This window comes from Topomyia yanbarensis, chromosome 3, assembly GCF_030247195.1.
Source record: "Topomyia yanbarensis strain Yona2022 chromosome 3, ASM3024719v1, whole genome shotgun sequence".
NCBI classification, from domain to species: domain Eukaryota; kingdom Metazoa; phylum Arthropoda; class Insecta; order Diptera; family Culicidae; genus Topomyia; species Topomyia yanbarensis.
This window is the reverse complement of record NC_080672.1, coordinates 224,447,287-224,519,375: the sequence shown is the minus strand read 5'-3', so window position 1 is coordinate 224,519,375 and position 72,089 is coordinate 224,447,287. Positions and strand designations below refer to the sequence as shown.

The window sequence follows — 72,089 nt, the reverse complement described above, 5'->3', positions numbered from 1 at the left end:
AGAAAATCTATATATAGTGTTGTGGAGAATAAACGTCTTAAGGGGAGGTTATTTTTTGTTTTGGACGTAAATTAGGTAAAGTTTGAAATTGTTTGTGGAATAATTAAAAGACATTAAACTTTCGGCGATTTCCGTCTGCGAATCCGCACAAAATATGGTCCGAAAACTGAAAACAAAGATCATTACAATTTATTAAAAGTCTATTATTTCTTAATTTAATTTCAGATCTCTAAGATAAGAAAAATATACTCAAGTAAGGATTTACTCGAAATCATCTTGGTTCGTCTGCTAAAGCCCATCAAACTACCAACTATCAATCGGGTCTTCACTGCATTCCACAAAAAAAATTTGTTTTTAATTTTTTGATTATAGAGGTTTTACTTTAGAGTCATTCGACTCTTTTCGAGTTAGAGAAATCTCTTTTGGAAAAATCTCTAACCCTATGTGCGGGGTTGGGAATCAAACTCAGGTGAGCTGCATACAAGGTAATCGATTAACCAACTACCCATTCTCTCAAAAAAGAATAAGAAACAATTTTTTTTATTTTCTTCCAAAAGATAAAGAACAGCCAATTCAGTCTGCAAATTATTACAGACAAAATCTTTTACACGTAAAGCCATAAAATAAATATTATAAAATTAATACCTCATTAAAATTCCGAAAATGTATGTGGTTACTCGTATATGTACATTACTTAACATACATCGTTCTCGCAGACAGCTAAATCGATTACTACAATCTTCCCCTCGTTTAAAGGCTAATCAGTTATAATGCATGTTTAACATATCGATAAGAAAGAAAAGTTCTCGTGGTCAGAAACAATCTGATAAAAAGTTTGATGATCTGATACATTTTGCATAAGCGGTCCAGGGTTGGGGTAATTCAAACTTCTGATGTACTTTTGCGGTGAAGTGTTTATGCACAAAAAAGTAAGAGATCGAATCGTACCAGCTAAAACTTGCGCAATTAATCAGGCTTTCCAGTAAAAAAATAAGTCCAGCAAGTCGGTGAACACATTTCAGATCAATAGCTCATAAACCCTTACAGGGTCGGATCAAAAAAAATCGCATTATATTTTCACATTCAATTTCTGTTTCCGACTCTGCACTTGCTAGGATAGTGGAATTTCCGAATAACCCTGTCTTACGCAATACACTGTGCCAAATATTTGAAAAAGAAAAAAAGTTTTGATGAACATTAGCAGTTTCAAAACACTATAGCACAGTGACTATAGTATCGTGTAGTCATAATTTTGCAGAGAATACAAAATATTTCCTTTTATTGTTATAGACCGAAAAAGGGCAACAATTTCATTCCTATCACTCATATCCTTTTTGACTCTTCATGCAATGGCTCGTGATTAGGGTAGTGGGTAATGCTTGATCAACTTATAATGAGAGAACTGCCCAGTGCTATGGGCGGTGGACCTGCTGCAATGGTTGGTAGTAATACACACACATCATTGGATGCGCGATAATTTCTTTCCAAATCACTGTGCATCTGCACACGTTCGATCTGGTAGCCTTTTTATCTACCGACTCTTTATCCGGAAACCAAACACAACACACATTCTTACAAAAAAAGTCTCGCGGGTGGCGAAAATCACATTCGCATGAAAATGCTGCCTCCATATTCAGTGAGCGTGGCATTCGGAAGAATTTGCTTCATCCATCGAACGAAATGCTGTGTGAACAATTCTAAGCTAGATTGTGCCAGCCTTTACTCAACAGCGCCACTCATCAGGCATTGTATAGCTGGGGATGAACAATCTATTATGAGATTCGACGTGTGCATCATCACAGCACAAAGCGAAACGGGACAAAATCAACGTTCACTCAGCAATCAACAAGCTTGTTTTAGACCCCCGCGCACTTCGCTTGAAATTTTTTGAAATTGGTACTATGGGAAAATATGGAGGAAAAATACATTAAATGCTATAACTTTTGAAGTAGCAATCAGAAAATTACAATTTATACCTCATTTGAAAATAAATAATCTTAGTATTTGAATGGAGATAATTTTGCTTCTAGGAAAATACGGGAAAGTGGGGTACTGGGTCATTTTGGCCCCAAAATCCCATATTTTTAATGATTTTTCTGCTCTGTGATGCAAATCATACATATTTTGTAGTTTTTCTTATGTGAAAAAATATCAAAAATCGATCGGAGCCTTTTTGACCTTTGTCTGAATACGAGAAGTTGGGGTTAAAAGGCTTTTTGTCATTCATATTAAACTTCATCATTTTCTCGTGCATATATCTCTATTATTTTTCACTCAATTTTCATAAACTATACCTTGTTGAACGTGTAAAATCCTTAGGATTATAACAAAAATAGATTCGTTACCAGTAAAATTCAGGAACATCAAATTATCCGATATATAGTGTCGATTTCGCATTTTTATCATAAAATCGCACATATTAACTCCATTTGTCAACAAGACTGTTATTTAATTTACCACTTTTAGTGTAAAATATGCTTTGGGATCACATGAGAAAAGTTTTATTCCTGGAAAAATAGGGGAAGTTGAGGTATTAGGACAAATAATGAAAAAAATTAGATTTATAGAGTAAATATGAAAATTTTTGATTTTTATGAATTTTACCTCTAACGTTTTTATTTTTGGTTCATTCCTCAGAATTTTACACGTTCAACAAGTTACATTTTATGAAAATTGATTGAAGAGTATTATAGATATACGCATGAGAAAATGTTAAAATTTAATATGAATGACAAAATGCCCTATAACCCCAACTTCTCGTATTCGGACTATGGTCAAAAGGGTTCCGTTCGATTTCTGAGATATTTTCACATTAGAAAAACTACAAAATATGTATAATTTGCATCACGGGGCAAAAAAATCATTAAAAATATGGGACTTTGAAGCAAAAATGACCCAGTACCCCACTTTCCCGTATTTTTCTAGAAACAAAGGTATCTTCATTCAAATACTAAGATTATTTCCTTTCAAAAGAGGTATAAATTGCAATTTTCTGATTGCTACTTCAAAAGTTATAGCATTTAATGTATTTTTCCTCCCTATTTTCCCATAGTACCAATTTCAAAAAATTTCAATCGAGGTGGGCGGGGGTCTAAAATTGTCCAAATGATGTGAAATTTGGCATCTGAGCTTACTTTGACATTTGTCACTATATGAGGGGGGGGGGGCTTCGAGAATTCAAAAAAAAATTGTTTTGCAATGCCCTAGTGCTAGTGACGGTAACCACAAATTTGGAGGTGAGAGCTGTCGTGAATCGGCGTTTCCACCGAAACTGGTTTATCCGGGTGTCGCTGTTGGACGGCTGTGTCCCGACCCGGCTCCACTGCTATCTCGCTCGATGCCATCCGTCGACCATCCATGCTCGCTCGTTCGAAAGTTCAGCTGCCCGCTCGCTCGGTCGAGCGTCCTGTGGCTTGCCGCCTCGTTCTGGTGTTGGCACCAACTCGAGTGTCCCGCTGCCCCGTCCTGGCGCTCCTCGAGTGTCCTGCTGGTGCTCGCGCCACAGTTGCTCCTGCAAACTGTTTTTCCCTTTCTGCTTCGACTGCTGCTTCCTGGTACTTATTGTCGCTTGCAAGTTGTCCGCAAGAATGAAGGCTTTATTTCGGGACGCGCATTTTTATATGCTTCAAATTAATTAGCTGCCCTATCGGCATAATGATTGTTTTCCCCTCTTCCCATAAGCTGAGAAGGGAAAACCGACCGTGAGAACTGATGTAACATGTTTTCGCTCACTCTTTCGCTCCTGTTTTTATTTCGCAATCGGAAGACTCATCCGTGTGAATGAAACGAAGTGGATATTTGCCATCATAATGAATTTCCCATTATTAAAACTAACTAGCAATATTTTATTAATCGATTTATTTATGTACTCTTATATTCTACATCTCATTCCTCCTCTACTCTATCTACTCTATTCAAAAATATGATGCAGAAGCATGTCGTCATACTTTTTTGGTCTCTTTTGTTGTCTACGAGGTCTTTCTTCCTGAAAATTAAAATTTTCTTTTGAATTATCTTGTGCTTCCATGCATGAGCCAGGTTCGTGAACGTTGCTGTTGAATTCACCGTCGGTTGTACCATCGGTCTTCTCCATAATTCTTTTAGCATCTGCTACATTTCGGGAGTAAAGTACACCGCGTTTGCTGCGTACTACCAATTTTGCTCCATCTCTTGCCACTACAGTGTACTTTTTGCAACCAAAGGTTGAGTCCGATTTCAACCGCTTAGACTACTGCAAAACAACTCTGTCTCCGACTGTCAAATCAGAACACTTTGCACCTCGCTTTGTATCGGCATATTGTTTGCTTTCCAATTAAGAAAATGCATCTCGTTCTCTTATATCTTCGGGATCAAGAGTTGGATTGGCTGTCCATAGACAAGGAAAAGTTTCTCTAAACTTCCATCCAACTAAGAGCTCAAAAGGGGTAACCCCAAGCCGCGATAAGGGTCTTACTTTATTATGAACGTGCATATACTGCTCTAGAGCGAGTTTCCAATCCGTTTTATCTATTCTGGAAGCGGCTAGAGCTTTTTTAATGCCTTCATTTTGACTCTCCACAGCCCCATTGGACTGTGGACTTAGTGGTATCGATTTACGGACTTTAATTCCTTTGTCTTCCCAAATTTGCGTAAATTTGTCACTCTGAAAAGGATGGCCATTGTCACTTTGGATAGCCCCATATTGCAAACACATGATTTAGAGCTGCATTTGTAGCCTCTGTAGTTATACTACGCATTTCGATAACGTAAAGATATCGGGAGTACGTGTCAACAATTACCAGGAACTCTCCGTGGCCGAATTCCTTGTCTGTGTAAAAGTCCACTTAAAGAATTTCCCATGGACCATGCGGTAGTTCTCTGGTACTTAATGGTATTGGTGGAATTTTTCTGGCCAACCAGATACAAGTCTCACAGTTTTTAATAAACAATTCAACTTCTTTGGACATTTGCGGCCACCAGAAATATTCTCTCAAAATTCTTTTTGTGGCATCTATTCCCACGTGGCCTTGATGAGCCGACAATATTGCTTTTTTGCGCAAAGAGATAGGGAGGATAATTTGATTATTTTTGAACACAAGAGACCCGAACAAATGCAGTTCTTTCACATGGCACTCGAAACGGCGCAAACCACTCTGCCAGTTACCAGTTTCGATGGATAATCTTACTCTACTGAGTTCTTCGTCATTCTGCGCATGTACTTCAATTTCATGCCATGAGATTTCCAAAGTGCCTGCATCCAAAAAATAGAGCAAATGTTTTTCGTTTGTGTTGTCAAATGATTCTTCCGATTGAGATTGTTGTACAAGCCTGGAGAGTGCATCAGCAACATTAATTTTGCCCGATACGCGTTTAACGTCAAAATGATAAGGTTGTAATCTTAGTGCTCATGCTTCTGCTCTAGATACTGCTCTTTTTCCAATTCTATGTAATCCACCAAAGATGAACTCATTCGACTCAGCATCAGTTCGTATTGTAAAATCCAAACTCATCAGGTACGTTGTGAATCGTTCTACTCCCCATACCATTGCTAGAGCCTCTCTTTGTGTTTGAGGGTACTTTTGTTCCGTTGCCGTAAGAGTTTTTGAGGCACATCCGATTACTCTAGCTTTTGTATTGTTATCGTATTGTACCAATACGGCGCCCAAACCATGCGGTGAAGCATCAACGTACAATTCTGTTTTGTCTTCTCGGTTGAAGTAGCCCAGCGTCGTAATCGCTTGCCATCCTTCGTTTTTCAGATACTCGAACTCTTCTTCTAGTTCTTGATTCCAATAAAAATGCTCGGATTTGGCTAAATCACGAAGTCTACGTGTTTTATCTGCACGGTGATAAATAAATCTCTCTATAAAGTTGATCAGCCCCAAGAAACTTTTAACTTCTGCGATTGTTTCTGGGCTTCTGAAATTTTTTATCGCGGTGATCTTATCTTCTCCGATTTTCCAGCCTTCTGACGATATAGTTGTCGTGATCGATTGTGTTCTCAAGGTCGATTCCGATTGGGTCTGTTTCTCCCAATATTTCTGTCTCCGATTCCATCTTTGTGTCAATCATTTTGTTAGTAGATTCTAGTAAACATTCTGGAACCTTTTTAATATCTTGTACATTGCGAGAGTATTGAACCCCTCTGTCGCTACGAATGATCACTTTTGCTCCGTCTCTTGCAATTATTGAATATCTTTCTGCAGAAAATTCCGGGTCCGATTTCAACTTTTTCTGCTTAGCGACCAAAACGGTATCTCCTACCCGAATATCCGATTCTTTGGCACCCCTTTGACAATCTGCGTATTTCTTGCTTTTCAACTTGGAAACTGCATCTTTCTCCTTAATGTCGGTGCGATCCAACAATTCAGGAGAATTTGTTTCCCAAAGGCACGGAAAAGTTCCACGGAACTTCCAACCAACTAATAATTCGAAGGGTGTTACTCCTAAATACAAATACAAATACAAATACATAATTGTCCAATGCTTTCCTCCAATTAATCTTGTCTAACTTGGCCGCTGCTAAGACATGTTTAATACCGATATTCTGCCTTTCAACTGCCCCGTTAGATTGGGCACTCATAGGGATGGACTTTCGTATCTTTATGCCTCTGGCTTCCCATGTTTTGACAAACTTATCGCTCTGAAAAGGAGGCCCATTATCGCTCTGTATTGCCAAGGGATAACCCCACACTTCAAAAATCTTCAACAGAACAGAATTAGTTGAGTCGGCATTGACATGCTGCATTTCGACTACATGAATGTACCTAAATATAAATATTGGCATCATCAATCTGAGTTTAACTTAATGTTTATATCACAAGTATATACCTAGAATAAACATCCACTATCACCAAAAATTCTCCGTGGCCGAAATCTTTGTCAGTGAAAAAGTCTATTTGTAGGATCTCCCATGGTACTTGTGGCAATTCTCTAGAAGTGAGTGGAAGTGGAGCATTTTTCTTTGACAATCTTAGGCATGATTCGCATTTGTCTAAATGTTTTTCTACCTCGTTACTCATACCAGGCCACCAGAAATAGTTTCGCAAGATACGTTTCATTGATGAAGCCCCCATATGGCCCTGATGTGCCAGTTCTATTGCTTTCTTCCTTAAATTATGCGGCAAGATTACTCGATCTTCTTTGAAAATCATGGCACCTAGCACACGCATATATTTGGATTGACATTCGTATGCTTGCATACCTGTATTCCATGTGCCAGATTTCAGGGATTCCCGAATTTCTCTCTGAACTTGGTCGATCTCAGCTTCCAATTCTATTTCATTCCAACTTATCTCCATATTTCCCACGTCAAGAGAAAAAGTGAATGAGCGTCGGAGGAATCATCAAATGATTCAGCTGGTTTATCTTCCATCACCAATCTTGAGAGTGTGTCCGCAATGTTCATGTCACCCGGGACGCTTTCAACCGTAAAATCATAAGGCTGCAAACGCAGCGCCCATGCTTCTGCTCGCGAAACCGCTCTTTTTCCAATCCGATGAATGCCACCAAAGATAAATTCGTTTGACTTCGCATCAGATCTTATCTTGAAGGTTGTGCTCATTAAATAATTGGAGAACCTTTCTACACCCCATACCATGGCTAAGGCCTCTTTTTGAGTATGCGGATACTTTTGTTCTGCGGTAGACAATGCTTTTGAAGCACACGCAATGACCCTTGGTTTAGAACTGCTATCAAATTGTACTAGAACAGCCCCAAAGACCGTGCGGCGAAGCATCCACATAGAGTTCGGTTTCATCTGTTTGATTGTAATACCCTAAAGTTTTGATCTTTGTCCAAGCGTTGCATCTTGAGTAATCGAATTCTTGGTCCAACTCCTTGGACCAATAAAATCTTTCCGCTTTTGCAAGTTCCCTTAATCGCCATGTTTTGTCTGCCCTATGAGGAATAAATCTATCCACGTAATTGATCAATCCCAAGAAGCTTCTTACTTCATCTTGATTTCCAGGTCTGCGGAACTGTTGAATTGCCTTTATTTTCTCATCTTCTATGCTCCAACCACTAGGCGACAAATTGAATCCCAGAAACGTCACTTTTTGCTTCTGCCATAAGCATTTACTTTCATTGATCATGACGTTGTGATCTTCAAGACGTTTCAAAACCTCTGCCAGGTTTTTATCATGCTCATCCTTTGTTGAACCAAACACTAGAATATCATCCTGGTAGTTTCCAGTGCCCTTACATCCCGCCAGAATAACAGATTGCATAGTCTCTTGAAAAATATCTGGAGCATTACATAGCCCAAAAGGAAGGCGCCGACATCTGTATAGTGTATCGCCTGAGAAAAAGTTTGTCAAATGTCGACAACGCTTATCTAGCACGATATGGAAAAATGCATTTTTGAGATCTAACGTTGAAAACCATTTTGCCCCATGCAATTCCATTAGTATCGATTCAAAAGTAGGCATTTTGAACGGCGTCCTGTAAATGCATTTATTTGGGCCTCTCAAGTCAATGACCAAGCGAATGTCATTCTTTCCTTTTGGTACTACCAGTAACGAGGAACAAAAGGATCTATCCATGTCGTCTGTAACTGGTTCAATAATTCCAGAAGACAAGAGCTCATTGAGCTTTTGTTGTACCAACGTTTTGAAACCTGCTGGGATGTGCGTATATACATTTCTAGAGGGAGGCAAATCCTGATTGTAGTATAGTAGAACTGGCGGAACGTTGAATTTTGGAAACTCTTTTGGGGGTGTAGCTGTTACTGCGTTTACTAAGGCGAGCTCACATTGCCAGATATTACCGCACTCACTGATTGGAACTCGTAGTCCCACGTCTAAGAGGCTGTACCTTGCTGCTGTGTTGAAGCTCAGCAACGATCGTGCCTCTTCGATTACGTAGAATTTTTCTAAGAGGATTGGTCTTTCTTTGGAAATATACAGTTTGGCCAAAAACGTTGCTATTACTTTGATTTCCCCTGGTGAAGCATAGGCGCGTAAGGTTTTATCTGACGTTTCGCATACATCATGCAGCTCATTTGCAATAGACTTGTTCAGAAGCATGTTGAGCCATATTCGTTTTGCGATAGTATTAACTTGAGCCCCAGAATCTATAAAAAAAGTTACTCGTGCCCCAGCTACATGGCCAACCACATATGCATCTTCCTCTGTCAGTGGATCAAAAACTGGTGCAGCGCATGTTAGCTCGTCTACGTCATTGACATTATGTTTTGTTTGGACCTATAAACGTTCAAACAATCAGTATTGGGTAATATAATGCCCTATATTTAAGCTCCCTTATCTCACATTCGCCAGTGAAGTATAATTGGCCCATGCATTAACTTAAACACAATTCCGCAAATGAATCTTTTAATAAGATGAACAACCCTTTATGGACGATATTTTCACTCGATATTCACGTTTCCCATATTTGATCAGGTGAAAATTAAACCATCTGAATAAGGAAATTGTATAAAAGATATAAAAAATGTTTTGCAGTTTGTAATATTTTATTTGTTGAAATTCAAGCTTGATATTCAGATCAAAATTCAATTTGTATGTGAGATAAGATACCTTAAAATTACACTATTCTGGCTGTACAATATCATGTACCTTTTCATCGATGTCGTCACCATTTTGCGTGATCGCTGCAAGTTTTGGTTTTGGTTCTTCGTCATCCGATCCATGTGAACGCTTTTGTGCAATACCTTGTCGAGACAGAGCTGAGCATGTACGAGCAAGATGACCACGCCGGTTACAATTATGGCATACCTTATCGAGGTTTGGACAATTGGCAGGGCCATGATATATACTAGCACATCTCCAACATGCGCTCTGGGATGACCCTTGAGAGCGAGATAGTCCCCGCTGGAACGGTCCTCTTCCACGCTGAGTTCCCCGGAATCTTGTCCCAGATCCACGCCGGATTTGAACTCGTTGATCTTGCGATAATGCTGCTACTGTTGCAGTGCTTTGACGATTCAGTTTCTGGTATTCATCTTCATTAAAAATCTCCATCTCTCGGTCTCGTACCATAGCAATCAAGCTATTCATGTCACCTTGGTTGACCCAGTTACGTTGTGCCAGAACACGCACACGGCTGTCGCTTGTTCCTTTGACAATGGTACGGACTGTAGCTTCCATTTCTTCTTCTTTGCCATAGTCACATAGCTTAGCGGCGTTTGCCACTCGTCGCACATAGGAAACGCTAGATTCCCCTTTGAGTTGTATGGTATTCATCAACTTGCCACGTTGTCCGATGATGTAGGTTCTCGATCCGAAATATCGATCCAATCGAGCAATTGCGTTGGAGAACGGGTGGGTACACTCCTCTGGCATATCATTAGTCGTTGATGTTCCTTGCATTACCTCTAAAAGTTTCGTTCCGGCTTTGATTTTGAAGATGTCCATCTTCGCATGCTCGTCGGTTGCACGGACTAGGTTGAATGAAGCAGTGACAATCTCTTTCCAATGCTCATAAGCCTTCTTATCAAGGTCAGTTTCGCCTTCTGATGGCTTGCATTCTGGAATGTGTAACGATCCCAGAGACATGTGATTCATGGTTGCCAACAGAGACTCGTTTTCCGATACGCGACAAACGTCAAGTGTAGTGTCCATTCTTACTTGTTCACTTGACGTACTGTTAACTTCTCTGTCTAGAAGTAACCGATCTTTTTCAGATCTTACCGCATTCAATTCGGTTTTCAGCGCGATCAATTCTTGCATAAGCATCTTTTTTGAAATTCTATTTTTCGATTTCGGTTTCGACCTGCAAACCGTAAAGACAAGCGTTTTTTATTGTTCTTTAAATAAGCAAAATTAAATTGATTCTCAGAAAACTGCCTCGACTACAGTTCCAATTACAGGTTCTAATTACTCTGCCTGGACTAAAAAAAAAATGCATTCAACGGATACTGCCTCGCCTGCAATCCCAGTATTCTAGACACTCTGCCTCGGCTATCAGAGGTCAATTTCATTCACCGGATACTGCCTCGACTACAGTATCTTTTTTTTTCGTCGATCAGACTATAGTGAAACTTACCGATTGGGAGTAGACGTGGTTCCGGTACCATCTGCGCCATTGTCGTAATTTTCAGTCAAATCCTCGGGTGCCAAAACGAACCGGTGGTCTTCCATCATGGTTCCTGTCCTGCTATTTTGCCACTTGATCCGCTGCTTCAGTGCTGGTTCTTCGAGCGATCCGTTTGCCACGCTGTTTGGTAAGGTATTGGAGGAGCCACTTGATCCGCTGCTTCGGTGCTGGTTCTCGAGCGTTTCTAAGCTATCCGTTCGCAACCGCCGTCCAGCAAGGAATTTTGGGAGTCACTGGATCCGATGCTTCGGTGCTGGTTCGTGAGTACTTATAGGCGATCCGTTCGCCACGCAGTCCGGCAAGGGACTCGGGGAGCCACTGGACCCGCTGCTTCGGTGCTGGTTCGTGAGTGCTTCGAGGCGATCCGTTCGCCACGCCGTCCGGTAGGGGATTCGGGGAGCCACTGGATCCGCTGCTTTGGTGCTGGTTCGTGAGTGCTTCTAGGCGATCCGTTCGCCACGCCGTCCGGTAGGGGATTCGGGGAGCCACTGGATCCGCTGCTTCGGTGCTGGTTCGTGAGTGCTTCTAGGCGATCCGTTCGCCACGCCGTTCGGTAGGGGATTTGGGGAGCCACTGGATCCGTTGCTGGTTCGTGAGTTCTTCTAGGCGATCCGTTCGCCACGCCGTCCGGTAGGGGATTCGGGGAGCCACTGGATCCGCTGCTTCGGTGCTGGTTCGTGAGTGCTTCTAGGCGATCCGTTCGCCACGCCGTTCGGTAAAAGAATGAGGATTGATTGTCACAGCTTTGCTTTTTTATAGTTGCTTAGTGAAAATTATTAGAAGAAAATTATTATTGTTGCCACGCTACCCAATGTGTACTAAGTGAAGCGAAGAAAATGATTTCGATAGAATGATGGAAAAAAGGTGGTTAATATTGAAAACTATATTTCAAAGGATTTAAAACATTTTTTTTTATAAAACTTAAATAATCTTTTTTTTTTAATTTTGTTTTTGTCTATAATATCTTAATCTCTACAATAGTAAATCCTAAAAATACAGCAGATTGTTTTCCTAACACATATTTCTCTGTATTAGTTTTAACGTTGTGATTCTTCAGACAATCCATAACTCTCGCTAAATTTTTGTCGTGTTCATTTTTGGTTTTCCCTGTAACCAATATATCGTCTAAATAATTGACAGTTCCTTCACAGCCTGCTAGGACAATTGTTTGTAATATCTCCTGGAAAGCATCCGGTGCATTACAGAGCGCGAATGGAAGTCGACGATAACGATAAATTTCATCTACAGCAAAAACAAAATTGTGAGATGCCTGCATTCTTCACTTAGTTCAACATGGAAGAATGCACTGGATAGATCGATGGTAGAAAACCACTGTGCCCCATGTAGTTCCATCAGAATTGATTCAAACGTGGGCATCCTAAAGGGGGTCCGATGAATACAGCGATTAGGACCTCTCAGGTCTTTAACGTAACGTATGTCCTTTGGGTACCACAAGCAAGGACGAACAAAACGATTTGTCCATATCGGTTGTAACTTTTTCTATGATACCAGCGGATAGCAATTCTTCTAGCTTCTGTTTGGTAAGTTCTTTGAAAGCGGCGGGAATATGGGTATACACATTACGTAATGGTGGCATGCTTTTATCATATCTCAATGTTACAAGGAGGCACGTTGCACTTAGGAAACTCCTCTGTTATGGTGGGTCTGCCATGAGAACAAAATGCAATGTTCAGTTCGCATCTCCATGGAGAGTTCGAGCGCGAATGGCTTATTGGAACGTCTAATCCCACTGCTAAAATGTTGTATCTTATGGCCGTATTGAATCCTAATAGTGCCCGTGATTCATCAACTACGTAAAACTGTTCAACCAAAACTGGTCTGTCCTCCGAGATAAATAATTCGGCAGAGAAGGTGGCGATTACTTTGATTTCTCCATCAGAAGCATACGCTTTCAGCGGATTGTTAGACGAGTATTGCAATGAATGTATATTAACTCTGTTGTCTTCTCTTGCTAGAATTTCCTCAAACGATACTCTGGTAATAGTATTTGCTTGGGCCCCTGAATCTATAAGAAATTTCACTTGCACTTTAGCGACCCACGCAACAATAAATGCGCCCCTTTCTTCTACGATTATTGCATCGCTTCTGTGTTCAAAGCTAGCAATATTGGTTTCGATGATTGTATCAAAGCTTTCAGGATCGAGAAATCTCTCGTTCACTATTTTCGGAATCAACATTCGCATCTGTAATCGATACAAGGGTTTGAACAAATATAAGTTATTTTTAATAAAGTTTTTCATTGATATTTCTTTTTTTGCCTAATTAAAATGCATAAACTTTAATATTATACGTGTAACTCGTTTATTCAACAAAAAACAACAAAAAAACGAATTCAATATAGCCTTCAAAGCTTGCGTAGGAAAGTTCAGATAATTTTATTTAAGCAAAATTTATATTGAAGGTTCATTCGCTTCAAGTACCTCAATTGCAACCGCCTCATTTTCTAGTTTTTCAACCATGGCAATCTTGCTATCGGTCGATTCCTCTTTAAAGTTGCTTCTTCGCTTCAATGACGCTACCTGGGATGATTGGTTCTTCATGGATGAACAAACGCGAGCAATATGGCCTGTTTTGCCGCAATTGTGACACACCTTCTGCATTACCGCACATTGGTTGGGACGATGAAATATACTTCCGCATCTTCAACAGTTACTCGCAGGTCTAAATCCATGATTTCTTGAGAAGGGGCGGCTTGCTCTACCACGAGATCTGTCGGAAGTTCTATTTCCATCATACTGCAAAGCTCCAGGGTGATACGAACGATAACTATCTTGTCCATTGAAATCATTTACGAGCTGTGAGACTGCAGCAATCTGCGTGTCATACCGTCCGTGATTTCGTCGGAATTCTTCCTCGTTCGCCTTTTCTAATTCGCGATCTTGAACCAAAATGATAAGGTCTTTCATCGTGCCATGTTTTACCCAGTTTCTATGAGCCAGAATTCTAACTCGACTGTCTAGTGCTCCCTTGGTAATCACTCTTACCACTGCCTCCATTTCTTCATCGTTAGTATAGTTGCACAATTTAGCGGCACTTCCAACTCGCCCGAAAAAACTGAATGCTATTTTCATTGGGTATCTGGCACATAGTCATTAGTTTTCCCCTTTGAGCGAGGATATACATTCGGGAGCCAAAATAGTCATTAAGCCTGTCCATCGCATTGGAAAAGGGTGCCACAACCTCATCTGACATACGGGGTGTCGAAACTGTTGTATTGTATATCTCCCTTAGCTTTGTTCCTGCTTTAGTTTTGAACAATCCGAACTTAGCTTGCTCATCAGATGCATTGATTAGTTGTATGGATGCATTGAAAATGTCTTTCCAATGTTCGAAGGCACGCTTATCAACTTCTGTCTCTCCCTCCGAAGGCATACACTCAGCTATATTCAATAAACCCAGAGTCCAACTACTCATGGTGGATAGTACCAGCGATTCGTTCCTAGTGTTACTTAAATCGACACGCATAGTACTGGAACCGGTAGGTTGAATATCTTCATTTAATATCGGATCTGATGATAATTGTGCAAGCTGTGTACGAAGCGTGTTATTTAAATCAAGAGCACATTTTAACTCTTTTAATAATTTCTTTTTCGATTGCTTCCTGAAAAAAATAAAAGGAGAATACATCAGGTCTCAATATTTTCATCTGTGTGTCGTAACAGAACATTCAAGCTAACTCAATTTTTTCACTTTAAAAGTTTCGTCTTTCTCCACCGAAACTATTTCCATTTTTTTCGTCGTTTTCATCGGAATCGTTACCTATTTCTAACGAAGCACGTTTTGTTTTGTCGTAATTTTCATACGGATTGCATCATCTACAACCACATAACTTTAATTGGAAACTTCGTCTATTTCCACCGAAGCACCATGGAAAATTTCAAATTTAACTCTTTCCTTTCGGAATGTATTTTTTTTCACAAAATACTTACTTCTTGGAAGACACGACTGCGCCATTGTCGTGAATCGGCGTTTCCACCAAAACTGGTTTATCCGGGTGTAGCTGTTGGACGGCTGTGTCCCGACCCGGCTCCACTGCTATCTCACTCGATGCAATCCGTCGACCCCATGCTCGCTCGTTCGAAAGTCCAGCTGCCCGCTCGCTCGATCGAGCGTCCTGCGACTTCCCGCCTCGTTCTGGTGCTGGCGTCAACTCGAGTGTCCCGCTGCCCCGTCCTGGCGCTCCTCGAGTGTCCTGCTGGTGCTCGCGCCACAGTTGCTCCTACAAACTGTTTTTCCCTTTCTGCTTCGACTGCTGCTTCCTGGTAGTTGTTGTCGCTTGCAAGTTGTCCGCAAGAATGAGCGCTTTATTTCGCGATGCGCATTTTTATATGCTTCAAATTAACTAGCTGCCCTATCGGCATAATGATTGTTTTCCCCTCTTCCCATAAGCTGAGAAGGGAAAATCGATCGTGAGAACTGATGTAACATGTTTTCGCTCACTTTCTCGCTCCTGTTTTTATTTCGCAATCGGAAGACTCATCCGTGTGAATGAAACGAAGTGGATATTTGCCATCATAATGAATTTCCCATTATTAAAACTAACTAGTAATGTTTTATTAATCGATTTATTTGTATACTCTTATATTCTACAAGGGCTACACATAAAGTTATCACAGTGTATTGGGTAAATATATGAGGAAAATATACTACTTGAATTGAAACGTGTAACCAAGATAAATCTCAACAAACTTTCAGTTTACCTTCCATACAAAATATAACACACGTGTTTGGTTCTAATCTTCCCCCTTTTCAGGTTATAGGCCCTAACCCAAAAAAGCCCGTTGGAACACGATTAAAAGTAAAATAGTTTCGCGGTGCTCAAAACGCATAAGTCGCAATTTACTATGGAAGAGAACAAGAAAATTTATCTTTTTGACAGATCCAACTATGCCAACTGGTGCTTTTGGATGGAAAATCACCTAGTGGATTTGAGACTTGTGGAGTGTGTAGGCGATGAAGCGGAAAACATTCCGGAATTTCAGATCCCGGTCATCGATGATGTTGACACCAAAAAGAAGAAGGAAAAGCTTATAGCAGATTGCCTGAAGATGTATGTCAAATTTAATCAGTACTCGTTCGCAACATCGCTGACTCTCAATTTGAGTACATTAAGGATAAGCGCAGCCCCACTGAAATTTGGAGGGCTCTTGAAACTACTTTCGCTCGGAAAAGCATCTCCGGACAGTTCCTTATGAAGCGACTGTCGATAATGAAATACGACGAAGAAGCATCGATGCAAGCATATTTGTTGTCATTCGATCGAATGGTTCGTTACCTGAATTCGGCCGGAATCAACTTACATGAACACTTGGTAGTGTTCCACCTCCTGCAAACGATGCCGAAGGCTTATGACCAGTTGGTCAAAGTACTGGAGACCTTATCAACACAGCAATGCACGTTGGACTTTGTGAAAGCTCGACTGTTGAGCGAAAATGTTAAGCGGCAATATAGCAAGGATGTAGGAGAAGTCGGGGCTTCTACGGCGTTTGTAGGTAAAAGCGGTAAAGTAAAATTTAAATGTTTTACCTGTGGAAAATTGGGTACAAGAGAGTTGATTGTCCCCAGTGGCAGGAAACCAACACTACGAAACACGAAAAGCCAACAAAGAAGGTGAACAAGGTGCATATTCGTGTGTGGTAGTGTATGTGCGTATGCTTATCAATTAGTGTGTGTGGGCGTGTCATGTGTATATGGGTGGATGTGTGGTTGTCTATGAACCGATTTCACGCTTCTTACACTGAATACTTTCATGAATAAAAGACTCGTTTATACTGATATTAGAATGAATCAAAATCTAACAATATGCTTCCGAAAGCCTTCGGTGGAGTGTATAAATATCGATATGAATGAAAATTGAACAATAAAAATAATCTTGAAACTGTAAGCCTAAATGAGTTATGATCATACGAGTCACAGAAATTGGTAATAGGCATGTTATAACCTTTTTTCGATTTAGTCTGAACTGAGGCAATACCGGAAACTGCTCTCGAAGAATTTTTAGCGTAAAGGACAGTTTTTCAGTCATTATGAAAATTCTGGTTGGGTCTCAATTATGGCTATAACCAGTGCCTTTCCCTATACACATCGAGATCTATGTAAGAAACTTATTCTGTTATGACATGTTCTTGCTCCGTTCAGGATGGATTTTTCATTGTAACACTAGTCGTGCAATGAACCTATGTGCTGAGAATCAACCGCGAAATCTGTCGAAATGGGTATCAAAAACCTGCAATGCTAATATAGTACATAGGGTTCATTTTTACTAATTATCTTCGGAAGAATGGCTGAAAAACTTTATTTTAGTTTATAAAAGATAATAAAAGTCTCTTCGTTTCAACGATAACATTGGTACTTGACATTAAAATTTTCCAGTCCAAATCTAATACATTCCACTACTGTAATTCAAAAACCTGTATTATCTTCATAAAATTGTGTATAGTAGCAAAATCCCCGTTTTGTTCGAATTTAATTTGAAATGTAGCGGAAAAAACTAGTAAATTGTTTGGCCTATTTTGGTTCGATTGTGAAATAAATCCCTATTCTATTTCTAAAAGTTCTACAATGTTACCACAACTGCTTGGATGTGTAGTTCTAGGTCCCTGAATGCCATTCGATGTCTCTTTTACCACATTTACTAACATCGACGGCTTCGGAAGCCCCGGTTGAAGCATCTAAATTGAATAACAGTTACATCCCCGAAGATGGCTAAACCGATTTGACCGAACATAGTCTCAAATAAAAAGTGCTGCGTTTCTATGAACTAAGGGTTTTGAAGAGCGGCCACTCAGAAAATTTCAATGCAAATTGATACCGCGAGGAATGCGAAAAGGTAAAAAATTGCTGAAATGGGTGTGAAGTGAAGTCTCGTTGACAATTGCACTGACTACCATAGACGGTTTCGGAAGTGCCCGGGAGAAATAGGCAATCTTTCAAAATAAACAAAGTCTAAAATCATTGTATACCCATAGACTACAAATAAAATTTCGAACGGATCGGTCAAATGGTTCCGGAAATATAAACTGAATCGTCCGGTCAATTATAAAATTCCCATATATGCCAGAACTAATTTTCTTTTTCCAAAAAATTCGAATGAAATTTCAGAAATCAAAGTTGTATGCTTTATGCCTAATGTCGTTGAAATGCATGAAATGTTGAAATTTGATGCTACTTCGAATTTTTTTTAGACAAATATCAACTTTTTGAGACTTTCTTTCGCTCATTTCTGCCCTTATCATATAAAGAAAGGTTATGCAATCACTTCTAAAATCGACTTTTCAACCAAGGCACAGAGGCCTGAGTGTTATACACCATTCGATTCAGTTAATCGAGATAGTAAAATGTCTGTGTTATTTTAAAATAGTAAGGTTTAAAAGGCTTCAAAAGCTTGGCCTATATTGTGTTGACCCTGTGTGGGACTCCCGACTCACTTTCGTGCCAATCCACTAAACACTCCTTACTTTTCTTCCGCCCTTTTTCCCCACGGAACTACATCAAGGTATTACTTCGAGAGGGGGGTCTCGTGGTGCTTTCGTCGCACCTCTTTCTTTTGCTCACGAGATATCCGCAGCTATCTCGGAGCCTCACTTGGTCCATGAACTGGCTCGACCTTGCTTTTTGTCTCCATCTATTATGTCGCCATTTAGCTCTCGTCTCAGTGACCTACTCGATATAGTCCCTGGCGGTGAACCTAGCCTACTCAACGGGCCAGTCAGTAGGTGCCGAGGTCTGTTCAGCGATTTCAGATGGAGCGTAGCTTCCACTTCAGTGTTTCGCCAACGACCCGCTGCTGGTTGTTCGTCGCGGTCTACTCGATCTAGTCCTCGGCGGTGAATCTAGCTACTCACGAGGTAGGGTATCGAGGTCGATCCGGCGATTCCGGTGGAGCCTGGTGTCAGGTTCGCTGGTGCACCGATGAACCGAACCCGGTGCTGCGTCGTGTACTACTCGACTGCTCCCCGGCAGTGGATGTAGTCTACTCTGGCGGAGAGTTCCCTGGCGGTGGAATCTTTCCCGACCCGATTTTTTGTTTCACGGTGGCCTTCTAGCCGGCGGCGCTGCTTTATTGGTCCCTTCGCCAGTTTCACTGCAGCTCACAGAGTATACTATACACTACTTAACAGCATCCCAGGTGTGCTCATAGTAGCACATCTCTTCGATGATATTATCCATTGTCACACCAGGCATACCCCTTCGAACTTCTTCGAAACCAGGGATCACGTGTTCCAGTTTCTCTTACACGTTCACACACTCTGGAGAAAGGGGTGACGAAGCATGTCCAAACCGATACAGGTATTTCCGAAGCATCCGTGTCTGGACAAAAACTCCGCGTTGTACCACTCTTGCTGCCACTTTGCCAACGAGTCCGCTCTGACCACTCTCCTTGCATTTCGTGTATTCCTCCGCTGGTTGCATTCCACGTCATTAGCCAGAGTGGTGCAGATGGGAATCATCCCGGCAATTACGCATAACGCCTCCGATTATATCGTTTTGTATGCACTCGCGACACGAACAGCCATTAGGCTTGTCAACTTCGTCCGGTTTCGCTTATAGTCCAGCGCAGCAGCCCAGGTCGGTACGCATACCTCAGTATTGAGGATGGGACACTCGCCAGGAGACGTTTCGTGCTGCATCTTACTCCTCAGATGTTCGGCATGATCCTTGTCAACACGTTAGTTGTCCTCTCAACCTTATCGCATACATAGTCGACATGGCTGTTCTTATTTAACTAATCGTCTCTACCTTCTCGAGGGTCTCGCCGGTTAGCGTTAGAACAACGTCATCTGCAAAGCCGACGACTCCCCTGGGCAGTTCCAGTGTTAACAATCCGTTGTACATTATATTCCAGAGCGTTGGGCCTAGTATAGAGCACTGAGGTACTTTCGCCGTGACTCTAATCGACCTCTGCCCCATATTCGTCTCGTTGACCAGTACCCGTTTTGAAAGCAACTTTTCGGAACCTTGCACAAATAGGCCGGGACCCACATTCTGTGTAGCGCAACGTCGATAGCACCAGCTGTTAAACGCGTTCTTCACGTCGTTTGTAGCCACGGCGCGGTAGCGATTACCCGTTCTCTTTGCTACGCTCGCGATGATTGTGCGGATGGCGCCCACTGTCGAAGTCCTTTTCCGGAATCCGAACTGCCTAGGCGATAGTCCGTTCTCACTTTCAGCGTAGCTCGTCAACCTGTTGAGGATGACCCTTTCCAGAAGTTTTCCAAGAGTATCCGGCAGGCATATGGCCGATACGATGCTGGATCTCCTGGTGGCTTCAATGGTATTGGCAGCAACACCAGCTTCTGGTCTTCCATCTGTCCGTGAAGTAACCTTCGTCCAGGCATTTCTGTAGAACTATCCTGAAAATATCCGGAAACTCCAGAATCGTGGGCTTCAATGTCACGTTGGCGATACCGTCCGAATCGGGATCTTTCCTCATTTTCAGCCCTTTGGCCACTATAAGGAGCTTGTAGTTGGAAATTCAATTGCCTTCTGCATTTGCACCGTCTGCATCGACGCACGGTGTAGGCGGCTATGCGGTTGGGTCGTGCTTCGGGAAAAGACCCTCGACAATAATTTTGAATTTGTCAGCGCGCATTTCTACTGGCGTTGTTGGACCCTTGATCTTGGCCATCATGACACGGTAAGCGTTGCCCAACTGTTAGCGTCTACTTCTCTGCACAGCTCCTTGTAGCAGGTGGACCTCTATCTTGCATTTAAAAGCAGCGCTAGCCACCAAGAATTTCACCTTACACTCTTCTCTGACTGCCTCAGATCGTCATCAACCGTCCCCTCTAATGTTTCCAACAGCTCATCCGCATTCAAAATTGAAGCGAGGCTGTCAGCACGAAGTGCTTCCCCAAAAAGGTCCTTGTTGAAGTCCTTTATTTTCCACTTCCGCTCGCCAGTCCTCACTCTCCGCGTTACAATGCAATTCCTCCGACCAATCGTGTAGTGGATCACATGGTGGTTGCAATGTGTGTACTGCTCACTAACTCGCCAATTCACGTTATCCGCCAGAGAAGGACTGTTGAATGTTACGTCGATGATGGATTCCCTGCCATCAGTGAAGCCAATTTTCATCAAAATTAACACTCATCACCAAATCAAAACTGATAGTAATCCATGGTTTCGATGCACGAATATGTATACAGATGGAAACCTTCCATGGTAACCTATTTTCAAGTTGCAAACAAATCAGCATCGATGAAATGCGTAACCAAGTTCGCTTGTTTGCATTCCCTCCATTCATTCATTCCGCGTGATCATTTTTCAATCTGAGTATGCTTGACTATGTTCGATTCTTATCCATTCAGAAGTGAGGCACGAGATGCATAATATTTTTCGAATTCAATCGAAGTGATTGAAAGTTTTGGCGGTCTAATGCATAAGAAGGGCATTTGAAACCTATAGTTACGGGCCTTTATGGTACTAGATCCTCGGATAGTACTATTGATGCCAAAACATCCACATTTTCATGCCCAAAAAAATTGCAACGAATGCTATTTGATTCATTCATCAAGCATCGAAAGTTATCGATTGCGATGAGAAAGTATCCATATTGGCCCGATCTTCACTCAATGCTGAGTTGCCTCTGACAACACGTAGTACAGCATTTATTGATGAATGAAAAGTTCTATTTGGTGCGTTATGTATTTGGATTTGATCGCCTACTACAAATAGGACGACCTGATAAACAAGGACAAATGGTTCAGTATACAACATTCAACGTTGATATGCATCATTTTAGATCAACAATATTTTCATCAATCACCATCACTGCCTGCCATCTTTATGGAATGTGCTAACGGAACCTTCGTTGCAAAGTCTTACATCCAGCTTCGCTATGACTTCTAACTGCTGTAACCTCTTCCGTTGGCCAGCCTGTTACCCCACTCCACGGCTCAAGCGTTAAAATCTTCTATAACAACCGGCGCACTATGGGGTAACTAGGCCAAAAACCTGGACAAAATTATTTTCTGCTGTTCTATATATTATTTTGCGATTATAATTCAAGAGAAGCTTAAATATTTGATCTTGAGCACATTTTTCATAAAAAAAATCCACCTAACAGTGTGAAATTTGTTTTCTTCTAATATTTCTTCAAAAACTCAATCTTAATGAAACCATTGTGTATGGTGACTATAGTAACATTCGAAGGACGATTTTCTAACAAATATGATTTTCTAAATTATATTTGTACATTGGAGACAATACATAAATTAACTTATTTTATTGATGATAATTCCAAAACTTGTTATGTTATTCTTCTCAAAGCAAAAAGTAATATTTTGAAAGGAGACGATATTTAACTGATTACCACAGAAACTGCTGCTTTGTATGCATGCATTCAATATTACAGTCACAATAATGCTGTTCATCATTGTGTATGTGTTTTGTTCTAAGATTGAGGTGTGGATGTAAATGACCGCCCAAAGAAAATATTTGTGTCGACATAGATGAAAAAATTACTAGGAGAATCTCATTCTCTTGGTATATAGTAAATTCAAGAAAAAAAAACACTTTCAGTTTATCAACTATGAACAAAAGCAATAAAAAACTTTTTTCGGAAGTGCTACTGTACACTGAAGAAAAGTGAGTAACGTTAACATTCCTCGATGACTCTTTGTTCCTCATCTACAAGTTGTACCGCTGGTTTGAAAAGGTGAGGAGGGAGCGAGGTGTGGGTTTGTCATCGAAAATTTATGACTATTATAAACGGTAAACAATTTACGAAATTGATAAGAAATTTTAGCAGGCGATTCATTTAAATAAGACTTATAGTTGCTTATAATGTTTGATAAAAGGCACAAAAATTATGTAAAAACTACAATTTTCAAATTGCTCTCAAACCAACGGTCGGACGCGGTCGGATGAGTATCCACTTGCGATGGACTGACAATAGCCGATAGTTTCGAATGCTTTCAACCTTTTATCTTAATTTGACTTAATTTGTTAACTTTTTCAATTACGAAATAGTACTAAAATCACAAAACAAACAATTACCTTTTTTGTCAAAACAAAATAGTTAGACTTTTTTATTTCGATATATCCAGCATTAGAGTAGTTAGAATAGGTCATTAGCAACGTTTCCTAGTGTAATAATACTACATTGATTGTATTGTTCAATTTCAGTAGAAAGTGTTTCTTATTGCCTGATTTAGTAGAAAAAAACGTGTTTATTTTTAATAATGTTTGACCGTGTGTCACAAATTTCGACCAAAGTTTTTAGTTATCATTTCAATGGTACACGATGTAGAAAATATTGAAGAATGTTTAAAAAATAAAGTTCGATTGAAAAGTTAGAAAGTTTTTTTTCCTATTTTGTCCAACTTTTTGTTCTAGCCACCCCTTAGTGCGGCGTGTACGTTTCAGTGAATCTCTCAATAAAAATTCCAACTTATAGGACGAACTTGTTAATAATTATTGGAGTATACCAAATATCAAACGTAGTTAATTTAATCGTGCGTGCAAACGCGAAAAAGACGGGAGCGGACTTGGTGGGCACAATGTCAGAACCACCACAACGAATTCTCTAGACTATAAATAGAATTGGTTTTAAATTTCAAAGCAAAAACGTGATTGGAACACTTCAGCGAACCACCTGCTTTTTTCTTTTTTCCAATGCGGGGGGGGGGCATGTCATGTTTGTTCTTAAACGACTTTTTTCTTCGCTCCAAAGAGCGTTGCAGTAGTTCTGTGTAAAAGTTTGAGCTTAGAGATGCAAAGAGGCATGAGTTTTCGGGCTTCCGAGTTTTGTTTTTTTCATGAGCTGTATAAGTATATTCAAACATGAAATTTCAGAAACAACTAACATACCGCGTAGTAGCACAGCACTGGCTGGCTGGCTGGCTTGATTGCAGAGGGGAATGAGCTATCTGACCAAGAACTTATTTCTCATAACAGTTCGGTATGGCTTAAAGCCGCAGGCAAATTACTCTTACGTATGTGTTGGTGACCATACTGCACTATGGGTCACAAGGGCGGTTTTTTGGTATAAAAATCAATAACTCCCAAACCGTTCATTTTAGAGAAATTTTGTCTGAGAGAATATTTTAGTAAATTAAATTGGCTTTCTTTTAAAGTAAAATGTAACTAGGGTGGTCCTCTCGAACATTCTTTTCGAAAAAATATTTTTCGAACTAAATGGTGTAGCAAGGTACTTACTTCAACAAAGTTGTAGAAAAATGTTTTTCAAGTAACATTTTCAAATGCATCAAAGTTATAGAATTATCGGTTTTCATGCTATAATTATTTTTCTTCTTTAACCTAGGGTGTTTCTAAAAAAGTCAGTTTTTTAACTATAACTTATTAAGTAGTTAGTCTATCTTAATACTCTCTATAAAGCAATTTTAGTACTTTTCATTGCTCATATTTTTGCTGAAGAATGTGAATCGATATCATTTTTCGTTATCGAGTTACGATCATTTTTTTAAATAAAGATGATAGTTTTCAATGACCTCTAACTCAGAAGGTTGCAAAAAGTAGCAGCTAAATTTGTACTTTTTCGAAAGTGCATCAAAAATAATATAAAGTATCTCAAAATCAACTTTTGCTTTTTTATCCTTCAGCGAAAAATGTTGACATCAACATTATGATCAAATGACATCAGCTTACGGCTGTTTTTAACCCTTTCATGCCCAACTTTTTTCTAGTGCATGTAGGGTTTTAAAACTATGTTTCCTTGAAAACGGTTGGGTCAAGAAACATTTCATAAAGATAGGTGCTTCCATGGCAGTGCTAGAAGCTGGTCAATTTTTACCTTGTAATGCTCAATGCAATTCTCCTAGAATAATTACAGTAGTCCAATTACGTAGAAAACGTAGCCAACGACAGTCTAAATTGATAAGTTTTATCAGTTTTCAATAATATAACGAAGATATATGAAAAAATCATTTTCCGTCGCCAACGCAAACTATCCCTGGCAGCACTGCTCCATCGGAATCCAATCAGACTAATTGCAATAACTTCAGTTCTAGAGCTGATCCTTATAACTGTTAATACTCAAATTAAAGGCAATAATCACATTAATGAGCCTTACTTGTTTTTGTGAGCAAATCTCGCCTCAATCAAAAGTTATAGCTGTTTAAAAATGTTGTTGTCCACAAACAACATGGGCGTTAATGGGTTAAGGGCCTGGTCATCGCCATTTAGCACCTGCTTTACTAGATCAAAAAGTCGAGTTTTTAAATGATTTTTTGAGCTTGTCAAATATATGTACACAAATATTGAAAACGTTAGGCTCAGGCAGATATTTATTTTACTATTCTACATAACTATTTTATTATAATCGACATCATCATAATTATTATAATCACAATCATCAACATCATCAGCATCGTTGTCGCTATAGTTATCTGAATCGTGTTTCTTTTCCCAAAGATTAAGTTTCATTTTCCTTTTCAAGCACAATTCATGCACCCGGGTTTTTGGACGGCCTATAATTTGGAACATTATATAAACAGTATAAAATGTAGAGCATGTTACTTTAAAAAGCGAATTAATTCAGGATTACCCTTCATTCTGTTCTGAGTAAGCGACGAATTTCTGTGAATGCTGGTTTAGGAGGAAGTGCATTTTTTTGGAACTGTCAACAGCTTCTCAAAATATTTCGAATTTTTATCAAGTACTTTCGTCTCAATTTGATGACTGTCTTTCCAAAATTGATCAAACCTTTTACATGTTTTAATTGCTACAGCTTTTGCATTCCGAGCGAAATTCTTTTTTTCATTTTCTTCCACATCAAATGATCTCATAATTTTCTCAAACCCAGCCTTTATTTTATTTCTATTTTCACCTTTGGTCACTTTCCAGAGATCGAATGATTTTCTTTTATCCATTTTAACGGAAGTAATAATACAAAGCACTACACGCGTTCATCAAAGCAGTCGTCGGCTACTGCGATTCGATACATGAATGGGATTGATACCAATTAAACTGTCACGACTCGTGGTGTTGTTGTTTATATATGACATCGAAGGACAAAAAAGCAAAAGTTGATTTCGAGATATTTGATAGTATTTTTTAAGCGTTTTCAAAAGAGTACAAATTTAGCTGCTACTTTTTGCAACCTTCTGAGTTAGAGGTCTTTGAAAACTATCATTTTTATTTAAAAAAATGATCGTAACTCGATAACGAAAAATGATATCGATTCACATTCTTCAGCAAAAATATGCGCAATGAAAAGTACTAATATTGCTTCATAGAGAGTATTAAGATAGTCTAACTACTTCAAAAGTTATAGTTAAAAAACTGACTTTTTCAGAAACACCCTAAGTTAAAGAATAAAAATAATTATAACATGAAATCCGATAGTGCTATCACTTTGATGCATTTGAAAATGTTTCTTGAAAAGTATTTTTCTACAACTTTGCTGAAGTAAGTACCTTGACCATTTCGTTCGAAAAATATTTTTTCGAAAAGAATGTTCGAGAGGACCACCCTAGTTACATTTTACTTTAAAAGAAAGCCAATTTTATTCCCACAAATATTCTCTCAGACAAAATTTCTCCAAAATGAACCGTTTGGAAGATATTTATTTTTGTACCAAAAAACCGCCCCTGTGACCCATAGTGTACTGACATAAAAAGAAATTCGCGTTAAAATAATTTACCCAAGAGACTTGAACCGACAATCATTGTCTCACCGAAGACACCCCTTTACTAACTGAGCTAACGCGATACATAACAGTGTGATGACAAAGTGGCATACATAAGTTTCGCTTGAGCGTGAACGATCCAAGCGCAGAGCTTCTGCTCGTGCATGCACGGGTATGGGACATTGCAAGATGACGTCGTATGAGTAAAAATGCTCGAAAAAATGACAGCTCAGCGAGCTTGTTTACATGGACTTCGAAATTTTTTTATTCCGATTCAGTGCAAGTGAGCGTGTCATATCTTCGAGCATTTTTACTCATATGACGTCAACTTGCAATGTCCCATACCCATGCCATGGCCGGCAAATGCCTGGGCAATGCGCAATACAGACCCGGTGGTTAGCCACAGTGGTCCTTAGCCTCTTGCCCAGGAACTCCTATCTCTACCTCCCCGCGGAACCGGCTGGGATACGAGTAGCCATAGGAATGTTCGGGTAGCCAACTCGTTGGGACTATGGTCGTATGCTGACAGGGAAGGGGGGCCGTGTAGTTGCCGGCATACAATAGCGCTACGGACCACCCGTTCCGGTGATATGGGCCCACCAAACGGGGTAACCCCAATTCCAAGGCGTGAAGCGATCCGTGCCGAGGGATGAATGATCGGGGGGGTGAAAATGATGCCCGATCGTTAACGGAGCCTGTGGGGTACCTGGGCACCCCCCACAGTAAGTGTCTCTTACCACGTTAATGCGGAGCTCTGGCGTGGCGGACCTATTTTCTCGCGCAACTCGTGGGTCTTAATATGAGTCTTTGCAATAACAATAAAAAAGTATGCGATAAGGAGGCGGAAGTGTTTACGGCGCTGAACCCCTTTGCCAAAGGGGGTCTGGCGAGGTCTCCCCCAACAGGGGCTGACAGCGGAGTGAAGGTGGCCGCAAATAACGGCACCAATGGTGAAATGGAGGTGGTAGGAGATGATACTACCAGCACGCTTGGCGGACCACTACCTGCGATCCAGGAAGTTGCCAAGCAGCTGGATAGCATCATCGAATTCACGAGCGGGAGGAGTAACATCAGTAAGGATCTAAAACAGAACCTGCTGGTGCTTCGTCAGGCTGTTCGAGTCGCAAGACAAGAACAAGTAGCCTACATGAAGAGGTGGACGGAAAGAGAGAAGGCCGACCGCGGTATCCAAACCGAGGCCTTCTCCTTCCATGGCGGAGCGACGATGGCGCAGGAGGCGATAGATTTCGCCTTATCGGCCACCAAACGCTTAATGGAGGGGGAGACTGCGAAGCGGCCTAGGCCTAATGTAGGCACGCGCAGCAATGCCAAACGACGGGCAACCAACAAGGCCAAACGTCGCTTGGGTGGTGCGGATCCGGGTGCGAAGGATCCCGCAGGGCGGCGTCCCGAGAAGGCGACCTCCCAGCCAAAAAAGGCGAAAGCCGCCAATCGGGCGCGCACTGCGGAGCGACCTGGCACCAGCCTGCCGGCGCCATCGGTACAAGATGGCGAATGGCAGGTGGTTAGCAGGGAGCGGAAGTCCAACGCACCTCGACCCGCTAAGAAGAAGGCGAGGGATAGAGGAGAGGCCCTGTTGGTGAAAACCAACGGGGGCAGCTATGCGGATGTCCTAAAATCGATGCGGGCGGCTGAAAGCCTCTCGAATTTAGGACAGGATGTGCGAAGCGTCAGACGCACCAAAGATGGCGAAATGATCTTGGTGTTGAAGCGTGGATCACAATCCAATGGAGTAACGTATAGGAGGTTGGCCCAAGAGGTCTTGGGAAACGGCGCTCAGGTGAGGTCGTTGGGAGCGGAAGTGACTCTCCAGTGTAAGCAACTGGACGAGATCACAAACGCAGAGGACGTCGTCTCGGCCGTTAAGCAGCAGTGCGGCGTCGAGATCGATCAGAACTCTGTACGTATCAGGGAGCGGTTGCTTGGCACGCAGGTAGCTTACTTCAAGTTACCGGCCGCGGAAGCCAAGAAAGTAACCGACAAAGGGAAGTTGAAGATCGGATGGTCAGTATGCCCAGTTAGCATACTCCAGCCGCCTTCAGTGGACCGATGTTTTAAATGTCTGGAGCCAGGCCACAAGTCATACGACTGTAAGGGCCCAGACAGGAGCAAGTTGTGTCGTCGCTGCGGCGAGGAGGGACACAAGGCGCTGAAATGCGAGAGGGCACCCAAGTGTCTCATCTGCGCTAGCAAGAAGCAGGGCCGCAACCATGTTATGGGCGGACCTGCTTGTCCCTTCGGGGAGGCGGGAAAGAGGAAGTAATGGCAATCGTCACACAGCTGAATCTTAACCACTGCGCACCTGCTCAGCAGTTACTGTGGCAGTCGGTATTGGAGTCGGGGACAGATGTCGTCCTCCTATCCGACCCGTACAACGTCCCTGCCGACAACGGCAACTGGGTGGCGGACGGGTCTGGAATGGCGGCAATCTGTGCAACGGGTCGGTTCCCGGTCCAGGAGGTAGTACAGTCCTCTGCGGAGGGTGTCGCGATTGCCAAGATCAATGGTGTGTTCTATTGTAGCTGCTATGCCCCACCTATGTGGCCAATAGAACAGTTCAACCAGATGATCGATAGGCTCTCGTCTGACATGGTGGGACGAAAGCCGTTTGTCATAGCGGGTGACTTCAACGCTTGGGCGGTGGAGTGGGGCAGCCGCTATACAAATGGTAGGGGCCAAGCGCTTCTGGAGGCGCTTGCGAAACTCGACGCAGTGCTAGTCAATGATGGTTCCGCTAGCACATTCCGTAGGAATGGGGTCGAGTCGTGGATTGACGTAACGTTTGCCAGTCCAAGTCTGATCCCAGACATGGACTGGAGGGTAGACGAAGGCTACACCCATAGTGATCACCTAGCAATACGCTTCAAGATCAACTTTGGTGTGCAGCATTCTAGGGCGGGTAATCCCTGTCAGGTACGCGGGTGGAAGACCAATCACTTCGACAGCGAAGTTTTCACCGCGGCCCTGGGACTGGAGGCCAACACCGACAGTCTAAGCGGGGATGCGCTGGTAGCTGTTCTATCACGCGCGTGCGACGCCACTATGCCGAGGAAGACCCTGCCAAGAAATGGCAGACGCTCGGTATATTGGTGGAGTGCTGAGATCGCAGCCCTACGGTCAGCTTGCCTACAAGCTAGACGTAGGATGCAGCGAGCCCGCACTGAGGAGGGTAGAGTGGAACGACGTGAAGTGTTTCGTGCTGCGAAATCGGCCCTTAACAAGGCCATCAAGCGCAGCAAGAGAGCGTGTTTTGACAAATTGTGCGAGGAGGCCAACGTGAATCCGTGGGGCGATGCCTACAGGATCGTGATGGCAAAGACCAAAGGGGGCTCCTCACCTCCTGAACGGTCGCCAGAACGGTTGGCGAGAATTATCGAAGTACTCTTCCCGTCCCGAACCATAAGTCCCTGGCCCCCAGCGCCGCAAGGCACGGCGGGTACGGACGACATGGTGGCCCCGGTGACGAACGAAGAGCTACTTGCAGTTGCTAATTCTCTAGCGGTGAATAAAGCTCCAGGGCCTGATGGAGTTCCAAACAGCGCTCTCAAGTCAGCAATCATGGCGAACCCGAACATGTTCAGGTTGGCTATGCAGAGATGCCTTGACGAGTGCCGTTTTCCGGATAGATGGAAAAGGCAGAAGCTGGTACTGTTGCCGAAGGCCGGGAAGCCACCTGGCGACCCATCGGCGTACAGACCAATCTGTCTGATTGACACGACGGGCAAATTGCTTGAGAGGATTATCCTCAACAGGCTAACTCCATACGCAGAAGGTATGGACGGCCTGTCAAGTAATCAGTTCGGTTTTCGAAAGGGAAAGTCCACGGTGGACGCTATCAACTCAGTGGTAAGGACTGCCGAGATAGCGATCCAACGGAAGAGGCGGGGCATTCGATATTGCGCGTTAGTGACACTTGACGTGAAGAACGCATTCAACAGCGCAAGCTGGGATGCCATCGCGCTCTCGTTACACCGGCTTGGCCTGCCGGTGGGCCTGTACCGGATCTTGGAAAGCTACTTCCAGAACCGTGTACTACTATACGAGACCGATGCCGGTCAGCAAAGTGTTCTTATTACCGCAGGAGTTCCGCAAGGTTCAATCCTGGGCCCGGTACTATGGAACCTTATGTATGACGGGGTTCTGAGACTAAAGTTCCCTCCGGGTGTGAAAATCGTCGGTTTCGCCGACGATGTCACCCTGGCGGTCTACGGGGAGTCAATCTCAGAGGTAGAACTAACGGCGACACACGCGATAAGCATAGTGGCGGAATGGATGAGCGCGAGAGGCCTAGAGCTCGCCCATCACAAGACGGAGGTGGTTGTTGTCAATAACCGCAAGTCGGCACAACAAGCAGTTATCCAAGCGGGAGAAGTTGAGATAACTTCTAAGCGGAGTCTGAAGATTCTTGGGGCCATCATAGACGACAAGCTGACCTTCGGCAGTCATGTCGACTATGCGTGCAAGAAGGCTTCGGTGGCTGTTGCGGCATTATCGAGGATGATGTCCAACAGCTCCAAGGTGTGCGCCAGTAGACGCAGGCTACTGGCCGGTGTCGCCGTATCTATTCTTAGGTACGGTGGACCGTCCTGGGCGAGGGCACTGGGAGTAACCAGTTACCGTCGCAAATTGGAGAGCACCTATCGCTTGATGTGTCTCAGAGTGATATCTGCCTACCGCACGGTATCACATGATGCATCCTGCGTGATAGCGGGTATGATGCCAGTCGGGCTGGTCATCCGGGAAGACGAAGATTGTTTCGAATTGCGTGGCAATAGGGGAGTCCGTGAGCGTGCCAGGGTGACCTCGGTCGCCAGATGGCAACGCGAATGGGACAACTCGTCGAGAGGTAGGTGGACCCACCGGCTGATACCCAACATATCTAGCTGGGTGGGAAGACCCCATGGGGAAGTTCACTTCCATCTGACACAATTCCTGTCAGGCCATGGCTGTTTCCGACAGTACCTCCACAGGTTTGGGCACGCTGAGGCCCCAGTCTGCCCAGACTGCCCAGGTGTCGACGAAACTGCGGAGCACGTACTATTCGTATGTCCCCGCTTCGACGTCGAAAGAGGCGCTATGCTAGGCGTCTGCGGCTTGGACACAACCCCTGATACCCTTGTACAGGGGATGTGCCAAGCGGTAGAGAAGTGGAACGCAGTTTCGACTGCCACCACTCAGATTGCCTGCCGGCTGCAGAGAGCATGGAGCGCCGAGCAGCAGGCGAGGAGTTAGAGCGAGTGAATTGGCGGATGATAGACGAAGGTATGGTCTACCCATGCCAAGATGGGAGTGAGTGTGCGATAATGTAAGGCACGAGTGAGAGCGTACGCTAAGTACGGCCATCCCCCCAGAAGTAATGCCGAAAGGTAGTTCCTGGGGATGGATGGCGGAGCCCAATGGAGTTTAGTCGGTATTAATGGCTGGTCACCATTTGAGTCCGACACGCCCCCAGTGCACCCCGTGTGGTAGATTGGACCCTACCGTTAGCACGTGTACTGGGCTAGGACATAAAGGTCTTCTCCATTGTTAAAAAAAAAAAAAAAAAAATACCCATGCCATGCACGGGCCGCAGCTCAATACGCTTGAATCGTTCACGCTCAAGCGAAACTTATGTATGTCACTTTGCGAAGACACTGTCATGTATCGCTATAGCGCAGTTAGTAAAGGGGTTTCTTTGGTGAGATATTGATTGTCGGTTCAAGTGTTGGAAATTGCTTAACGCGAATTTATTTTTATGTCTGTTGGTCACCAACGCATACGTAAGAGTTATTTACCTGCGACTTACCCAGCCTCGGGGTAAGTAGGCGGTATGCATGGGGTAAGTTGGCGGACTGCCAGAAAATAAGCAATTCAATAGGAATACAATCACATAAGTGGTCCATATGGAATGTGCCGATTGTCTTTTCAATAAAACTGTATAGCATTCGACATATCTCATTATATTTCAGTCTCAATACCCTGTCATTTTGACTTCGACGCGTACTCCATATTCAAAAGCAAATTTACGAAATTCTTCAGGCGTTTGGCTGAAATAATTGTCCATTTCATTGACGAGAGACACAAGAAAAAGTTTCTCTTTGGAGTGAATTCCAGAAATAAAAATATATGATGACTATTTTTGCACTATCAATAGTACCGCCTACTTACCCCGTGTGCGATACCGCCAACTTACCCAAACCGCATATTTTATAAAAAAAGATTTAAAAATTACTTTTGGGTATGGATAGGCATAATATCTATACGGATGCTAAAGCCTCTTTTCACGCACTATCGAAAAATATAATCGTTCGGGACCTTAAATTACACAAAATGTTTAAAATTAAGAAAATTTACAAATTATGCTCAAAAACACAATATCGTCCACAGCTTCTACAAAACATAATGTTTCGCAACAAAACACATTGGATAATGTGTTTCACATTACTTAAGGTACACAGCGAGAGACAACGCTTTATGTCTAATAGAAACGGAGAAAAAGAGGTTCCGCCAACCTACGCCAACCGCCAACTAGCCCCGGGCTCCCCTATATTATTTGTTTCTGAAATTTTATGTTTGACATATAAGCTGATGAAAAAAAATATTAACAAAACTCGGAGGAGCGAGAACTCATGCATCTTTTTATCTCTAAACCCCAACCCTTACACAGAACTACGGCAACGCTCTAAGGAACGAAGAAAGCAGTTGTTTAGGGACTATTCATAAATTACGTAACACTTTTAGGGGGGAGGGGGTACGACAAGTTGTGACATAGGGGGAGGGGGAGTAAGCTAGATCGTTACGTAATATGTTTTCACCGAAAAAAAAATTCAATGAATAACATAATAGAAGAGGGGGGGGGGGATGGAGACATTTGTGACAATTTGTTACATGGGGGGAGTCAATTTTGGGTAATTTTTACGTTACGTAATTTATGAATGGCCCTTATCCACAAGCATGACATGCCCGGCGCATGTGCACCGTATTGTCTAAAAGAAAAAAGAGAAGAAACAGGTGGTTCACTGAAGTGTTCCAATCACGTTTGTGCTTGGAAATTTAAAGCCAACGCCATTCTCAATGATACGTAAGGGACCCTTCATAAATTACGTAACGCAAAAATTGCCCAAGATCGACTCCTCCCTCCCCCCATGTAACAAGTTGTCATAAATTTCTCTATCCCCCCCATTACGTAACAAATTCCTCGAAAAAAAAATGTTACGTAACGATCTGGCTTACTCCCTCTCCCCCATATGTCACAACTTCTCGTACCCCCCTAAACGCGTTACGTAATTTATGAATGGTCCCTAATCACCAGATGGAACTTTCTAAATGGAGCCTAACTTTGCAGGGATGATTGTTTTCGACGATAGCATGTTTTTGTTACAGCTCAGCAAAACAAAAAAAAGTAAACCGCTACAGGCTACCAAAAAAAAAAAAATTGTTGTTAAAATTTCCAAAAATAGTCAAACACCTTTTGAGATACTGCGCGCCATTTGTGGTATTCTGCAGAAACGGTTAGAGATACGATCAAACCGATTCAAAATTCACCCTTTAGGGTAACAAAATTGCCTATTCACCCTGAAAAAAAAATTAAATTAATTTTTTTTTGTTGGTCGTTATTGGGATTCAATCGCCCTCACCTTTATAATTTTAGCGCGAACATAGCGTTGCTGTCTCTAATATGTACCGTTCGAACCGTTCTGTCCCGCTCCAACGCCCCGTTACCCATACCATTAACTTATAGGGTAATGAGCTTATTTTCACCATGTTTCTATTTGCCATCTTTGTTGAACGCATTGGGCGACAATTGAGGCACTAAATCCGAATTTTCGTTGCGCTCAAACACGAGCATTTCATTGTTTTAAGGGCATTTGTGTTATTAGATTGATTCTAATCAACGAAGCAAAGCTCTTGATGCCAATTCATACGCATTCCATCGATTGAAGGCCGAGTAATTAATGAATTAGTGAGGTACCTTCCTTAATAGGGTGAAAATAGGCAATTTACCCTTTGTAAAAGTAATGGTAGTGGGCCTTTTTGTAGATGGATATACTTGATATATTTTTCCTAGAATTCATTTTACATTCAATATGTTGAACACCCAGAATTGGAACATAAAATCGCAACGAAAGACGTTGTAACAATGGGAAAAATTGACAAGTGCTCTAAGCCACGGCTTACATATACTAGGCTAGCTCGTTAGAGTGTAAACATTTGACGAGAGCGCGTCATAGAAATCGTCGGCGAAAACAATTACATGAAATTCATATATTGTTTGCTCCTAACGAATGATCGGCACCTGGTAAATCACAAGGAAGCTATGCGGATGTCCAAAATCTTTGCTATGATCAGAAAATTACGGTGGGATATGTTTTCTATGGAATGCATCCAAATTCCCGATTTACGCTAATAATCACAGAGATGCACTGATTATCAACTGTGTCTAGTGTAATTGTGGCGTAATTTACGTCAAAAATCCATTGCACACTATTTTTTCCACCGTAAGAGCTCAAATATTGTCAATTAACAACTTTCGAAAAATCCGTTTGTTTATCTCAACGATTTCTCTGACGTCACCGAAAACTGTCGATTCGCGGAATAGCAAGCCTCCTTTCTGTGAGCCGTGCTCTAAGCATCAGATGCTCGAGAAAACATGAAAACCGAATGACTGTCGATCGAGCCAGCAAGACACAAAACTATTCTGAAAGAACAACATTGCTGCATTGCCTTACAAGTTGTAAGTTACAATATTACATCATCACAAAGTGTTAGGTAGTTGATAGAACTGCTGATCATCGGCAATTGTTGCGTCTTCGCGTTTGAATAACTTGATACTTCTGTGGTTATCAAAGTTGCTAAACTTTCGTATTCTTTAGTTGCTGTTACTATTCAGCTCTCCCTTGCCGAACACCTGAAATGAATGAATGATAAAATACTTTCATACTTTACTTGATGGGCTATATTGTGTCGATTTCGAAATGTATATATAGTTTAGTTAGTAACGTTATAGCAGATCAACTTAAAGGACGTGAGTTAAAATCTATGTTTTCTCTCGTTTTTTTATATTGCGATTTTTTTAAAGCTAAAATAGCTCAAGCCAGTTTACTGTGCATCTCTCCTTTTTTATGTGTTCATTACAGCAAATTAAGTTTTCAAGTGCCGCCCACGCATCATTGTACAGTCTTTTTTTTCTTTGGACGGTCTTAATCCTCAAAAAGGCAAGCTAAAATAGTGGCTTCAACAAGCATTGCTCCTAAGACCCGGTGATATTAAGTCTTTTTTGGCTTTCTATCAGTGAGAGAATTGAAAGCCCGAAAAAGCTCCATCATTTCTGTTCATAATTACTAGTTTATTCAAATTAGAGGATAATTATTGTAACCAGCCGTGCCTCTAAGACCACTAGCCTTTCTGAGTGTTAAAGAATATTATTAATACATATATTTTAAACATGGTATACAACACATAAATGATATGATAGAACGTTTGACAGATGAGTAATTATTGTATTCATCATTAAAGTTGTTTTGAAAAAGGGATATTTTGAAATCAGTGTATCAGTGATTATGAAATGAGAGCAGATGCGTGCCTTAAGAGACATGATCTTCTACAATTAACAAAAAAATCAAAGCTTTTTGAGCGATTTAGTGGAGGGGCTAAGACATAGTCTTTATTAATCACATAACAAAGGTTCAAGTAAATTGTATTAATACCTCGGCATGCAAAAAATGGATTGCGTTAAAATCGTTATCAATACGATGGCTTCATTCGTCAGTACAGTATTAAAATTCGCACAAAAAACGGGTGTTACACGCAAGCCAATGATTAAAATTTAAAAGCATTTATAGTATGTTTATAAAAGTGCACGACAAACCTACATGATGGTTGAATCAGTTTATTTGTACCCTGCGTGTTTGGCTAGCGTATCATCTACTGCCCCCACAAACCTTCAAACTATTCACTATAAACACCATAAAAGCACCTAACAAGAATTCTTTTTAATCAGTTTGATTTTTCATTGCGCCTGAGCTAGAAAATATACTAGCTTCCCACAGAAATACGCCATATGCACCTCAGAGAGCTTGGAAGCGCCCTACGAGTTAGGATAGACTATCCACTACCATCTCATGAGCTCAAATACTCATACCAACTCCCCAAAGATATACAGTATATGCGCCCCAGAAAATCTGAAAGCGCCCGGCAAGTTAGGATAGACTATTCGCATAACGCCCCATGAGCATACTACCTACCCGTTAGCTCAACATACTCATACTACTGACCCATAGAGCCTGAAAACGCCCTGCAACTTAGGATAGATTATTACCGCCTCATAAGCTTAAATACTCATTTATATACGCCCCAAAGATACTGAAACCGGTTGAAAGCGCCTTGTAAGTTTGGAAAGTTTATTGCCCACCTATCTAATTGCCAGACGAGCCATGGGAATATCATACTACCTCTCCAGCGAGTGTGGAAGTGCTCTGCAATATATGGGAAATTCATACTAGCGCCCAATACAGTCTCGGAGTGCCGTGCGAACTATGAGAATATCGGACTTGCGCCCTAGGTAGTTGAAGAGAGCCCGGCGACCTATGCGAATATCAAACTGGTGCCCGAGAGACTCTGAGAGCGCCCTGCGAGCAATATGAATATCATGCTGGCGTCCCATATAGTCATATTAGCGCCCTGTGAGCTATGAGAAGCACCCCAGCGAGTGCGGAAGCGCTCTCCGAGCTATAAGAATATCATACTAGTACTCCAGAGAATCTTACAGCGCCCTACGAACTATGAGAATATTAGACTAGCGTCCTAGCGAGTTTAAGAGCGCCCTGCGAACTATGTGAAAATAGTAAAAGCACTCGAGAGAATCTAAGAGCGCCCTGCAATTCATGAGAATATTAAACTAGCGCCCCAAAGAATTTGGAAGCGCCCTGTAAACTAAGAGAACATCAGACTAGTAACCTAGAGAGTTTGAATGCGCCCTGCGAGCTATGGGAATATCATACTAGCGTCCCAAAGAATCGAAGAGCGCCCAGCGAGATATGTGAATATCAAACTAGCGCCCCATAGACTCTTGGAGCGCCGTGCGAACTATGAGAATATCGGACTTGCGCACTAGGGAGTTAAAGAGAGCCCTGCGACCTATGCGAATATTAAACTGGTGCTCGAGAGACTGAGAGCGCCCTGCGAGCACCATAGGGAGCTTTAGAGCGCCCTGTGAGCTATGAGAAGCACCACAGCGAGTGCGGAAGCGCTCTCCGAGCTATGGGAATATCATATTAACGCTCCAGAGAATCTTAGAGCGCCCTGCGAACTATGAGAATAACAGACTAGCGCCCTGAGAACTACGTGAATATCGTAAAAGCGTTTGAGAGAATCTAAGAGCGCCCTGCGAACGATGAGAATATAAGACTGGTCCCCTAGAGAGTTTCAGATTGTCCTGCGAGCTATGGCCCGAGAGACTCTGAGAGCGCTGTGTGAGCAATGTGAATATCATACTGGCGCCCCATAGAGTCATATTAGCGCCCTGCGAGCTATGAGAAGCACCCCAGCTAGTGCGGAAACGCTCTCCGAGCTATGGGAATATCATACTAGCGCTCTAGAAAAAATTAGAGTCTCGGAGCGCCGTGCGAACTATGAGAATATCGGACTTGCGCCCTAGGGAGTTTAAGACAGCCCTTCGACCTATGCGAATATCAAACTGATGCCCGAGATACTCTGAGAGCACCCTGCGAGCAATGTGAATATCATACTGGCGCCCCATAGAGTCATATTAGCGCCCTGTGAGCTGTGAAAAGCACCCCATCGAGTGCGGAAGCGCTCTCCGAGCTATGGGAATCTTATACTAGCACTCCAGAGAATCTTAGAGCGCCCTACGAACTATGATGAGAATATTAGAATAGCGAGTTTGAGAGCGCCCTGCGAACTATGTGAATATCGTAAAAGCGCTCGAGAGAATCTAAGAGCGCCCTGCAATCTATGAGAATATTAGACTAGCGCCCCAGAGAATTTGCAAGCGCCCGGCAAATTAAGATAACAGCAGACTAGTAACCTAGAGAGTTTGGTGAATATCATCTTAGCGCCCTGAAGAGCTTGAGAGCACCCTGTGAGCTATGATACTACATATCACACTGAGGCCCTAGCGAGCATGGAAGCACTCTTCGAACTATGGGAATATGATACTGGTACCCCAGAGAATCTGAGAGTACCCTACGAACTATGGGAATGTCAGATTAGCGCCCTAGCGAGTTTGGGAGCGCCCAGCGAGCTATGGAAATATTATACTGGCGCCAGAGAGAATCTGAGAGCGCCATGCGAGCGCTGAGAATATATGGCTAATCTAGAGAGTTTGAGAGCGCCCAGCGTGCTATGGGAATGTTATGCTGGTGCTTGAGAGAATCAAAGAGTGCCCTACGAGCTGTGTGAATATCATACTTGCGCCCTATAGAGTCATACTAGCGCCCTAGAGAGCCTGAGAGCGTCCAGCGAGCTATGAGAATATCATTATAACACCCCAGCGTGGAAGCGCTCTCCAAGCTATGTGGATATCACAATAGCACCCCATAGGGTCTCGGAGCGTACTGCGGGCTATGAGAATATCATACTAGCGCCAATGTGAGTTTTAAAATACCCGGCGAGATATGGGAATATCACACGGGCGCCCCAGAGAATCTGAGAGCGCCCTGCAAACTATGAGAATATCAGACTATCCTACAGAGTTTGAGAGCACCCTGCGAGCTATGGGAATATCATGCTGGCGCTCGAGAGAATCTGAGAGCGCCTCGCGCGCTATGTGAATATCATTCTAGCGCTCCATAGTCATACTAGCGCCCTAGAGAGCTTGAAATCGATTTGCGAGCTATGAGAATATTATACTAGCGCCCTAACGAGCATGGAAGCGCTCTCCGAGCTATGGGAATATCATGCGAGCGGCCCAGAGAGTTTGAAAGTGCCCTACGAACAATGAAAATATCAAACTAGCCCCTAGTGAGTTCGAGAGTGCCCTACGAGCTATGGGAATATCGTGCTGGCGCTCGAGAGAATCTGAAAGCGCCATGATATGCTGGCTGCGAGATATGTGAATATCATTCTAGCACCCCATATAGCCATACTTGCGCCCTGCGAGCTATGAGAATACCATACTAGCGCGTCAGCGAGTGTCAAAGCGCTCTGCGAGCTATGGGAATATCATACTGGCATTTTAGAGAGTCCAAAAGCGCCCAACGAACAATGAGAATATCAGACTAGCGCTCTCAAGAGTTTGAGATTACCCTACGAGCTATGGGAACAAAATGCTTGCGCCAGAGAGAATCTGAGAGCGCCCTGCGAGCAATGGGAACATCATACTAGCGCCCCATAGAGCCATACTAACGCCCTAGAGAGTTTGAAATCGGCCTGGAGCTATGAGAATATTAAACTAGCGCCCTAGTAAGTTTTGGAGCGCCATGCGAGCTAAGGGGAATATCGTACTGGCGCCTCAGAGAATCCGAGAGCGCACTGCGAACTATAGGAATATTAGATTAACGCACCAAAGAAGCTGTGAGCGCCCTGCTAACTATGAAAATATCGAACTACCGCCTGAAGAGTTTGGGCGCGCCCGGCGAGCTATTGGAATATCATATTGACGCTCGAGAGAATCTGAGAGCGCCCTGTGAGCTATGGGAATACCATACTAGCTCCCCATACAGTTATACTAGCGCCCTAGAGAGCTATGAGAATATCGAACTAGCACCCTAGGGAGTTTGAGAGTGTTTATGCTAGCGCTCCAGAAAATTCGTGAGCGCCCTGCAAACTAAGAGAATATCTCGAACTAGAGAGTTCGAGAGCGTCCTGCGAGCTATGGGAGTATCATGTTGGCGCTCGAGAGAATCTGAGAGCGCCTCGCGAGCTATGTTAATATATTATTAGCGCTCCATAGTCATATTAGCGCCCTAGAAAGCTTGAAATCGATCTGCGAGCTATGAGAATATTATACTAGCGCCCCAGCGACCAAGGATGCTCTCTCCGAGTATCATATAGCGCCCCAGAGAGTCCGAAAGCGAGCTATGGGAATTTCATACCTGCGCCAGAGAGAATCTGAGAGCGCCCTGCGGACGATGAGAGTTTCATAATATCCTAGAGAGTTTGAGAGCGCCCTGCGAGGAATATCATGCTGGTGCTCAAGGGATTCTGAGAGCGCCCTGCGAGCTCTGTGAATATCATACTAGCGCCCTGAAGAGCTTTGTGAGCTATGATATTATATATCATACTGGGGCCCTAGCGAGTATGAAGGCATTCTCCGAGCTATGGGAATATCATACTGGCACCCCAGAGAATCTGCAAGCGCCCTACGAACTGTGGGAATGTCAGATTAGCGCCCTGCGAGCTACGGAAAAATCATACTGGCGCCAGAGAGAATCTGAGAGCGCCCTGCGAGCGATGGGAATATATGGCTACCCTAGAGAGTTTGAGAGCGCCCAGCGTGCTATGGGAATGTTATGCTGGCGCTCTAGAGAATCTGAGAGCGCCCTGCGAGCTATGTGAATACCATACTTGCGCCTCATAGAGTCATACTAGCGCCCTGGAGAGACTGAGAGCGCCCAGCGAGCTATTAGAATATCATAATAGCACCCCAGCGAGTGTGGAAGCGCTCTCCGAGCTATGTGGATATCACAGTAGCACCCTATAGGGTCTCGGAGCGCCCTGCGAGCTTTGAAAATGACAAACTAGTGCCCCTGCGAGTCTGAGAGCACCCTGCGAATATCATACTGGCGCCCCATAGAGTCATATTAGCGCCCTGTGAGCTGTGAAAAGCACCCCAGCGAGTGCGGAAGCGCTCTCCGAGCTATGGGAATATTATGCTAGCGCTCCAGAGAATCTTAGAGCGCCCTACGAACTATGAGAATATTAGACTAGCGCCCTAGCAAGTTTGAGAGCGCCCTGCGAATTATGTGAATATCGTAAAAGCGCTCGAGAGAATCTAAGAGCGCCCTGCAATCTATGAGAATATTAGACTAGCGCCCCAGAGAATTTGCAAGCGCCCGGCAAATTAAGATAACATATTAGAGAGTTTTGTGAATATCATACTAGCATCCTGAAGAGCTTGAGAGCGCCCTGAAAGCTTTGAAAATGACAAACTAGTGCCCCTGCGAGTCTAAGAGCACCCTGCGAGCTATCGGAATATCATACTAGCGTCCTATGAGTTTTGCAAATATCATATTGGCGCCCCAGAGAGTGTGGAAGCGCCCTGCAAGCGATGGGAACATCAGACTATCGTCCGAAAGAATCTGAGAGCGCCTTGCGTGACTTGTAAGTATCAAACTAATGTTGAAACGCTCTGCGAGGTGTGGGAATATCATACTAGTGCTTTCAAGTATCTTTTTTTTACAATGGAGAAGACCTTTATGTCCTAGCCCAGTACACGTGCTATTGGTAGGGTCCAATCTACCACACGGGGTGCACTGGGGGCGTGTCGGACTCGAGTGGTGACCAGCCATTAATACCGACTAAACTCCATTGGGCTCCGCCATCATTCCTCCCAGGAACTACCTCTCGGTATTACTTCTGGGGGGATGGCTGTACTAAATGTACTCATTCACTCTCACTCACGCGGTCATACATCCTGTATGAGGCTTACTTGGGTGCTCTCTCAATCGCACTTTGATTCACTCTCAAACACTCCCACATGAGGCTGACTTTTGTGCTCACCTTTTACGTTCCATGCGAGGCTGACTTGTGTGCTCACCTTACTCGTTCCTTGCTAGGCTTACTTTTGTGCTCGCCCCACCCATACCATGTGAGGCTGACTTGGGTGCTCACCCTATCACCTGATTCACTCTCAATCGTGCCACTCTATTGTACCTTTGTCACTCCCCCTGGCATCCCATGTGGGACATTTTTCTTAGGTCCCACTTCTGACATACCATGCGAGGCTGACTTGTGTGCTCACCTTTTTCATTCCTTGCTAGGCTGACTTTTGTGCTAGCCTCTACCAACCTGTGAGGCTGACTTTTATGCTCACCCTTAACACGCCGTGTGAGACTGACTTGGATGCTCACCCTTTCACTCCTCTGCCACGCCATGACGCATCGATAGCTAAGTTCCAACATACTACGCTACGACCCTCCCGTCTTGGCATAAGGCAGTCCACTTATACGCCTATACACTCACTCTTCTGTCTTGCTTCAGGGTGGCTGGGTTTACCCCTTACGCGGTTGCCATTCGCTGCGCCAAACCTGCCTCGGCATGAACAGACCATTCACTCCCTTTTTTGCGCTTGGCCTTTTTTGCTCCAGCTAACCAATCACTAGTTAGCCGTACCCGTCGTCTGTTGCTCGGTTCGCCAGATTACCTGTAGCCTACTGGCAATCTGGATGGTAGCAGCCGAGACTGCGTTCCACTTCTCCACCGATTGACACATCCGCTGAATAAGGGTATCAGGGGTTGTGTCCCAGCCACAGACGTCAAGCATTGCTCTTCTTTCGACGTCGATCCGATGACATACGAACAGTATGTGTTCGTCAGTTTCATCTACACCTGGGCAGTTCGGGCAGACTGGGACCTCCGCGTGCCCGAACCTGTGGAGGTACTGACGGAAACAGCAATGGCCTAACAGGAATTGTGTCAGGTGGAAGTGAACTTCCCCATGGGGTCTTCCCACCCAGCTCGATATGCTAGGTATCAGCCGGTGGGTCCACCTACCTTTCGAGGAGTTGTCCCACTCACGCTGCCATCTGGCGACCGAGGTCACCCTGGTGCGCTCGCGGGCTCCCCTATTTCCACGTAGCTCAAAGCACTCCTCATCTTCCCGAATGACCAGCCCGACTGGCATCATGCTCGCTATCACGCAGGATGCATCGTGTGATACCGTGCGGTAGGCAGATATCACTCTGAGGCACATCACGCGGTAGGTGCTCTCCAGTTTCTGTAGGTAACTGGTTACCCTCAGTGCTCTTGACCATGATGGGCCGCCGTACCTGAGGATAGATACGGCAACGCCTGCCAGTAACCTACGTCTACTGGCGCACACCTTTGAGCTGTTGGACATCATTCTCGATAGTGCCGCAACAGCAGTCGACGCTCTCTTGCACGTATAGTCGACATGGCTGCCGAAGGTCAGCTTGTCGTCTATAATGACTCCGAGAGACTTCAGACTTCGCTGTGAAGTGATCGCGACTTCTCCCACATGGATAACTGCATGTTGTGCCGACTTGCGGTTGTTGACGATAACTACCTCCGTCTTATGATGAGCGAGCTCCAGGCCTCTCGCGCTCATCCATTCCTCCACCGTGCTAATCGCGTGTTCTGCGTTTAGTTCTACCTCAGGAATTGACTCCCCGTAGACCTCCAAGGTTACGTCGTCGGCAAAGCCGACGATTTTGACCCCAGGAGGGAACTTCAGTCTCAGAACCCCGTCATACATGAGGTTCCATAGCACCGGGCCTAGGATCGAGCCCTGCGGGACTCCGGCGGTAATCGGAACCCTTTTCTGACTGGCATCGGTCTCGTATAGCAGTACGCGGTTTTGGAAGTAACTTTCCAGGATCCGGTACAGACCCACCGGTAGGCTAAGCCGGTGTAACGAGAGCGCGATGGCATCCCAGCTTGCGCTGTTGAATGCGTTCTTCACGTCAAGAGTCACTAACGCACAGTATCGAATACCTCGCCTTTTTCGTTGGATCACTATCTCGGCAGTATTTATCACTGAGTTGAGAGCGTCCACTGTGGACTTACCCTTCCGAAAGCCAAACTGGTTGCTTGACAGACCGTCCGTACCTTCCGCGTACGGGGTGAGCCTGTTGAGGATGATCCTCTCAAGCAGTTTGCCAGTCGTGTCTATCAGACAGATTGGTCTGTACGCCGATGGGTCGCCTGGCGGCTTCCCGGGCTTCGGCAACAGCACCAGTTTCTGCCTTTTCCATCTATCGGGGAAACGGCACTCGTCAAGGCATCTCTGCATAGCTAGCCTGAACATGTTCGGGTTCGCTATGATCGCTGCCTTGAGAGCGTTGTTTGGAACTCCATCCGGCCCTGGAGCTTTGTTCATTGCTAGGGATTTAGCCACTGCGAGTAGTTCTTCATTCGTCACTGGAGCCACCATTTCGACTGTGCCCGCACTGTCTCGTAGTGCAGGTGGCCAGGGGCTTGTGGCTCGAGACGGGAAGAGTACTTCGATAATCGTTGCCAACCGGTCCGGAGACCGTTCTGGGGGTGAGGAGCCCCCTTTGGTCTTGGCCATCACAATCCGGTAGGCGTCACCCCACGGATTCGCGTTGGCACTCTCACACAGGTTGTCGAAACACGCTCTCTTGCTGCTCTTAATAGCCTTGTTAAGGGCCAATTTCGCAGCTCGAAACACTTCACGGCGGTTCTCTCTTGCATCCTCGGTGCGAGCTCTTTGCATCCTACGTCTAGCTCTGAGACAGGCTGACAGTAGAGCTGAAATCTCGGCACTCCACCAGTATACCGGGCATCTACCGTTTCTTGGCAGTGTTTTTCTCGGCATAGTGGCGTCGCACGCGCGTGATAGAACAGCTACCAGCGCATCCCCGCTTAGACTGTCGGTGTTGACCTCCAGTCCCAGGGCCGCGGTGAAAGCTTCGCTGTCGAAGTGATTGGACTTCCACCCGCGTACCTGACAGGGATCTCCCGCCCTCGGATGCTGCACACCATAGTTGATCTTAAAGCGGATTGCTAAATGATCGCTATGGGTGTAGCCTTCGTCTACCCTCCATTCCATGCCTGGAGCCAGACTCGGGCTGGCAAATGTTAGGTCAATCCACGCCTCCACTCCGTTTCTACGGAATGTACTAGCGGAGCCATTATTAGCTAGCACAGTATCGAGTTTCGCAAGCGCTTCCATTAGCGCTTGACCCCTGCTATTTGTACAGCGGCTGCCCCACTCCACTGCCCAAGCGTTAAAGTCTCCCGCTATTACTACCGGTTTCCGGCCCACTAGGTCCGACGAGAGCCTGTCGATCATCTGGTAGAACTGTTCTATTGGCCACCTTGGTGGAGCGTAGCAGCTGCAATAGAACACACCATTGATCTTGGCAATCGCCACACCCTCGGCGGAGGGGTGTATTACCTCTTGAACCGGGAACCGTCCCGTTGTACAGATTGCCACCATTCCAGACCCTTCCGACACCCAATTGCCGTTGCCCGCAGGGATGCTGTACGGGTCTGATAAGAGGGCGACATCTGTCCTCGACTCCGAGACCGACTGCCACAGCAGCTGTTGGGCTGCTGCACAATGGTTAAGATTTAGCTGTGTGACTTTCACGGCTTCTTCTTATTTGCCTCACCGAAGGGACACGAAGGTCCGCCCATAGCATGTTTATGGGCTTGCTTCTTAGCGGTGCAGATAAGGCACTTATGTGCCTTAGTGAACCCCCGCTCTTTATGTCCCTCCTCGCCGCAGCGACGACATAGTTTGCTCCTATCTATGCCTTTGCATTCGTATGCTTTGTGGCCGGACTCAAGGCACCGATAGCACCTATCCACTGAAGGCGGCTGGGGTATACTAATAGGGCATACCGACCAGCCGATCTTCAGCTTCCCTTTCTCGGTTACCTTTTTGGCATCCGCCTTCAGTAGCCTGAGGTAGGCTACTTGGGTGCCAGAGGGTCCATCTCTCAATCGCACAAAGGCCCGCTCGATTGTGACGTCGCAATGCTCCTTGACGGCTGCGACGACGTCTTCTGCGGTCGTGAACTCGTCCAAGTTCTTGCAGTGGAGAGTCGTTTCCGCACCTAGCGACCTGATTTGGGCGCCTTCACCAAGGACCTCTTGGGCCAAGGCCTTGTATACTGCACTAGATTGTGCGCCTCGCTTCAGCACCAGAAGCATCTCTCCCGTGTTGGTGCGTCTTGCGCTACGCACATCCTGCCCAAGGGCCGAGAGGCTTTCGGCTGCCTTCATCGATTTTAGGACATCGGCGTATTTGTCCTTGTCGGTTTTTAACCACAAGGCTTCGCCTCTGTCCTTGGTCTTCTTCGCAGGCCGCGGTACCTCCGGTTTCGGTGCCGGCTTTTTCTTGGTGACCAGCGTCCAGGGGTTTGAGCCCCCCTGCCCCGGTCGTGCCAGGTTGCTGGTACCATCGCTCTCCACAGCGAGGTCACTCTCGCCTTCGCTTACCTCGCCCAAACGGCGTTTGACCTTAACGGTTGCACGCCGCGTTGTGTCGGTTTTGGCACCCTCGCCTGGCGACTTCCTAGGGTGCTTCGCGTTCGATGCCGTCTTGCGATTGCCCTTGCCTTTTCCCTTCGAAGGGAACTCGGTCGCCGCTCCGATTGACGTAGCTGCTCCGTAGAAGGTAAAGACCACTGTCTGTGAACCTCTATCGACCTTCTCTCTTTCCTCCCTATTGGAGGCCACTGTCTGGGTTTCTCTGTCGGGCCTCTCCCGACATTCCACCCTCTTAGCATAGGCCTGCTGTTCCTGTCTTGCGACACGAACAGCTTTCCGGAGCTCCAGGAGGCTCAACTTCAACTCCTTGGCTATATTCTGCTTTGCGCTAGTGAACTCGATTATAGCATCGAGTTGCTTCGCTACTTTGCGCATCGCAGATAGTGGCCCCTCCGGTGCATTGGTAGGGCTATTGCCTACCGCTGCTGAGGGGTCACTGGTGCTTTCAGATGCAGCACTTATCGCTCCACTACTCTCCCCACGGGGGGGAGACCTCGCCAAACCACCTCTAGCGAAGGGGTTTGGCACCTCCGTTTGTTTGTTTTTATTTTTTGATAACTCCATGTAAAATCCCACGAGTCGCGCGAGAAATAAATGTCCGCCACGCCAGAGCTCCGCATCTGCGTGGTAAGGGACGCTTACTGTGGGGGTTGCCCAGGTACCCCACAGGCTCCGTTAACGATCGAGCATCTTTTTCACCCCCTCGGTCACTCATCCCTCGGCACGGGTCGCTTCACGCCTTGGAATTGGGGTTATGCCCTACCTTGCTTTACGTGGTGATCTCGGCCCGGATCATCACAACCATCCTCCTTTACCAGGGCTTTGGACCTGTAGCTCTGGTTCTCAATAGTTCCATGTACGTATGTTATTACCGACATGCTACTATTGAGATCCGTCATTCGCTAGCGGAGTTTGCTTTCAAGTATCTGAGAGTATCCTATGAGCATATCATACCAGTGCCCCATACAGTCTGGGATCGCCATGTGAGTTATGAAAATATCATGCTAGCGCGGCAGGGAGTTTGACAATACCCTACGAGTTTGAATAGATTCACAAAATTCCAATTAGCTGGGATCATTAAATTTGCCTTCCAGAATGATAAGCCCAACGGAATTTTTTTTTTTGGCTCAAAAAAATTTTTTTTTTCGGTTCCAGGAGCTGGTTAGTCACCGACTAACCGTGACTAACCGCAACTACAGCACTGTAAAAATACAAAATGTTTAATATCTCCGCCGATCGTGCACGGATTTTGACAGCTATAGAGCTTGTTAGAAAGGGATTTTTACAAGATTTCTATTTATGTGCAGTTCGTGGGACAATTCTGTATTGTTCGAAAGTTATTTGTAAAAAACCTGCTTTGTTTTGACAAAATCGCCTATATCTCAGAAAGTAAACAACATATCGAAAATCAAAAAAAAAAGTGTCAAATGGCAACGTTAGGCCTTTCATTTGAAACTAGTTTCATAAAATCTGTTTAGTCATTGCTGAGATAATTTTATGACATTTTGTACAAACATACATACACACACACATACAGACATTGTCTCAATTTGTCGAGCTGAGTCGATTGGTATATGAGACTCGGCCCTCCGGGCCTCGGAAAAAGTTTTCAAAGTTTGAGCGAATCCTATACATTTCTTTTGTAAGAAATGTAAAAATTATGAAAAAGAACAAATATCAATGAAAACATATACTTTTCGATGCATGCGGTAGTGGAGAGTGGGGACACTTGATCCTTGGGAAAATTTAATTCCCTGGCAATATCACATAATTCAAAAGTTATCACAATATAAAAATAAATTGTTATAATTGGTAGTTTATGCTTGAAAAACAAAACAAGTGTATTATTGTTTTGGAAAAGTTATGTTATATTTTTGAAAGTAGATATGTGTTTAAATTCTTTAAATTTTTCTCGAAGATCTTTTTACAATTGTTTGAACAATTGTATGAGATCGTCGAACTAATTATATATGAATATTTTCAACTACAATTACTTCCTCAGCGCCACTGTCAAGAAAAACCCTTTTTGAATTAAATACAACAGGTATCTTTAATCTCTGTAACATTTGGTACTCTTGATCCCTATTAGTTGCACTCGCAAACGCTTTCAAAATCTATAGGTATAGGAGAAAATCAGTTACATAAGGTACATGACACTAATAGTTGATCTACAAGATTTTTTTCATGAACAAATTATGATATAAGTTATCGATTCTTGGAACAGCACTGATTTACCGCAAAAATCCGTCTTGACTTTCTAGGGTGATTAAAGTTTGTCGTGCATCTAAACAGAGAGTCGTCTTATTAGTTGTTTTGTTAGGTTAGGTGGTTAGCCGAACTTTCGTGTTTATTAGTCATAGTGTGCTTTGTTTGTTTATCCCCAGTAGGCAGGGGATAAAATCACCATACGTTTTTTTTTTTAAAACTTCATCTTGGCATGATTTTCAAAACTGTTTATATTACTGACAGGACATGGTATTTTAATTTTTATATTATGCACAGTTCCTATAATTCGAATTGACTGCAAAATGGCAAATTTTGGAATCAAAATTTTTGTTTCATTAAAGATTTATTAGAAAAAGCAAATGTGGGATCAAGTGTACCCACTCTCCCCTACCAATCAGCTGACAATTATTATTGTACTTCTACCTGTGAACGTTTCGTGCGTTTTTTCGTTATGGAATATGCGCAATACACTAATGTTGACTCCGCCTGCTAGGTAATCTCCGCCCCAATAAAACTTACTACCAAAATAGCCAATACCAGCAAAATCATAATAAAATGGCTTTTTCTTTACCCCTGTTCATTCTTTGCAATTTTTTATATCTCATCTGCTGTTCTATCAGTGTAACATAAACTATTGAGCGGTTCACTAGGTGTACATTATTTGAATCTTATGAATGCTGGATATATTTTCCTATCAAATTTTACTTTTAATTGGTGCATATGCAATAATGTCTCACGAGATAAAAGGTAGCGTGGTATTGGCTGATAATATTAGTGGTTTTCAACGGCATGCGGCAACGTCTACTATAAAAAGCATTAACTCGCCTTTAGATATGCAAACAGGGAATATCAGTTTGATAAGTGACGTTACGGATATTCAGTGTAGTGGTTTTGGATTCAGAAACAAGTCTTCTAATAATGCTAGCTCATTCCGGATTGAAGCTCTTTTAGCGAGGGGGTCTAAGACTTTTACTACGATGGATGAATGCAACGACTGTAGGGTCGATACGCTTTCAAATGAAGATTCCTATTCAGGGTAAGTTATATAACATACTTACGTGCATGTTTCATAATAGTCATAAAATCCAGTTGCGTTAGATTTAAAAATTCTGATTCTTAGTATAAGTACAACAGCTGTTTTTCTTAAAACTTATAATTAAAGCAAATTGATTATTTTGGTGCTGAGGATAAGTCAGTACAAACTTCATGCCTATAAATGGTGAATCGTTAATTATTGCGACACTTGAGATGATTGGTAAATTGGACATAGTTATTGAAATGAAATCACAGGTTTACAGTAGTTCAGGATATGTAGGTATTTGTTTTCGTTTACATTAGAGCTTCCAAATAATAAATAAATAGATTCCCGGAAAATTGTGTTTTCTCATTCCCGGGATTCGGGAGTCCCGAAAAAAAAAGATTTTTAATTTATTCCAAAAGGCTTAGGTTCTGCGAAAGAAATTCTGTAGGAAATATTTTACCCGCAAAAATTTAGAGTGAGTAGAGAATGCAGATTATAGCGTTAGCAATGCGCACGATATCTCTGCAACCTATGAGCCCATTGATCAAATTTTTTAAAAATTCTTTTAATAATTTATTTTAATAATTTATTTAAATAGTTAGATCGTGACTGAAAGGGCTTGCAATCAAATTAGTAATGGGAATAACGGTACTTTCTTAAAAAAAATCGATGAGTGTTTGTTTCAAAACTTGGGATGATTTGTAGTGATATCATGCTTAACGCAAACGCTACTTAAAATAAGGAATGCTTCTAAAACGTCTGCAGAAATATTTAGTCGTTTCATCGAATGCATATTTCGCCTGATTCGTTATACCTGTAATGTCTGTAAATTTTTGGATGTATGAATAGAAATACACAACGCTGTATCTGTCCAACATCATGCACATCCTAACTCTTTGAATGTCGCTTTCAAGGACGCAGATAGGCTTTTTGAAGGGATAAGATCAAACAATCCAGGTACTCGCCCGTAACAACAAATCGATAGTAGGCTTCATCCATCGCTGCACAGTTCGTCCATTATCACTTAATTCGAAATGATACTGATCCTACTGTGACGGAAATGGATTCCATATATCACATTTTCCCATTTGATCGGAAATAACTGCACACTACCCTGAAGCAGCTCAATCTTTTTTATTCAAGATTACCAAAGAAGGTGCTTTGCATTAAATTGATTACATTTCATCATATCAAAACAGCGAATTCCAATTTTGGACGGTAACTCAAGAAGCTGCGTTTAGTTCCAATCGTAATCGTAATTACCAATATTTAGGTTATACATATAGCCAAGAAAAATCATCAAAAGAAAAAAAAAGTAGTTGATGTTGTGTAAACTTATTGACGAGTTATCGAATGATTGAATGATGTGTAGGCCACCAAATCGCCATTTTCTGACAACTGCTTTTAGAACAGATATACATGCAATCAAACGGGTTTGAAAACTTTTCAATTTTTTTTTGTTTTCAAGAAAATCATTCACCTTTTTTTTTCTTCTGTATTCCCGGGATACCGGGATTTCCCGGGAAATTTATTATTTATTTCCCGGTTACCGGGAAGCTGAAAACCGTCAGAAAAAAACTCTAATTTACATATGACGATTAACTTCTGGGGTGAGTTTGAATAAAATGCTCGATATTTTTGATTGACGCACTCCATTAAAGCTTGTACACTGTACACTATACAATGTACAGTCGTTTCCTTTTCGTCTTCTCTCTTTTTTGATTTTCCGAAGTTCGCGCTTCATCATGGCCAAATAGATTTCGATCGGACGATGTTCAAAACAGTTTAGTGGTGTTGCGTTTCGCAATTGACCGAGATGTTATTTCTGAATTTATAACACCATTTTCGAATAAAAGTGTTTATTAAAACAGATGCTATAAATTTCCTGTAACAGTGGTTACATTAGTTTACAAGAAATATTATCACATTTAGACTTACATTTAGTACGAATCCATCTCGGCCAACGCTGATCACGAACTAACAAATGTGACAGCGTAGGCCGTTTGATAGACAATGTTTCAAGACGGTGAAAACGAGAGGTGCTCGCATTATGCGTAACACTCCCCCCCAGTATTATGAAGTTGAGGAGCTTCATCTTACTCTAATTGCACCGATTTTTTCACGACCATGATTGCGGTGCGCTGAATGATTATTCGACAGTGATAAATTTTATATATAGGCTTTTTAAATGTAAACAAGTGTTCCTAGTTGGTGAATATTTCGTTTGTTGAAGCGGTCCGCGTATCGCATAAACTGGTTGCTTTGTTGCTACCCCGACTACATATACATTTTGGAATCGTACACTTATAGCGTACCCAGTTCGTTTTCGATAGTCTAAGCAGCTATAGTTGCCTCCAGCTGACCTCTCGCAACGATGAAGTTTCTTCCACCCTTGTTGAACGTCTACATCCCGTTGAAGATTTCACCTTCGCTTTACAATGCATGGTAGTGACGGAATCACGATGGCAAGGGCTACCGTCGGTAGCTATTGTTTCGCAGCTGTAGCTGACTGCTCCATGCCAGCTTAGTCTTTTGTTTGCCACCGTCATTCTAGTTTACGTAAATGAAATTTATAATGTTGCGTTTCGCAATTGACCGGGATGTTATTTCTGAATTTATAACACCATTTTCCAATAAAAGTGTTTATTAAAACAGATGCTATAAATTTCCTGTGACAGTGGTTACATTAGTTTACAAGAAATATTATCACATTTAGACTTACATTTAGTACGAATCCATCTCGGCCAACGCTGATCACGAACTAACAAATGTGACAGCGTAGGCCGTTTGATAGACAATGTTTCAAGACGGTGAAAACGAGAGGTGCTCGCATTATGCGTAACAAGTGGGTTCATGTTTTCGGCACAAAACCATATCCACATACTTCATTACTCTTGCACGGGTTTAGAATAGTGTCTTGATATCAACTCAGCCCAAACAATGGTTTTTGATCATGTTGACAAAAGCTATTTTTGGAGACACTCAGTTTGGAAAAATTCGCCGTGTATGGTGCCTTTGGTCACAAATGGTTCACCACGTTTGCCACAGGTGCATATGGCCAGTCACTTTGAAGCGGATTTCGACAGTTTCTTCCATTTGAAACAGTCGTCCACAGTGTCCTGATACTGCAACCTTAGGGGCCTTTTAAGGTGGTGGAATGATATATGTATATGTATATATATATATATATATATATATATATATATATATATATATATATATATATATATATATATATATATATATATATATATATATATATATATATATATATATATATATAAATATATAAATATATATATATATATATATATATATATATATATATATATATATATATATATATATATATATATATATATATATATATATATATATATATATATATATATATATATATATATATATATATATATATATATATATTCCCAAGGAGCGAATGAACACCTAGGATTTTGCATGATGGTGCACAACATTCTTTCCTGAAGAGTTTGTTTATTTTCTTCTATCTCAATCTGAATCTCGCTGGCTACTCCACAACTCAGCAGATGTAAACAATCTACTCTAAAGAGAAACTGGGCTAATTTTGGTTAAGTTTGGTCAAGTATGAAAATACTTACGCATGTTTGAAAGTTTTGCAATAACCATTAATGAGTTTGGAATTCTTATTATACAGCCATAAACTTTTGTATATTCTTGCATATTAGCAACAGATCTGAAAATAATGAATTGGAAGAAGTATTTGACTACCAGGTTGCTGAAAGCTTGAGGCAAAAAAATTAATTATAAAAACAGGCAAATAATTTGAAGGAATGACGAAAATGTTGAAAATACTGTAGGCATCAACTACAGAATATTGTTTGGAGTTATTCACGACGATACACAGTTGAATAGAAACGGCGTCACTATAACTCAAACTTCTTATCCGTTTCATCAGAGAAATGAAAACAGAAAGCACACAAAATCTATAAAAAATATTACAGCAGAGATAACTTTACAAACTATTTATTTATTTATTTTCGTGAAGCATATGTAGACTACATAGAATGGTTTTACAATATTTACTTATATACTATGCATTATTTCTACGGTTTAGTTCAGGTTTAATTTGTTTTCTAGACATGGAAAGGTCAATTATTACACAATTTTCATTATAATGACGCATCATTCTATTGATGGGACTATTTTTAGCATAGTTTGTCCTAAAAGATTGTTCTTGGAATAAATTACGAGTTCTTAGTTGTCGGATAGGTACATAAAATTTTATTTGCGAGAGTAATTATGCGGATTGAGAAATAATGTCGTTGATAAAGCAAAGCATGGCACATTCGCAACGTTCTTTGAGTGTTTGTATATTAATGATCATGCAACGTGCTTTATACGATGGAAGAGGAAATGTCGTCCAGTTTAGTTTACGAAGTGCGTACAAAATAAATTGTTTTTGGACTGATTCGATGCGTTCTTCGTACAGGACAGTGTATGGGTTCCATATTATGCTGCAATATTCCAAAATTGGCCTGACATATGTATTGTATAATGATTTTATTGTGTAAGGGTCTTCAAAATTGTAGGTGAAACGTTCAATAAAGCCCAGCATACTATTTGATTTATTTATTATTGTATTATAATGTTCCACAAATGTGAGCTTGGAGTCTAAGATTACGCCTAAATCTCGCACAATTTTGCATTTTTCTACAAGTTGGTTGCCTAAGTGTATGTCTATGGGAACATTTGATTTTTTTTTGCTGAAGGTTATTGAGTTGCATTTCTTTACGTTAAGTTGGAGTAGACTTTTGCTACACCACGTGAAGAATAGATTGATTTCGTTTTGGAATATTTCAGTGTCTTTTACATTTATTATTTCCATGAAAAGTTTCATGTCATCTGCATATAAGCACTTTTAGATGTTTGAGTATAAAGGTAATGTCATTTATGTACAAATTAAAAAGAAGAGGGCCTAAGTGGGAACCCTGGGGTACGCCAGAGGTCACAGAAATTGGTTCCGAGAGTATATTTTGAAAGCGAACTGTTTGTTTACGTTTCGTTAAATATGATTCGAGCCATTTCAATAGTTTATTTTCCATGCCATATTTTTGCAGTTTGAAGAGTAATAAAGGTATGTCAATACGGTCGAATGCTTTACTAAAGTCTGTGTAGAGTGTTTCCACATGGTTGCCATTGTCAATTGCATTTACAGTAAATGTTACAAATTCTAAAAGGTTTGATGTTGTTGAGCGACCTTTATAAAAGCCATGCTGCTTGTTTGTGATTTGATTTTTGATTTGCTGAAATATTTGGTCATTTACTAGTTTTTCGAATAATTTCGGAATGCATGATATAATGGCAATCCTACGATGGTTTCGGATGTCCGATTTAGCGCCTGATTTAAAAATTGGCACTAAAAAGGATGATTTCCATATTTCTGGGAATGTTCCATTTTTCAGTGACATGTTGAAAATATGTAGTAATGGTAGAGTGAATTCTTCTGCTAGATTTTTTAAAAATATTGGTGCTATTCCGTCCGGTCCTGGTCCTTTTGACGTCTAAGTTTTTTAGTGCAGTGGTAATTTCGTGTTCAGATAGTTCGTGGACGGAAATGTCATTTGAAAATTCAGGTATAATTGAAAAGTAGTCGCGGTCGCGGTCTGTTTCGGAATATGAAGTATAGACTTTTTGAAAGAATTTTCCAAATAAATTACAAATTTCAGTACTGTTATTTCCTACATGTCCGTCAAAATGCATTTGGGATGGAAAGTTGCTAGTTTTCAATTTCGTTTTCACGTAATTAAAGAAATTCTTTGGACAGGTCTTGATTTCATTCTCGATTTTACGATTATATTCTTCATGTGCAGTGTTAATGGCTATGTCGAGTTGGGAGCAAATATCCAAATATTTTTGCCGATTTGTAATACTGTGTTCTTTCTTGTAAATTTTATGTGCCTTTTGTTTTCTATTTTTTAAATTTTTCAGATGTTGGTTGAACCACACAGGCTGTTGACCGCCATGAGCTCTTCTTCTTCTTTTTACTGGTACTGTTTCAGAGATTAAATTCGTTACAATTAAATAGAATTTATTCACTGCTTCGTTGACGTTTTCTTCTATACTCAATACAGTTTGCCAATTTATTCTACATAGTCTACGTTTGACTTCTTCGAAGTCAATTTTATGGTATTCCGGCACCTCCTCATACTCTAAGTCGTTCGGGGAAGAGTTTTGATGAAAGAAAATTGAATATTCGATTGCTGTGTGATATACTTCATTTTTTCATAATGGAGTTAAAGATGCATTTACACATAAGTTTTCAGTGCAGTTCGTGAATAAGAGGTCTAAATATGAATTTTGTCTATTTTTTACATGCTTGATTTGGTGCAGGCAAAATTCAGATATTTTGTCAAAGAAGTATTGAAGTGTTTCATTTTCGCCTACGACTGGGAGTAAGATAGATTCGTTTTCAATGTCTACGATGAAGTTGGTGTTACGTTGATTAAAGTCGCCATAAATATGCAGTTTTACTTCAGGATCCATGTTTGACATGATACATTCTACAGTTTGAAAAAATAGTTCAAATGATTTTTTGTGAGCATTTTCAGGTGGAAAGTACACAGAGGGGAATATGTGCTCTTCTCCTGATATTACTGCTTTTGCCCATTATGTTCAAATTCTATATGTTTCATGGTTTCTGTTTCTTCTGAAGGATAGTCTGCGTTTATGGCTATAAAGACTCCTCCTCCAGACTTTTTTTTCAAAGAGACAAATTACGGTCATTCCGAAATACATTAAATTGATTTCCAAAAATTTCTTCGCTTCTTACGCTTTCATCCCAGCTAATTTCTGTTCCAAGAATTATATTAAAAGAAGATGAAATTACTTTTTGTTGGATTTCTTTCATTTTGGCTGGGCTTTTCATTCGATTAAAATTTTGGCAAAAGACTAAAATTTCAGTCGAATTCTGTTGTGGATGCGAAGAAGTTTTTGGAATATTTAAATTACTTACAGTTATATTTTCTTCCTCTATAGAGGGCATCGTTACTTCCGAAAATTTGACATTCCAAATTTATGCGTAGCTTCGCGGAGTTGTTGAAGGCGCCTGGTTCTTTCGCTTGATAAAAATTTTCCATAGGAGTCAAGGTCTGCTGCTGCTTCGTCTGGGTTTAGCCCATATTCCTGATTGCCTACGATGAAAATGCGCAGGAGATGGCCAGGAGAGGTCGGTAGTCCTTCGGATGCGAGCGTCATTTTGATGCTGGTCGGCGTCATTCCTTCCACGCAAATAGATGGGTCATATATGCCAGGTATAGGCGTACAATGTGTTTGAACTATTTTTGCCGTTGGTAGGTGTCACGGTAGGTTTCCTTTCAATTCTATACGGGTTAATTGTCTCCCTTATGAAAATTTATAAATGTTGAAGTAATATTTTTATTTGGAGGTCCAGAAAATTGAATACGTGCTGCGGCCAGTAGGTCCTTGTCCGAAGGCAATTTGGTGATTTGGTCGTTAATGTTGAAATTCTGAATAATTTGGTTATTGTTATTCTGATTGTTATTGCTGTTGCCATTGTTTGCATTGGTGTTGCTGTTGTTGTTATTATTGATGTTCCTGTTACTATTTTTGTTATTGGTGTAGTTTTTCATGTTGCTAAAGTTGCTATTGTCTTTATTGTTCCTATTATTGTTGTTGTTTTGCCTTCTCAGCTTCTATTTCTTGTAGGCGTCGTTTACGTTGTCGGGAGTCATATTGGATCCAGTCGCGTTTCCATATTTTTTTTGGTTCCAATGAAGCGCCAGCCAGATGTAGGTTCAGAGTTAATTTCGATTTCCGCCGCTGGTTGTGGTTGTGTCGGTATGGCGTCTAGCTCTTCAGCGAGACTAGGATGGAATTCTGACATTTGTTTTCTTTCAATGAAGGTTTCGGTTGACAGTGCCTTCATCTCGTCTAAAAATTCTTTCGCTGCGATGCTACATGGTGATTTGCTGTTTCGTATTTCTATGTACTTCTATGTGTGATTCCATGACGTCAATTTTGGACTCTACACCCAAAACAATTTCCCAATGCAAAAAAGGCATTACATCCTTTCGTGCATATTCCGAATTAGAATCATACCTTCTTCGCATTGTAGACCAAGCATAGTTACTGCATTATACCAACACAGCTTGATTCATGATGAAATAAATCGATTGAGCATACACGCTACCATATTATCTGCCCGCATGTAAAAGTATTAGTTGGTTTTGCTTGCTGAGTCTCCAAAAAAGGTGGTGTATTCTATACATGAATACCTCTGTGGTGTTTGTAAGAAGTTTTGTCTTCATACACAGTTACGCTTTTTTGTCTGCAAACAGCTCAATTCTAATCACACTAAACGCGTGAACAGTTTGCATTTATGAGAGTGTGTGATATACGCGTAATTTTCCCATAGCGAATGGCTTTTGCCATAATCATCACTCTCATTCTACGCTTCAGAGAAGAGTGGAAGAAAATGATTTGTGCTCAGATTGATTTGCGATGATCGTTGACCAGGGCGATGATGTGCGCTCGCTGGATGACATGGCGTAATATTGGCGTAGTCAACATAAAAAACTTTGTTTGTAACAAAATTAACGAAATTTGTCTAAATACAAACGAGAAGCACGAGTTTCGATCAAATTAGAGAAAGTGTGCATTGTTTTCTATTGTCTACTGCTACTGCTATTTGTTGATGACATTTCAAGCGATTTTGACGTTGTCAAACTGACCCCCATTGATCGGTTGAAAAACGATGTTACCTATACCTATTCTACAATGAACTTATGATGAATGAAGTTCATGTTTGACAATTCTCAGTGGTTTGTTTACTTTGTCAATTGCGTGAGTGCGACTGCAACGGGTGCTCATCTGTTACATTCGAACTCATGTAACTCCCATCTAAACAAACCACCGAGAATTGTCAAACAAGTTCAAGTTCAGTATTTTCAGAGCGCACATGTATCCGAGTGGAGATGTCCTTTACATGTGTATTAGTGAAGAGTCATTTCAATACTAATACTCCGATATCGTTAAATTCACTAATACATTCTCAACTGTGGGTTTGTGTAAGTTTCTGTGGTGTAATCGCCATTTAATGCATTTTTGTCCCGGACCAATATCGCTTTCTATGCATTATACCAGTTACAATGCAAAATTCTCATTAGAATCATGCTTATTCGCATGTAATTCATACGGCTCGCGTTTTGGGTGTATATAAGTAAAAGCCTTTTCGAAGCGTTGTTCGGCATTTTTCGCGAATTGATGATTCGCTTTGTTGATGTCTGCCAGAAGAGAGTCATTTTCATGCTCATTTAGAAGTGATGACATACGATTGATTATTTTAGTAGCGGAATTACAGGTCGTAATGTTGGAGTTTTTCATGAGCGACTCTTTGATTTTTAATTTGCGCATGTAGTGCGTGATTTGCTTCAATTTGCGCTTTTATAGTGATGTTTAATTCGTGCTGCTGCTTCATAAGCATTCGTAATTGTATATTTTCCTCCAGCTGTTCGGTGGACTCGGCTTGACATTCAATGCAAAGAGGTAGCATGAACGTCCGTAGCAGCTCTTCGCTATTTCGTTGGGTCCCCACACAAGCAGCATGAAAGCTTCTTCGGCATGTGCCAGCACATTTCCACAGGTGCTTGTTGTCACTAATTTCGCACTGGTTTATACCACACTTTTCCATTCTTACGCGACGGTACGTGGTTAAATGTCGACAAAAAAAAATATAAATAAATTTGTGCCTTCTTGCACTTACGCGTTAGCGGGTCAAAATAAAGGAAGTTAAAAATCTATCTTTAAATCTATACGATCAATTGAACCTTGCTATTGATATCGCGTTTGAAGAGTACAATGCAATAACTGAACGCAATATAAAAACTGATTTAATCTATTTAGCAATGATATGAGACATTTATCACTGTTGGTTAATTCATTAATTTGCAGAACTCATGCAGGGTATGCAAACAACTAAATGTGGGATGAATACAGTTAAGATATCTGCACAAATAAAACCTAAAAAAAACTGAATAAATGATATAAAACAATAAATCAAATAAAACCAAAAACTTCATGAAGCAAAAAAACCACATTAATAAAATGAAAAAATAAAAACCATTATTTGTATAAATCAAATTATTGAAATAATTAAATCAAATATAGACAATATTGAAAGTGTCATAAGATTAATAAAATAAATTACCTTGAGTGAAACCAACATACTGGATAAAATGAAAAAAAAAAAAAAAAAATGAACGTGTGAAAAAAATGTTCAAATTGTTTTAGAACTCAATGATATTTTTGGTCGCAAATACCTGAAGAAGCAAATGTTTATTTTGCGCTAAATGGCCAACGCATTGTGGAAAGCTTTAATACAAATATGGGACTAAAAATATGTTGTCTCATATTTTTACATTTCTATTACAATAAATGTATAGAATTCGCTCAAACTTTCGAAATGTTTTCAGAGGCTAATGTGTGTGTATGTAATGGATAAATTCTCATTCGTTTTTCTCAGCAACGGATGAAGCGATTTCATCCAAACCAATTTCAAATGAAAGGCCTGAAACCCAGCAGAACGCTATCAATTGGTTTTTGTTTCTGATATTAAGTTACTTTGATATGGATGTTTGAATGTGTAAAAGAGGTTTTTCGTGCAGTTTTTTTTGAATTACTTTCGAGATACCTGAAATGGAACCCTTACCAAATTACAACATAATGGAAACTAACAATAAAGATAAGAACAATACGCGAAATAAATAATTTTTAAACGAAGTGGACATGAAAAATGTACCAAGCTACGCACAAAGAGAATTAAGCAACCTAATATTAGTTACATGTTAGCGTTTCGGCTTCGCCTCATCAGAAACCGACCCTAGTGAGAAATTTGGTGTTTACCCAATTTTCCTCCTTAGGGTGAAATATAGCATAGAACCTAATATTAGATTACTCATATTATTGGTTCACGCAAAGCATTTGGCCCCACTACGTGGAAAATCCCGCTCTCACGCGAGGATCGGTGCTACCGGGCACCAGTTATATCGGTTTTTCTAGCCCTTCTGGCAACCAGGCGATGATGCGAAGTGGTGAGCCAACATTAGCTCACAGAGAATGATACAGGAAAAATTAAATCTCCGCCTAAAAAGTGAAAAATAAAGATTAGAAGTTGGTCGTATGCAAAAGGAATAAAGTGTTTGAATACTTACCGTGAAAGTGCACTATACTTACGTACTGAAAAATTCCCGTGCTAAGTTTGCCATTGCTGCTTATTCGGTGCATCTGCCGATTGCAGTCACCTTTAGTGGTTGCTGCTTTACATGAGATTTTCGCTCGCCTTCATTGCAAGCTACTATAAGGCGGTGAGATTCATCGTCGTGAGGCTGCAGCCCGGTGCAGGGTTGCCAAAATTAAATCTGTATTTTTGTCCTAAAAATCTTTTCATCTGTATTTACTCTGAAAAATCTGTGTCGATATCTGTATCGAATCAGTATACGTACGGTTAACCTTTTGCTGGATTATCTATTGAAGATATTAATTCCTGTGGTTTAAATCAGTCAAGCAAGGATCTATTTACATTTTCGTAAAAAACACTACAAATCGTTCTGATATTTTGCATCCAGAAACTTGAACTTTACCGATGTGCACAATGGAAAAATAATTTTCGTCTTCATTTAATGGCTTTTGTTGATATTTAATGTTATATACATTAAGTCGACCAATGTAGCTGTCAAATTTTCGGATAAAAAATTGAGAATTAACAAAGTGACAGAGCATCACAATTAACGTTTCTGGAAGTAGACTTCAGCCAGGTGTTTGCTGGGTGCTAACCTGAGTGCATTACAAACCTTTACCTTTCAGACTGAGCGAACCACTCAAAAGTGAAAATATTTTTTTATTCGGCTGTGCACGCAGACGATGTCGACATAAATAATGACTTTTACTGTGAGCCGTGTTTACCAACACTGCCATTAAACTGTGAAGCAATGTTTGTAAACACGGCTCACAGTAAAAGTCATTTTTAAGTCGACTTTGTCAACGTGCACAGCCTAATATAGAGGGTTAAACTGAGAGAGACACAGAGGAAGTATTACTCAAACTAAAAGAAATATTTCTAAAATAGGTTTAGTAACATCACTTCTCAAAAGGACATGCATTTTTCATATGGCGATTTGGCAACATTCAGAATAAGTTACATGGGTCTCCCACAAGGTTCTTGTTTAAGCCCCCTTCTCTACAATTTTTACGTGAATGACATTGATAATTGTATTGTCAGTCCATGCACTCTAAGGCAACTTGCAGATGATGGCGTGGTTTCTGTTACAGGACCAAAAGCCATAAATTTACAACAACCACTGCAAGATAGTTTGGATAATTTATCAAGTTGGGCATTGAAGCTAGGCATCGATTTCTCTACGGAGAAAACAGAGTTGGTTGTTTTTTCAAGGAAGCGTGATCCAGCTCAGCTTCAGCTTCAGTTGGTTGGTAGAACGATAGCCCAAGTCATGACCTTTAAATATCTCGGAATTTGGTTCGATTCTAAAGGTACATGGGGAGGCCACATTAGGTATCTGATAAAGAAGTGCCAACAAAGGATAAATTTTCTTCGAACAATAACCGGATCTTGGTGGGGTGCTCATCCAAGTGACGTGATAAGATTGTATCAAACAACGATACTTTCAGTAATGGAATATGGGAATATTAAATTGGAACGAATACAGTATCGTTGTTTACGAATCGCCTTAGGTTCCATGCAATCGACACATACGATGAGTCTTGAAGTACTAGCGGGAGTTCTTCCCTTAAAAGATCGATTCTGGGATCTCTCCTCTCGTTTACTTATACGATGTGAGGTTATGAATCCATTGGTAATTGAAAATTTTGAAAGACTTGTCGAGCTTCAATCCCAAACCAGATTCATGACAGTGTACTTCAATCACATGTCACAAGAAATACCGCCTTCTAGTTATGTTCTGACATGTGTTAATATACTAGTTACTCCCGATTCCACTTTATTTTTCGACACGTCCATGCAAGAGGAAATTCGTGGAATCCCGGATCACCTGCGCTCTCTGGAGATCCCTAAAATATTCATAATTAAATACCGACACATTGACAGCCATAAAATGTTCTACACTGATGGGTCACGAATCAATGAGGCCACTGGCTTCGGTATTTTCAACAATAACACCTCGATCTCTTTCAAGCTTGCAGAACCTGCCTCTGTTTACACAGCCGAACTAGCAGCAGTTCACTATAGTCTGGAAATCATTGATACTTTACTTCCGAGCCATTATTTCATTCTCACAGATAGCCTCAGCACAATTAAGGCATTACGCTCATTAAAGCTTGACAATCACGCTCCGTTCTTTTTGAAGAAGATACGAGAATACTTAACTAAATTAACAAATAAATCTTATCAAATTACCTTAGTGTGGATTCCCGCTCATTGCTCCATAATGAGAGAGCGGATAATTTAGCCAAAATAGAAGCACTGGACGGTGACATCTATGAAAGACCTATGGCCTTCAATGAATTTTATAGCGCTTCTCGTCAAAGGACGCTTACTAGTTGGCAAACATCATGGGACAATGGTGATCTGGGACGGTGGTTGCACTCAATCATCCCTAAAGTATCAACGAAGGCATGGTTCAAAGGGTTGGATGTAAGTCGAAACTTCATTCGTGTGATGTCTAGGCTCATGTCCAACCATTATACCTTGAATGCGCATCTCCGCCGTATTGGGATCGTAGAAGATAATCAATGTGCTTGCGGAGAGGGTTACGAAGACATTGAACATATTGTTTGGTCTTGCACTGAATATCGTGAAGCCAGATCCCAATTAATAGACTTGTTACGAGCCAGAAGAAAACCACCCTATGTTCCTGTTCGTGATATCCTCGCTTTACGAGATCTTACATACATGAGCCATATTTATCATTTCCTGAAAACAATAAATATTCAAATATAATTATCCCCACAATGTTTCTAGTTTTTTCCCTTGCTACCCACAAACAATTTAGATTTCTTCGCAGTTAGTTAAGTTAGATAAAACGATATAAATAAAGAAAAAAAAACAAAGTTTACAGAAAAACTATCAATAGGTTTACAATGAAATTCAAGAAAATAGAGTATAAATAAAAATATTCAAAATGATGATTATCCTCAGTGTTAGCATTAGAAAGTGAATTTTTATTATAACGTGATAGTCTTAAGAACTTTTGTAACATGTTATGTAAAAAAACCCCGGCGTAAAAAAGCTTTTGCAAATGCCGTGTCAAATAAACGTTTTATGAAAAAAACCTGTTTTAATCCACCTAGAGGTGCAATTGTGCCTGTCTCATTTCTCCAAACTATGATTTAATAGCTGGTTCGTACAATATAACATTATGGAAATGTCTTTATTACACTTGGTAAGTATATATAAGAGCACCTTTTTGCATTCATCGCGGTATCGGTTTGAATCGGAGTTTTCTATGTGATCGCACTCCACAACCCGTAACTCCGGAGCCGGAAGTCGGATGGAGATGGAATTTAATATCAGTTTCCGGGGACGCAACACCTTTCATTTGAGACTAAGTTGATCAAATCGGTCTAGCCATTTTCGAGAAACCAATATAACCGTATTCTGAATTTGAATGCTTCCGGATCCGTCGATGGTGGCCAGTGTGGCCAAAGAGACTTTGAATGACTGTTGGTAACCTAGATCTACAAATTCAACAGTTGTGTTTACATTTTGGAAAAAAAATCACCTTTTTACATTCATCGCAGAATTCGTTAGAATCGGGATTTGCTGCGTGATCGTACGTATCACCCTGTAATTTAGGAACCAGAACTCGGATTCACACAAAATTCAACAGCAACTGATGGACCTTTCATTTAAAATCAAGTTTGTCAACATCGGTTCAGAAAATTCCGAGAAACCGATGTGGACAAATCAACAAATTTTGTTTTGTAACCATACTCTTCAACTCGTAATCCGGAACAAGATGTCGGTTGAAAATGAAATTCAATAGCAACCTATGGGAATATGATACCTTTCATTTGAATCTTACTTTGTAAAAATCGGTTCAGCCATCTCCAAAAAACCGATGTGGACATTTTGTTAACAAATCCTCACATACACACACATACATACATACATACATACATACATACATACACACATACATACACACATACATACACACAGATATTTTGCGATCTCAGCGAACTGAGTGGAATGTTATATGAGACTCGGCCCTCCGGGCCACGGTTAGAAATTCGGTTTTTGGAGCAATTGCATAACCTTTCTATATGAGAAAGGCAAAAGTATAATATTTAATTAGCTTAATCAGCATGAGTTCAATGTTATCTTCATGTGATTATATTTTGAAATGTTGGTGGAATGGGTTTGAAAGTGGAGGGAATGGGGGGTTAGTAGAGTGGAAGTGGAGGATGTGTCAGAAATCCTTCATCTTATTTCGGTATACGGGGTGGATGAAGGAAATGCGGGCATGAGGGTGGTCCAAGGGGAGGGGAGTGATGAAGGAGGGAGATGTAAGGGCAAGGCGGGGGGAGGGGCGGCGACGCAATACTCAACTGCATATTTTGCCTTCCATTTGAGACTTGGTTTGAGAAAATCGGTTCAGTCATCACCGAAGAACCGATGTGACTTTAATTGTGGAATATGCCCAAAATTCCGGACTTCCGGAATCGTTGATAGTGGACAATATATTCAAAGAATGTTTGATTGGCAATCAGTGATCTAGATCTGCGATTAGAAGTAATTTAATGACCATTTCAATAGTTTTTAGCCTTTGAGGTATTACGATTGTACCGATTTATATGGGAAATTCCAGTGTATCCTTACCAACACCCCTGTAACTCCGGAAGCAAAAGTCAGAACCGAATGAAATTCAGCAGCAGTCAATGGTATTACTGTATCTTTCATTTGAAATCAAGCTTGTAAAAATCGGTAGAGAATTCGTTGGGGAATGGGTGTGATATTAGCTTAGGAACTTGGTGGGTTCCCCGGGGACGTCATGAACCGTCATAGATGGCCAATATGGTCAAAGCTACTTTAATTGATCATTAGTGATCCAGACCCGCAAACTAGAGTAATGTTACATCAATTTAGTATGTTTTACATCATTTTAACATCATGGTGGTACCAGTTTATATGGGAATTTGCTGTGTGACCGCACTCTTCAACCCGTAACTCCGGAACCGGAAGTCGGATCAACTAAAAATTCAATAGCAGCTTATGGGAGCGTTATACCTTTCAGATGAAACTAAGTTTGCGAAAATTGGTTCAGCCATCTCTGAGAAAATTGTGTGAGTCGAAATGACACACACATACACACACACATACATACACACACAGACATTTGCCGATCTCGATGAACTGAATCGAATGGTGTATGACACTCGGCCCTCCGGGCCTCGGTTAAAAAGTCGATTTTTACAGTGATTGCATAGCCTTTCTTTATATGAGAAAGGCAAAAAACATCACTTCTCAAGAATCTATATAGGGTGATGAGCCTATTTTGGCACCATTAGGGAGAGGGTCGCACTATTTTTTGAACAACTTTAAAAGAAGCCATATTATCTATAACCTTTCTCAGAATAAAGTATCAGTGTACTGTTACTTAAACATCTATATAATGCTTACTTAGCAAAATTGCCTCAATTTTCAGCATAAATGCAAATAAATGTTCCATTCTGAGCATCTATTCCCACCTCAACAATCCAATTATCGCCTCATGGGTGTGCCAATTTCCACCTCATCGAAAAACAATCTAGTTGAAACGCAATGCCTCATATTCCATTTGCGTCGATTCTAACTAGGTATCCAGATCATGGACGCCAACATGTGATTTGTAAAACGAATCATTCTGCTTTTTTCAGCCGATCAAAACAAACGTAAACATCACGCACATCAATGAAACTCATCAGCTGTTAGTAGAAGAGCGCCCAGAATTGCACACGCAGAAAAAAACCATTCGAAGGTTAGCAACTGGAATGACAAGTTTCACATCACACATTGCTTTCTCGCAATCCGAATTGTATGTGCAGATGAAAATAAAATATCTGCAATCAACAATTAGTTGAATAACTTGAAGTAATTGATTACTTATACCTGAAATTGCATTACATTATATTTACAAGTTCATGTTTTGGTTTGGCCGCACTGATAATTCTTTTCTGCATGATGGATACAAAAAGTTAGTTTTGATTGTGGTAGTGTATCAGCAAAACATGCCAATAATAGGAACCCCCGTATTTAGTTTTATCCTATTATAACACTAGGCCTATTCTAGTGTTTGACGAGTGATTTTAAAGTGAAATTATCATAAAAAGGTTCTCCAACTAAAATAAAGGTATGTATCAGTGCAATGTTTAATATATTTGTGCTGGAATAACGAGATATGAGGCGGTAAATGCTGGCTCATAAGTGTTTATTTTGCTAAGCGCCGTTGCATCCAGTTTCGGTTCACTACGTGAGTGAGGCGGATTAGTAGATATTTCAATAAGGTGATTTTGTTTTAATTAAAAGTTGGATTTAGAGGATAGTTCTAAATACATATGTGCACAACAAATAAAGAATATAACTTGAGCTTATTTTTTCTCACCTGTTTTAGCCAAATCGATAGTGTCATTATCTCATATGCTTGGTTCGAAACCAAGGGGTACGAAATAGGGTCACAATAGGCTCTACTGCCATAATAGGCACATCACCCTATCTGTCTCTACACGCAAAAACCTGTATATCTGCACATACAGATTCTTGGTCTGAAACTGGCTGAAAAATCTGTATAAATTCAGATTATTCTGTATTTTTGGTAACCCTGGCCCGGTGACGAATCGAGTTACCTACGCCAGGTATTTTGAGCTGCAACCAGTAGGGTACGTGGACCCGTTATTGCCCTCGTCACAATCGAAAAATCCTGATAAGGTAAATTCACAACGTAGGATAAGCGACATCATATTTTTGGTGCTGTGACCAGAGATGCCACTATTTTTTAAAGAAAATCTGGCAGTTCAACTATAAATGTCTGGCAAAATCTGGCACTTGACAGCGACCTCAAAATCATCGACCATGTATCAATGGATTTTTGTTAAATTTTGTTTCCAAAATGTGTGTAGCAGCTTCTAAAACTTAAAAATCTGGCAGAATGAGAGATTTACCTTTTTGTCTGGAAGCTGCCAAAAACTCTGGCTGCGCCAGATAAATCTGGCATAATGGCATCCCAGGCTATGACCAGAATTTCTGTCTGGGCCGCGTGCAGCTCCTTTCATTGAGCATCGCAATTTGGATGCTGGCAACTCCTGCTGCGATGATGTTACCACGAAATTGTCAGTGTCTAGTTTTTTGCTGGTTTTGGAGCTGTGTCCGTGGCATTCGCTGTTTCCAACTGCGACAACACGTGTCGTGGATTTTGCTGGTTGTTGTTGTTACTGTGGCGTCTCTAGCTTTGGCAATCCTTGCTGTGGTGCTACTACCGTGCGCTTTTATCAAACTGTTCCAGCTATACGCGTATTGAACTAGCTTTTTTGGATCTTTTCGGCGATTTCTGCTGGCGCGGTCTGGCAATTCCGGAAGGCCCTGTTGAAATCCAGTACTATCGGTACTGCAACGAGTTCCTGTTGGCTGTATAGAATATACGGCACTTTTTGCCTTGGAACAGGCCGTTCATCAGACGTCGACGTGTTCCTGATCCATTTTTTTATTTCGTTTGCGTTAGCTTCACGGAGCCGTGGGTCTTTTATATATTTACATAATGTAAAAAAAATAAAAATAAACAATTGTTACTAAGAGTCTATCCGATCCCGTACACGCGACTTGCCATTGCGCGCGGAGATCCGTTTTCGTGTCTGGGAAATATTTGCATCCACGTCAACTGTATCAAGGGGGCATTCACATTTCTGTAGTCGTCGCACATGTCCGGGTCATCATCGGGGTTACTGCCTTGACGTTCGCGATCAGGTGTTGTTCCTAACTTCTTTCCCTTTCGGGTCACGAGCGTGAACCCTCTGTCATTGCTAGTAGCTCTCTCATTGATGGTATTAGCTGTTGAGTTTGTGGTACTTAACGCAGCTTTCGTAGTTGTCTTTAATGCTTGAACAGCAGCCACAAATTTGGTAACCGTTTGTGGCTCAGGGAATGATATTGGAGACTGAGTGTTGGCATTTCCTTCTGTAGATGAACTTTTCTTAGCGGTTTCTGGGCAGGGTTGTCCGTAATGTGCCGCTGGTTCACAGAACTGGCACGTGTTAGTTTGTCCTTGATATGTACATAGACTTCGCTGTATGATGGTATCACCCCCTTCTGTTTTGTACTGCAGGGAAAGGTAGGAGGGAATGGGTTGGTCTACCCGCATTCTCACCACAAAAACACCATTCGAAATACCTGGAAAGTAGTACCTCCACGTGTCCTCCGTAATGGATTCCACTTCTCCGAAATACGACATGAATCTTTTAATGGCCACTTTGCAAGTACGTGAAGCTAAATAATGAAATTTAACTTCCACGGTTCCATTATCCATATACACAGGGATCTTGATTTTTGCGGTGTCATAATCCAGCACGCGTTTCCAGTTGTTTTGCGAAATGAATCTTTTCGACTGGGCGAATTTGTTGAACGTTATCAGCACCGCGTGCCTGACGTGATCCAACTGGATGAAGCAGACTTCCGAAAACCGTAGCTGCATTTTCACCTGCAGCAAATGTTCCACGCCACCACTATCGGTCTTATGCGGAAAGACCGGAAGTCAATGGCCATCGTGTTAGCCCGAAGAATCACATTTTGTTGATGAGACTCAGTCATCTTGATAGATCGCCACGCAAGAATAATAGTAACGGTTCCCTTTGTTCTTCAGACAATGCACACAAGAAAAAAGCAACTGTTTGCACTGCTTTGTGTAGCAACAAAGAGCGCACTGGTATTGGACTGATGCCTTTGGAGGTTGGCATACTGATCCATTGTTCCGCTTTCCAAATTGGCGGAAGGGCAGTCACGAGGTCAGCTGCTTGCACGACGGGAAACACTGCTTGCTGCTCTTGGTAGCAGGGTTACTAAAAATACAGAATAATCTGTATTTATACAGATTTTTCAGACAGTTTCAGACCAAGGATCTGTATCTGCAGATATACAGGTTTTTGCGTGTATGTATAGATATATAGATTATTGCGAAGTGATGTTACAAAACCTATTTAAGATTTTTTTTTAGTTTCAGTAATACTTCCTCTGTGTCTCTCTCAGCTTAGCCCTCTATATTAGGCTGTGCACGCTGACGAAGTCCACTTAAAAATGACTTTTACTGTACGCCGTGTTTACAAACATTGCTTCACAGTTTAATGGCACCAGCGTGCACAGCCGAATTAAAAAATATTTTCACTTTTGAGTGTGGTCGCTCAGTCTGAAAGGTAAGGGTTTGTAATGCACTCAGGTCCCGATCAGAAGCACATAACAGAAATTTTTCAAAATTATATCTCGCATTATTACTTGTTATAAATTTCTGTTATTTTAACTACTAACGAGACCTAATTTATAACACAATATGTTACAAAAATTGTGTTCTGTTATAATCTTGTTATTTCATTCTGATCGGGGTTAGCACCCAGCAAACGCCTGGCTGAAGTCTACTTCCAGAAACGTTAATTGTGATGCTCTGTGACTTTGTTAATTCTCAATTTTTTATCCGAAAATTAGACAGCTACATTGGTCGACTTAATGTATATAACATTATATATCAACAAAAGCCATTAAATGAAGAAGAAAAGTATTTTTCCATTGTGCACATCGGTAAAGTTCTAGTTTCTGGATGCAAAATATCAGAACGATTTGTAGTGTTTTTTACGAAAATGTAAACAGATCCTTGCTTGACTGATTTAAACCTTGACAGAAATCTTTCGCTTCTGGTTGACAGTGTCTTCGGCTGGATTATCACAGGCTCGGTTACCACAAACCCGTACGAGCAGCCTGCTCCTACGCTTACCACTTGTGATGCAGTCACTGTTTCAATGCTTTTGCTAGAGGATTGCTTGTAGCGTTTTTGGAAAACCGAAGAGCTGACAACGAACGATATTAATTCGATAGACGCTGCAAATCCTTATACCAATCTTCACACACCGTTACATCGCATTCTGTCGTGGTTCTGACAACATTCTCTAGTACAGACTTACGAGCTACTGACCGTTACTTGCGCCTCCAGCAGCTAGCGGTGGCTACTCCCATTCTCACGCGGGGATTGGTGCTACCGGGCACCAGTTATACCGGTTTTTCTAGCCCTTCTGGCAACCGGGCGATGATGCCAAGTGGTGAGCCAACATTAGCTCCAGAGCTGTACAAAATTATGACTACCACTTTTTCATCAAAATGTACGTAAAACTTCGGTCACAAATCAAAATGATAGTCTTTTTCTGTTGAGAGAACTTGAGCAACCAAAACTGAGCATAGTGAGTGCCAATAACAGTGACTAGGGAGAGTGAGAAAAAAAAGGACGGCACGCAGCGCAGACAGCAGAGTCAAGTGTGAACACAATGCAAATTCTCCTCTTTCCGTTTTGTTTACCTCGCGCTGTTTTGTCTACCTCGCAAATTCAACAAGCGTAGTTTTTACTCATTAAATTATCACCATATGATTCAATCACTAGCCAGTATTTATTGACCCTTCGCACTTGCCTTAAATTCGATTCAAATCAGTAATATACTGATATTTAAACTTGATAGACACTTATATGCTCTTTGACCTGGTTTCCTGAAAACATATTCGTCAACAGATAGAGCACATTTTTTAACTAACCGAACAACTAAAATCTATTTGTATTGATTTCCTTGCATTTTAACTCTGCCTATTGCGATTGGGAATAGGTTAGGTTTTCTATCTTCCCTATACTCTAGACTGCGATTAAACAAAAATAAGTTTCATATTATTAGGGAAGCCCATAGAACACCACACGAATATTATATTATAAAATATTACATTGTTTGAGCATGTTCCACAATCATACATCGAATGAATTTATGAATGCGCGTAATTCTATTACAACT

At 41.7% G+C, this 72,089-nt stretch overlaps 1 protein-coding gene and 2 long non-coding RNA genes across 3 annotated transcripts; all 3 read right to left on the bottom strand.

The window, feature by feature from the left end:
• Positions 1–9,511: 9,511 nt before the first annotated feature.
• Positions 9,512–11,471, bottom strand: LOC131688427 (uncharacterized). Its single transcript, XM_058972644.1, has 2 exons — positions 10,984–11,471; positions 9,512–10,710 (listed from the first exon to the last, which is right to left on the bottom strand). The coding sequence occupies exons 1-2, from the start codon at positions 11,079–11,081 to the stop codon at positions 9,528–9,530; spliced, it is 1,281 nt and encodes a 426-aa protein (XP_058828627.1). The 5' UTR covers positions 11,082–11,471; the 3' UTR covers positions 9,512–9,527.
• Positions 11,472–35,442: 23,971 nt separating this feature from the next.
• Positions 35,443–52,869, bottom strand: LOC131688430 (uncharacterized). The gene is made up of 3 exons (XR_009305234.1): positions 52,777–52,869; positions 52,370–52,723; positions 35,443–35,555 (listed from the first exon to the last, which is right to left on the bottom strand). It is a non-coding gene; the product is annotated as an uncharacterized LOC131688430 (long non-coding RNA).
• LOC131688429 (uncharacterized) lies at positions 51,170–52,124 on the bottom strand. Its single transcript, XR_009305233.1, has 2 exons — positions 51,993–52,124; positions 51,170–51,939 (listed from the first exon to the last, which is right to left on the bottom strand). It is a non-coding gene; the product is annotated as an uncharacterized LOC131688429 (long non-coding RNA).
• Positions 52,870–72,089: the final 19,220 nt, after the last annotated feature.

What these genes read in the sequence shown, in the direction of transcription:
- LOC131688427 (XM_058972644.1), bottom strand. Translation starts at nt 11,081, where the DNA reads ATGATGGAAGACCACCGGTTCGTTTTGGCACCCGAGGATTTGACTGAA. An exon ending in ACCACGTCTACTCCCAATCG is followed by an intron (nt 10,711 to 10,983) that starts GTAAGTTTCACT and finishes TACGGTTTGCAG; the next exon opens with GTCGAAACCGAAATCGAAAA.